This window comes from Triticum aestivum, chromosome 7A, assembly GCF_018294505.1.
Source record: "Triticum aestivum cultivar Chinese Spring chromosome 7A, IWGSC CS RefSeq v2.1, whole genome shotgun sequence".
NCBI lineage: Eukaryota > Viridiplantae > Streptophyta > Magnoliopsida > Poales > Poaceae > Triticum > Triticum aestivum.
The window spans coordinates 104,972,657-105,044,745 of record NC_057812.1 but is presented as its reverse complement, the minus strand read 5'-3'; the positions used below and the strand labels follow the sequence as shown (position 1 = coordinate 105,044,745).

The 72,089-nt window shown below is 45.8% G+C and overlaps 3 protein-coding genes across 7 annotated transcripts; 1 reads left to right on the top strand and 2 right to left on the bottom strand.

The window, feature by feature from the left end:
* The first annotated feature begins 11,094 nt into the window (after positions 1-11,094).
* On the top strand, positions 11,095-12,691 carry LOC123154819 (uncharacterized). Its single transcript, XM_044573448.1, has 2 exons — positions 11,095-12,000; positions 12,112-12,691. The coding sequence occupies exons 1-2, from the start codon at positions 11,323-11,325 to the stop codon at positions 12,337-12,339; spliced, it is 906 nt and encodes a 301-aa protein (XP_044429383.1). The 5' UTR covers positions 11,095-11,322; the 3' UTR covers positions 12,340-12,691.
* Positions 12,692-15,001: 2,310 nt separating this feature from the next.
* On the bottom strand, positions 15,002-19,263 carry LOC123151427 (formin-like protein 6). Its single transcript, XM_044571144.1, has 4 exons — positions 19,061-19,263; positions 16,833-17,536; positions 15,929-16,150; positions 15,002-15,835 (listed from the first exon to the last, which is right to left on the bottom strand). The coding sequence occupies exons 1-4, from the start codon at positions 19,134-19,136 to the stop codon at positions 15,188-15,190; spliced, it is 1,650 nt and encodes a 549-aa protein (XP_044427079.1). The 5' UTR covers positions 19,137-19,263; the 3' UTR covers positions 15,002-15,187.
* A 45,139-nt stretch (positions 19,264-64,402) lies between these two features.
* LOC123150866 (pentatricopeptide repeat-containing protein At2g26790, mitochondrial) lies at positions 64,403-69,943 on the bottom strand. Of its 5 annotated transcripts, none has more exons than XM_044570686.1 (4): positions 67,090-69,943; positions 66,136-66,270; positions 65,637-65,734; positions 64,403-65,507 (listed from the first exon to the last, which is right to left on the bottom strand). In XM_044570686.1, the coding sequence occupies exon 1, from the start codon at positions 69,658-69,660 to the stop codon at positions 67,138-67,140; it is 2,523 nt and encodes an 840-aa protein (XP_044426621.1). In that variant the 5' UTR covers positions 69,661-69,943; the 3' UTR covers positions 64,403-65,507; positions 65,637-65,734; positions 66,136-66,270; positions 67,090-67,137. The 5 variants fall into 5 exon arrangements, with proteins under 5 accessions (XP_044426621.1, XP_044426622.1, XP_044426618.1 ...); XM_044570687.1 differs by having other exon boundaries at positions 66,165-66,270; XM_044570683.1 differs by having other exon boundaries at positions 66,136-69,943.
* Between the last annotated feature and the right edge of the window lie 2,146 nt (positions 69,944-72,089).

Here is a 72,089-nt window from a genome sequence, read left to right as displayed (position 1 = left end):
TGGAGTGTGAATCGACTTGTGGCGATCTAAGAAGCAAAATCAGCGATTGTAATTTTCTTGAGGCGATTAGAGAGGCAGGACGCAGCGGCGGATTGGTTCAGCGGCGACGGCGGGCAGGCAGGCAATGTGCACAGTGTTCGAAATCTATTCGGTCTCGGCAAGATTGTAAGTGATTGATGAAACGCATAGCAGGGAAGCCGAGCGGGCCCGGTGCAAGCAGATTGGAGGCCCATCCGAAGAGCTGAGCTGAGCGCAAGCCGCACGCGTGGGTGCGTGCAGACGTGAGTTTTGTTTTTTGGACCAAAAGAAGAGGACCGAGTCCTTGTATATGGCGCAGAGGCAGATTGATTCGAGCGAATAAAAAATCTATCAGCGATACATCGTCGGAATTAGCGAAGGCTTTTGCAATGCATGCATCGGGTTGTGCGCGTGGCAGCAGGCAAAATAGCGACACAGCAGTTCATAGGATCTGGCTAAGCACGAAGGAGTACAGGACCTCCCATGAGTGGTTCAATCAAATTTTCAATATAGTATTTTACTACTTGCACACGAGAGGGGTATGGAGGCCTTGGGCTTTGCTAGACGTGCACAGGACGTCGCATCTGGAAGCAGCTTGGTTAATTTTGTTGGAGAACGTAGTAATTTCAAAAAAAATCCTACGCACACGCAAGATCATGGTGATGCATAGCAACGAGAAGAGAGAGTGTGATCTACGTACCCTTTGTAGATCGACAACGGAAGCGTTTGGTTGATGTAGTCGTACGTCTCCACGGCCTGACCGATTAAGCACCGGAACTACGGCACCTCCGAGTTCTAGCACACGTTCAGCTCGATGACGATCCCCGGGCTCCAATCCAGCAAAGCGTCGGGGAGGAGATTCGTCAGCACGATGGCGTGGTGACGATCTTGATGTTCTACCGTCGCAGGGCTTCGCCTAAGCACCGCTACAATATGACCGAGGTGGAATATGGTGGAGGGGGGCACTGCACACGGCTAAGGAACGATCACGAAGATCAACTTGTGTCTAGGGGTGCCCCCCTGCCCCCGTATACAAAGGAGCAAGGAGAGAAGGCCGGCTGACCCCTATAGGCGCACCAGGAGGAGTCCTCCTCCTAGTAGGAGTAGGACTCCTACTAGGAGGGGGAAAGAAGTGGGGAGGGAGAGGGAAAGGGGGGCGCCGCCCCCCCCCCCCTCTCCTAGTCCAATTCGGACCAGGGGGGAGGAGGCATGCGGTCCACCTCTGGCAGCCCCTCTCTCTCTCCACTAAGGCACATATGGTCCATTACCTCTCCCGGGGGGTTCCGGTAACCCTCCAGCTCTCCGGTTTTCTCCGAAATCACCCGGAACACTTCCGGTTTCCGAACATAGCCGTCCAATATATCAATCTTTATGTCTTGACCATTTCGAGACTCCTCGTCATGTCCGTGATCATATCCGGGACTCCGAACTAACTTCGGTACATCAAAACTCATAAACTCATAATATAACTGTCATCGAAACCTTAAGCGTGCGGACCCTACGGGTTCGAGAACAATGTAGACATGACCGAGACACGTCTCCGGTCAATAACCAATAGCGGAACCTGGATGCTCATATTGGCTCTTACATATTCTACGAAGATCTTTATCAGTCAGACCGCATAACAACATACGTTGTTCCCTTTGTCATCGGTATGTTACTTGCCCGAGATTCGATCGTCGGTATCTCAATACCTAGTTCAATCTCGTTACCGGCAAGTCTCTTTACTCGTTCCGTAATACATCATCTCACAACTAACTCATTAGTTGCAATGCTTGCAAGGCTTATGTGATGTGCATTACCGAGAGGGCCCAGAGATACCTCTCCGACAATCGGAGTGACAAATCCTAATCTCGAAATACGCCAACCCAACATGTACCTTTGGAGACACCTGTAGAGCACATTTATAATCACCCATTTACGTTGTGACATTTGGTAGCACACAAAGTGTTCCTCCGGCAAATGGGAGTTGCATAATCTCATAATCATAGGAACATGTATAAGTCATGAAGAAAGCAATAGCAGTAAACTAAAACGATCAAGTGCTAAGCTAACGGAATGGGTCAAGTCAATCACATCATTCTCCTAATGATGTGATCCCGTTTATCAAATGACAACTCTTTGTTCATGGTTAGGAAACATAACCATCTTTGATTAACGAGCTAGTCAAGTAGAGGCATACTAGTGACACTCTGTTTGCCTATGTATTCACACATGTATTATGTTTCCGGTTAATACAATTCTAGCATGAATAATAAACATTTATCATGATATAAGGAAATAAATAATAACTTTATTATTGCCTCTAGGGCATATTTCCTTCAGTCTCCCACTTGCACTAGAGTCAATAATCTAGATTACACAGTAATGATTCTAACACCCATGGAGCTTTGGTGTTGATCATGTTTTGCTCATGGAAGAGGCTTAGTCAACGGGTCTGCAACATTCAGATCCGTATGTATCTTGCAAATCTCTATGTCTCCCACCTGGACTAGATTCTGGATGGAATTGAAGCGTCTCTTGATGTGCTTGGTTCTCTTGTGAAATCTGAATTCCTTTGCCAAGGCAATTGCACCAGCATTGTCACAAAAGATTTTCATTGGACCCGATGCACTAGGTATGACACCTAGATCGGATATGAAATCCTTCATCCAGACTCCTTCATTTGCTGCTTCCGAAGCAGCTATGTACTCCGCTTCACATGTAGATCCCGCTACAACGCTTTGTTTAGAACTGCACCAACTGACAGCTCCACTGTTTAATGTAAACACGTATCCGGTTTGCGATTTAGAATTATCCGGATCAGTGTTAAAGCTTGCATCAACGTAACCTTTTACGATGAGCTCTTTGTCACCTCCATATATGAGAAACATATCCTTAGTCCTTTTCAGGTATTTCAGGATGTTCTTGACCGCTGTCCAGTGATCCACTCCTGGATTACTTTGGTACCTCCCTGCTAGACTTATAGCAGGGCACACATCAGGTCTGGTACACAGCATTGCATACATGATAGAGCCTATGGCTGAAGCATAGGGAACATCTTTCATATTCTCTCTATCTTCTGCAGTGGTCGGGCATTGAGTCTTACTCAACTTCACACCTTGTAGCACAGGCAAGAACCCTTTCTTTCCTTGATCCATTTTGAACTTCTTCAAAACTTTGTCAAGGTATGTGGTCTGTGAAAGTCCAATTAAGCGTCTTGATCTATCTCTATAGATCTTAATGCCTAATATGTAAGCAGCTTCATCGAGGTCTTTCATTGAAAAACTCTTATTCAAGTATCCCTTTATGCTATCCAGAAATTCTATATCATTTCCAATTAGTAATATGTCATCCACATATAATATTAGAAATGCTACAGAGCTCCCACTCACTTTCTTGTAAATACAGGCTTCTCCAAAAGTCTGCATAAAACCAAATGCTTTGATCACATTATCAAAGCGTTTATTCCAACTCCGAGAGGCTTGCACCAGTCCATAAATGGATCGCTGAAGCTTGCACACTTTGTTAGCTCCCTTTGGATCGACAAAACCTTCTGGTTGCATCATATACAACTCTTCTTCCAGAAATCCATTCAGGAATGCAGTTTTGACATCCATCTGCCAAATTTCATAATCATAAAATGCGGCAATTGCTAACATGATTCGGACAGACTTAAGCATCATTACGGGTGAGAAGGTCTCATCGTAGTCAATCCCTTGAACTTGCCGAAAACCTTTTGCGACAAGTCGAGCTTTATAGACAGTAATATTACCGTCAGCGTCAGTCTTCTTCTTGAAGATCCATTTATTCTCAATTGCTTGCCAATCATCGGGCAAGTCAACCAAAGTCCATACTTTGTTCTCATACATGGATACCATCTCAGATTTCATGGCTTCAAGCCATTTTGCGGAATCTGGGCTCACCATCGCTTCTTCATAGTTCGTAGGTTCATCATGATCTAGTAGCATGACTTCCAGAACAGGATTACCATACCACTCTGGCGCGGATCTCACTCTGGTTGATCTACGAGGTTCAGTAGTATCTTGTTCTGAAGTTTCATGATCATCATCATTAGCTTCCTCACTAACTGGTGTAGGTGTCACAGAAACAGTTTTCTGTGATGCACTATTTTCCAATAAGGGAGCAGGTACAGTTACCTCGTCAAGTTCTACTTTCCTCCCACTCACTTCTTTCGAGAGAAACTCCTTCTCTAGAAAGTTTCCGAACTTAGCAACAAAAGTCTTGCCTTCGGATCTGTGATAGAAGGTGTATCCAATAGTTTTCTTTGGATATCCTATGAAGACACATTTCTCCGATTAGGGTTCGAGCTTATCAGGTTGAAGTTTTTTCACATAAGCATCGCAGCCCCAAACTTTCAGAAACGACAACTTTGGTTTCTTGCCAAACCACAGTTCATAAGGCGTCGTCTCAACGGATTTTGATGGTGCCCTATTTAACGTGAATGCGGCCGTCTCTAGAGCGTATCCCCAAAACGATAGCGGTAAATCAGTAAGAGACATCATAGATCGTACCATATCTAGTAAAGTACAATTACGACGTTCAGACACACCATTACGTTGTGGTGTTCCGGGTGGCGTGAGTTGTGAAACTATTCCGCATTGTTTCAAATATACACCAAACTCGTAACTCAAATATTCTCCTCCACGATCAGATCGTAGAAACTTTATTTTCTTGTTACGATGATTTTCAACTTCACTCTGAAATTCTTTGAACTTTTCAAATGTTTCAGACTTATGTTTCATTAAGTAGATATACCCATATCTGCTTAAGTCATCTGTGAAGGTGAGAAAATAACGATATCCGCCATGAGCCTCAATATTCATCGGGCCACATACATCTGTATGTATGATTTCCAACAAATCTGTTGCTCTCTCCATAGTACCGGAGAACGGTGTTTTAGTCATCCTGCCCATAAGGCACGGTTCGCAAGTACCAAGTGATTCATAATCAAGTGGTTCCAAAAGTCCATCAGTATGGAGTTTCTTCATGCGCTTTACACCGATATGACCTAAACGGCAGTGCCACAAATAAGTTGCACTATCATTATCAACTCTGCATCTTTTGGCTTCAACACTATGAATATGTGTGTCACTACTATCGAGATTCAATAAAAATAGACCACTCTTTAAGGGTGCATGACCATAAAAGATATTACTCATATAAATAGAACAACCATTATTCTTAGATTTAAATGAATAACCGTCTCGCATCAAACAAGATCCAAATATAATGTTCATGCTTAACGCTGGCACCAAATAATAATTATTTAGGTCTAATATTAATCCCGAAGGTAGATGTAGAGGTAGCGTGCCGACTGCGATCACATCGACTTTGGAACCGTTTCCCACGCGCATCGTCACCTCGTCCTTAGCCAATCTTCGCTTAATCCGTAGTCCCTGTTTCGAGTTGTAAATATTAGCAACAGAACCAGTATCAAATACCCAGGTGCTACTGTGAGCATTAGTAAGGTACACATCAATAACATGTATATGACATATACCTTTGTTCACCTTGCCATCCTTCTTATCCGCCAAATATTTGGGGCAGTTCCGCTTCCAGTGACCAGTCTGCTTGCAGTAGAAGCACTCAGTTTCAGGCTTAGGTCCAGGTTTGGGTTTTTTCTCTTGAGCAGCAACTTGCTTGCCGTTCCTTTTGAAGTTCCCCTTCTTCTTCCCTTTGCCCTTTTTCTTGAAACTAGTGGTCTTGTTGACCATCAACACTTGATGCTCCTTCTTGATTTCTACCTCCGCGGTTTTCAGCATTGCGAAGAGCTCGGGAATAGTCTTATTCATCCCTTGCATATTATAGTTCATCACGAAGCTCTTGTAGCTTGGTGGCAGTGATTGGAGAATTCTGTCAATGACGCAATCATCTGGAAGATTAACTCCCAATTGTATCAAGTGATTATTATACCCAGTCATTTTGTGTATATGCTCACTGACAGAACTATTCTCCTCCATCTTGCAGCTATAGAACTTATTGGAGACTTCATATCTCTCAATCCGGGCATTTGCTTGAAATATTAACTTCAACTCCTGGAACATCTCATATGCTCCATGACGTTTAAAACATCGTTGAAGTCCCGATTCTAAGCTGTAAAGCATGGCACATTGAACTATCGAGTAGTCATCAGCTTTGCTCTGCCAGACGTTCATAACATCTGGTGTTGCTCCAGCAGCAGGCCTGGCACCCAGCGGTGCTTCCAGGACGTAATTCTTCTGTGCAGCAATGAGGATAATCCTCAAGTTACGGACCCAGTCCGTGTAATTGCTACCATCATCTTTCAACTTTGCTTTCTCAAGGAACGCATTAAAATTCAACAGAACAACAACACGAGCCATCTATCTACAATCAAGCATAAACAAGCAAGATACTATCAGGTACTAAGTTTCATGATAAATTTAGATTCCATTAATTTACTTAAAGAACTCCCACTTAGATAGACATCCCTCTAATCCTCTAAGTGATTACGTGATCCAAATCAACTAAACCATGTCCGATCATCACGTGAGATGGAGTAGTTTCATTGGTGAACATCATTATGTTGATCATATCTACTATATGATTCACGCTCGACCTTTCGATCTCCGTGTTCCGAGGCCATATCTGTATATGCTTGGCTCGTCAAGTATAACCTGAGTATTCCGCGTGTGCAACTGTTTTGCACCCGTTGTCTTTGAACGTAGAGCCTATCACACCCGATCATCACGTGGTGTCTCAGCACGAAGAACTTTCGCAACGGTGCATACTCAGGGAGAACACTTCTTGATAATTAGTGAGAGATCATCTTATAATGCTACCGTCAATCAAAGCAAGATAAGATGCATAAAAGATAAACATCACATGCAATCAATATAAGTGATATGATATGGCCATCATCATCTTGTGCTTGTGATCTCCATCGAAGCACCGTCGTGATCACCATCGTCACCGGCGCGACACCTTGATCTCCATCGTAGCATCGTTGTCGTCACGCCAATCTTATGCTTCCACGACTATCGCTACCGCTTAGTGATAAAGTAAAGCATTACAGCGTGATTGCATTTAATACAATAAAGCGACAACCATATGGCTCTTGCCAGTTGCCGATAACTCGGTTATAAAACATGATCATCTCATACAATAAAATTTAGCATCATGTCTTGACCATATCACATCACAACATGCCCTGCAAAAATAAGTTAGACGTCCTCTACTTTGTTGTTGCAAGTTTTACGTGGCTGCTACGGACTGAAGCAAGAACCAATCTTACCTACGCATCAAAACCACAACGATAGTTTGTCAAGTTGGTGCTGTTTTAACCTTCGCAAGGACCGGGCGTAGCCACACTCGGTTCAACTAAAGTTGGAGAAACTGTCACCCGCAAGCCACCTATGTGCAAAGCACGTCGGGAGAACCAGTCTCGCGTAAGCGTACGCGTAATGTCGGTCCGGGCCGCTTCGTCCAACAATACCGCCGAACCAAAGTATGACATGCTGGTAAGCAGTATGACTTATATCGCCCACAACTCATTTGTGTTCTACTCGTGCATATAACATCAACATATAAAACCTAGGCTCGGATGCCACTGTTGGGGAACGTAGTAATTTCAAAAAAATTCCTACGCACACGCAAGATCATGGTGATGCATAGCAACGAGAGGGGAGAGTGTGATCTACGTACCCTTTGTAGATCGACAACGGAAGCGTTTGGTTGATGTAGTCGTACGTCTCCACGGCCCGACCGATCAAGCACCGAAACTACGGCACCTCCGAGTTCTAGCACACGTTCAGCTCGATGACGATCCCCGGGCTCCGATCCAGCAAAGCGTCGGGGAGGAGTTCCGTCAGCACGACGGCGTGGTGATGATCTTGATGTTCTACCGTCGCAGGGCTTTGCCTAAGCACCGCTACAATATGACCGAGGTGGAATATGGTGGAGGGGGGCACCGCACACGGCTAAGGAACGATCACGAAGATCAACTTGTGTCTAGGGGTGCCCCCTGCCCCCGTATATAAAGGAGCAAGGGGAGCAGGCCGGCCGGCCCCTATAGGCACGCCAGGAGGAGTCCTCCTCCTAGTAGGAGTAGGACTCCTACTAGGAGGGGGAAAGAAGTGGGGAAGGAGAGGGAAAGGGGGGCGCCCCCCCCCCCCTCTCCTAGTCCAATTCGGACCAGGGGGGAGGAGGCGTGCGGCCCACCTCTGGCAGCCCCTCTCTCTCCACTAAGGCCCATATGGTCCATTACTTCTCCCGGGGGGGTTCCGGTAACCCTCCGGCTCTCCGGTTTTCTCCGAAATCACCCGGAACACTTCCGGTTTCCGAACATAGCCGTCCAATATATCAATCTTTATGTCTCAACCATTTCGAGACTCCTCGTCATGTCCGTGATCACATCCGGGACTCCGAACTAACTTCGGTACATCAAAACTCATAAACTCATAATATAACTGTCATCGAAACCTTAAGCGTGCGGACCCTACGGGTTCGAGAACAATGTAGACATGACTGAGACACGTCTCCGGTCAATAACCAATAGCGGAACCTGGATGCTCATATTGGCTCCTACATATTCTACGAAGATCTTTATCGGTCAGACCGCATAACAACATACGTTGTTCCCTTTGTCATCGGTATGTTACTTGCCCGAGATTCGATCGTCGGTATCTCAATACCTAGTTCAATCTCGTTACCGGCAAGTCTCTTTACTCGTTCCGTAATACATCATCTCACAACTAACTCATTAGTTGCAATGCTTGCAAGGCTTATGTGATGTGCATTACCGAGAGGGCCCAGAGATACCTCTCCGACAATCGGAGTGACAAATCCTAATCTCGAAATACGCCAACCCAACATGTACCTTTGGAGACACCTGTAGAGCACCTTTATAATCACCCATTTACGTTGTGACGTTTGGTAGCACACAAAGTGTTCGTCCGGCAAACGGGAGTTGCATAATCTCATAGTCATAAGAACATGTATAAGTCATGAAGAAAGCAATAGCAACATACTAAACGATCGGGTGCTAAGCTAATGGAATGAGTCATGTCAATCAGATCATTCACCTAATGATGTGATCCCGTTAATCAAATAACAACTCTTTGTTCATGGTTAGGAAACATAACCATCTTTGATTAACGAGCTAGTCAAGTAGAGGCATACTAGTGACACTCTGTTTGTCTATGTATTCACACATGTATTATGTTTCCGGTTAATACAATTCTAGCATGAATAATAAACATTTATCATGATATAAGGAAATAAATAATAACATTGTTATTGCCTCTAGGGCATATTTCCTTCAAATTTTTCATAGGGTCAGCCGTACAAAGAATCATGGTGCCAATGGGTACTAGGTTTGAGGTAGAGAAGTTCAACAAAACTGGAAACCTTGAGTTGTGGCAGACAAGGGTGAAACATTTGTTAGCACAACATGGATGCTTGAAGGCGTTGCGGAGAGTCATGTCAGCTGTGATGGAATTATCATGTGGTGGATGGAAATTCGTGGAAGACGATTTGAGAGCCTTGAGCGTGTCATATAGTTGAATATGTTTGGCTAGGCCAGACTAGTTAGTCTGACGGATCGACGCAAATCGGTTGGTACAGAAGACGGTGCGGGATCGACGGCGGCTTCATAGGAGCGTGATGCTGATGGTGACCGACTTCTGGGGCGTGGAAACACGTGGCGCGGGTCAGAGGACTTGTGTGGCTTCGATAAGACTATGGCGCGGAGTTGATTCAAGGTGATGCACACACGGAGCTTGAAGTCATGTTGAAGGTAGAGCTGGATTGAGGGGCTACGGTGTAAGGATCCATGGAATCGAAGCCTATTCAGCAACGGGGAAAAAAAGCGAGTGACACGCAATTCGGACTGGAGCCTAGTGGTATGATGGAAGCATGAAACTCGTCACCGGTCTGTGATGATCGATGGTACTCTGCAGTGGGGGTTGAGTATTGTGGATTCGCAACCCTTGAGACTTGACCGAGACAGCGGAGGCTCGACGCGGTAATAGCGGCGAGGCGCATGAGACATGGAGACGGGTCAGAGCTCTGGTGATCATACATGTGGTGACACAACTGCGAATTTGACTCAGGATGACTACAAGCAATGGTGAATTTTCTTCATGTTTCAAACAGGCGGTCAAGAATGGAGCGGTGATGTTGAGTTCAGGTAACTCTTATGTGTGACGCCCAATATGTGAGTAGTTCACTTTCACGCGGGTCGGTGATCAGTGTGTGATGGCGTTGGACGGATACTCTGGAAGTTGGGAGCACAGACTAGAGTAAAGTGGAACTTAATTTTGCTCGAGCGTTGACTGTGGTTAAAAAATGAAGGAACTACAAGTTGCAGGTGGAGTCATATGGAGTCTTTGGAGTAGCAGCGGTACTCATGGGATAAGCTCAAATCCAATGTACATGGAAGTTTGACGCATTGACGAATTCAAGTTGGTGGCGAATATTCGGCAAGGTGGAATTTGTTAGAGTTGTGTCGAATATTATATACAAGGTAGATTACAGTTGGACTACGAGTAGTATTGTGTTTAGATAGGATATGGAGTCGTGTTCTAATATGACACTTGTATCCTAGACCTCTCATATATAGCTGGGGTAGACACACGATGTAACATATGCCAACATAATAGCACCGGAACATAGGGGAAGCCGGCGGCTTGTGCCGGTGTCCAGGGCAACCGGATGCGGTATTATGACGGTGTCACGCGGATTATCGACGGTATGCCTCGGATCAATTCTAACACTCCTGCGGTGTGTGTCGTAGAATACACCATTATTATAGATTTGTGGTAGCAATGCGTGGCGGGGGAGGATTTCTGCTGGTTTTCTAATTGAGTTCGGAGTGGTTCTGCTACTCTGACTCGGCCTCTTCCGGGCTTTTCTATCCAGAATAAGTAGCTAGCGACCTACAAGGCCTAGATTCGTGAGACTGTTTTGTATCCTTGCTCTTTCTCAGGTGTTCAATCATGGAGTCAATAAGCAACTGTGTAAGTTCATTGCTTCCTTCCCCTTTCTTGTTATTTATTACTATTGCTACATCAAGAAAGACCTTATTTTCTTCAGTTTGCTGTTTTGCAGAGCAAAATTAAAGGTATAATTGATCCAACTGAAGGAGAAGATTCTATTGTTGCCAGCAAAGATGAAGATAGAATTAGCGCGCTACCCAATGACATTCTTCTCCAAATCCTAGAACGCCTTGATCTTCGCACGGTGATTCGAGCTGGCACTATCGCAACACGATGGAGGCACCTTCCTCATCAACTCTCTCATCTGCTCATCACTGTCTCGGACGTCCGTAAGGCCGGTTACACAATGAAGGCATACACGGACGCAACGAGGAGACTGCTGTCTCCTCCGACTTGCAAGTGCACTCGAACCATCAAAAGATTGCAGCTCAGCTTCTACATTATGGACCCTTACTTGTCCACAATTGGCAATACGGTTTGGGATGTCGTGAAGAGCGGCGAACCTGAATGGCTTGAGTTCGCAATGTGCCCAGATATTGCTTCTCCAAGTGATGCCCAGTTAGCCTTGTATGGACAGCGGTTTATGTCATTCTTTGGTGCATACCCTGGTGCCTTCAAATTGCTCACTAGACTAATCCTTCAGAACCTTGCGTTTCAAGACTCAGATGTCACCAATCTTCTTAACACTTGCAGTAGACTTAAGATGCTTTCCTTGAGATCCTGTGAAATGCCCCAGGAATCTGTCCTTAAATTACATGCCCCAAGCTCGGAGCTCAGCTCACTTGAACTTAAATGCTTTGGATGCATACACGTTGAGCTAATCTGTCTTCCTAAACTGAGGGAACTGGTATACGATGTTTGGTTTTGTGAAAACCCCCCAGTGTCTTTTGGCTATGTTCCCCAGCTTGATCACGTCTGCTTTGCTTGTCCTGCCCAGCCTTGGCAGAAGCCATTCGTGCTGAGCCAATGTTTATCTAGTGACATAAACCTGTCGAATCTGCTTTTGAATTTTTACACTCAAATGGTAAGTTTCTACTACAATTCTCTCTACTTCTAATTATTATCAATTTATTTAAACATGTGTTTCTTGCTTCATGTTACAATATTCTCCATATTTCTGTTCTTTTAACTGCAGATATGGGTTGAACCTGAAGGTCCACAACAGCTCACCCCTATATTCAGCAAACTGAGAGATGTGCACCTTTGCGGTATATTTACTGAATGTGATTTGGATTGGACTATGTTTATACTTGAAGGTGCACCTTCACTGGAGAATTTTCATGTAAGCCTGTCATTCGGTTCTTTCAATCCACACTTTGACCATATAATGACATGTTTACATTTCCCATATATGCAGCATTAACATATAGGGTACCAGCATGCATGTGTAATATACTAATATTAAACCACTTAAGTACTATATATATTCTATCAAATGTAGTACATACAGGGCTCTCTAGGATATATCAACAGGGAGAACCCGTGAATTGTATATAGGGATGATGGTGTAATCCTGGAATACATGGCAGATAAGTTGTTCTTCAAGGTTGTTTGTGTGCTTCATAAGAAATGTGCGTAAAGGCAATGGATATTTTCTACTCCCTCCGTAAAGAAATATAAGAGCGTTTAGATCACTTCACTAAAGTAGTGATCTAAAATTCTAAATGCTCTTGTATTTCTTTATAGAGGGACTATTATGTCTAACCTCATGTTTAGATTCCCCCAAAATTTCTATCGATTTTTTCTTAGTTTATTTACTGCTATGTAATTGGAATCCTAGAAAGTCATTGCTTTATTCAAAATGCTATATAGGAAATTCCATTTCTTCAGATACCTCCAAGAACTCTAATTCCAGAAAGGTTCTAAACTTTTTTAAGCACACATTTACTTTTATGTCTTAACTCATGCTGCGGCCATTGTGCTGCATTTTGAAATGTTGATGTTGAGGATGCCAATTTCTAATGTAGTTTATTTTTTCGGTTCATGAAGTTATCTCGTCACTCATGTGAATTCAATAAGTCCGAGGATGATGCCGAGAAGACCAACTTGGTGCGGCAAGCATCCAATTTCAAGCACTTGAAATTGAAATTGTTCGTGATGAAAGGGTTCGAGGAGGAATACAAGGTGATGAATTATATACGGCTCGTCATGGAACGAGCCGTGTGCTTAAAAAGAATTGAGTTGCCTGCTATATCCCCATGCAAGAAGTGCACTGCCATATCTCCAAGATTTCCGGTGGATGAAGCTAGCAAGCACCGCATCAGGGAGCAACTCAGATACGGATTATCCTCATCCGCAGACATAATAATCAGATGATGGTACAGTCAATGAGTAATTCGCAAGGAGGATTATCCTCATCCGCAGACATAATAATCAGATGATGGTACAGTCAATGAGTAATCCGCAAGGATGACAACGGGCTTAGCCTGGTCGGTTGTGCCTAATAAAGAGAAGTCCACTCTTACTGCAGCTGGAGTGATGTGTTAGAATTGCTGCTATATAGAGCCTGTTTGGGACTGCTCGCTTCACCAAAATCAGTTTCGCTCCATTAAATTCACTTTGGAGCAGTTTCATCCGGAAGTTGTAGCCCTACCAAAGAGAATGTTTGGCTTCCATCTAGCTCTAGCTTCAAGAATGAGAAATTTGGTGGAAAGGATCTATTTGATTGGTCGAGGGGGGAGAAACGAAGGGGTATCCACTTACTGGTGGCAGTGGTGGGTAATTTTCACCCAACTCCAGCTTCTAGAGTTTTTTAGAGCACCCCCTGAAGAGCTTCATGAAAAACTGGGAGTTGTGCCCCAGATTCTAGTTTCTTTGTGGAGCGGCATATCGTGGAGTTACCCCGTTTGGCTTGTGTTTTCTGGAGCGGAGCTGAATTTTAAGGAGCAGAGCAGTCCCAAACAGGCTCATAATACTGCGCATTAGGCGCAGACAGTTATAATATTTTCTGTTTTTTTATTATTGATAGCCAGGAAATGGTCATGTGGTTCTTGACTTGTGTGTACTTTAAACTATGTTGTTCAATTTAAGTGAACTGTGCACTGCGGACTTGCTACGGTTGCCGGAGGCCAATGGCTTATATCATTCAGATGCAAGGCATTTGCAAAATGTGTCTGTGGTGAAATATTTTGGGGAACTCTATCCATCTCTTTGTAGATGGAGCTCTAGGCATCCCCCACATCCAATGGTGTCATTCTAGCATTTCATCAAAGCCCTAAACCCCGTCCCGACGGGGAATTCGATTTTAACACAGGTTATTTGTAGTTTGATTATTTGCCCTCCCATCTGATCATTTTCCCCATTTAAAATTTGAAAAGGTTTGATCTTTTGCCGTTTTGCAATTAATTATATGACTTCTTTTCCTTTTCCTATGAGGATAAATAATACTCCCTCCGTTCGGAATTACTTGTCTCGAAAATGGATGTATCTAGAACTAAAATACATCTAGATACATCCATTTCTGCGACAAATAATTCCGAACGGAGGGAGTAGACGGTAAAAAGGATTCACCAGTTTTTTGAGTGGTGCGGGTTGGAAGATCAAAAATGGTTTCCAGAGGAATAGAAAGCTCCATGTTCTGAAAATGTTTGAATTCGCCATTTGACAGAAAAATAGCCCGAGCTGAAAGTCCAAATCCTTTAATTGAATATATATACTGTTTGACTCTATATCATGTTTTTTGCTAGTTTGGTTGAATTGAGGAAGTGAAGCAGCCCATCTTGTCTCAGCCTGTGAGTTATGGATCCATCTCCAGGCCACAATGTGAGTTCCTGGCAAAATCCTTCGCCGCCGTATGCATCTTTCCTACCGCGCTTAAACCATTTCTTGGACAACCTCAGGATATACTTTTTAGATGTAGTGTTCGAAAGTGATTGGTTGGTTATAAACTATTCTTGCCAAGCTCATCAAAAGTTGCCAATTTTTGGCACCTTTTGATTTTTGCCAAATGTTGGCATCAAACCAATCAGCCATGAAAATGATAAAAAGAATCGAAGCTCCACCTCTAGCTACCATATGCCTCCAACTCCAAAAACTGGAGAGATGATTTGATAATTTCTCACATGTTTAACCAACGTAAACTGTACAATGCTTTTGGTCTGGACGACCAGCAATTCTCCACTCTACTGTGGAAGTGTATGTGTTTAAACTACATTTAGGGCGGTACCATGGACCAGTGCTGCCCCAGTTTACAGTAGCACCACGTCGCAATCTCAAGATCCTTCCAGTTCTATCGACTGTACTTCAGCATCAGCTGTACCAGCTTCCTCGGTATCTTCGTCGAACTTTGGCGAGCTAGACGATGCGCTGCCTGAAGGTGAACCTGATTCTGAGTTAGCGTCAGAATGTTCAGCAGTGGCTGCGTCAGCTTCTGTACCTGGGGGGTCTGCCAACTGCGCATCAGAATTGGCAGTGCTATTGGTTGTACTCCCTTCTGATTCCTCCCCTGCAGAAGCGTTCTCAGCGAGTTCGTCTTCTTGAGAGGTTGGGCCTACAGATTCAGCTTCTTGCGAGGATGATGTATCAGCAATAGCATCGTTGTCGTCCTCAAACTTTGGTGCATCCACGGAGAGTTCACGATCTTGAATGGTTGGACCTACGGATTCAGCTTCTGGTGCAGAAGAATGGATATTTTCTGGTTCCATCTGAGAAGTCTGGACAGATCTGCTATCTGGAATGTTATGTTCAGGTGTGCCATTGCTGATTTCTGTTTCCTGCATGGATATCACATCAAAGCCATCATGCACGTTGTTCAAACCATTCTGCTCTGATGCAGCATCCGTGATGTGATTGCTTTCACTTTCGCTTGACGGCTCAGAAGTGTGAATCGATGTGGTCGCATCAATCTCCGAAAATATAACCTATCATTATCAGGCAGAAATACCCCATTAATATGTATAGAGGTAAAGTGCACAGCTGAATAAAGCTATAAAATGTGAGGATTATCTGGTTACCTCAACTCTGAAGTCTACGGGAAACCGGTGTTTCGTGTCCCACAGAATGTCAATCTGGTCCCTATCAAGTAACAGAAGATTGTCTTCAACAAAAGCCGTGCTAAACATAACTCTGAATACCATCACTTCATGTTTAAAGTCCTCATCCACGCTGACGCACTCCATGACAATGTCTCCTCGAACAGGACATCGGATATTAATCTTGATTATCTCACTGTCTTCCTGAAATTATAAACAAAAACAGTGTAATGTTTTCAGTTCGGCAATTTAAGCTTAAGGATATCTTGCCAGTAGCAATTTCCAAGTGAAAAATAAACTATCTATATGAACTGATGCAATATTATGCGCTTTCAAGTTTGAACTTACTCAGAACCATTATAGAAAACAAATTGAGCTATATGTGTAAACCAATAATCTCTCACAGATAACCAAGGAAATCTGAAGTATTTCAAGAAGGGAAAACTCTACATATGTGTTAACCAATACTCTCTTCATTCTTCAACCTATCTAACTTCAACCATTCAACTGTCCAACCCAGATAAATTCGATAATATGGTGGTATTCAAATAAGCTAACTTTTGCTGATGTGGCATAATCGCCAACATCACGGCTGGGTAAGAACTAGAAAAGGTGTAAACTACACTTAACCAACAGTTGGTGCAACAAGGATTGTTTTGGCCTTTTTGGTCAGGGGTGTGATTCGAGTGTTTTGCAGTTTATGAGGTCAGCGCAGAAACTAGTTGACTTAAAGAGTTCAAGGGTCTAATATTTATGTTTTCCCATTTTGAGAATAGGTCAGTAATGAACTAATGATGTTCAACTTATAACCCTACATTATAGACAAAAACCACAGCCCTGCTGTGACAGATCACTGAGTAATTCATGATACAAAACAAAATTATACCTGCGTGTAAAGCTGGACAAAATCATCTGTCTTCGGAGTTGAAAAGAGAACTTTGGCACTACTGTCATTTGGAGCCAGGGGATCTGGGCCATAAATTCGAAATATTGGCCTACATCCCCCTTGACCATCAAAATTCGGTACCGTCCTGATGATTGCACAGTTCAAGTTCAGCATCCTGTCAGCAGGAGGCCACAATTCTGGTGATTTGTGCCGTCTTGACACATACTTCAAGTATCTCAAATGAGAAGGTGCTGGGTTCAGTGGTGAGTAGAGCTCAACCAGCCCAGGTGGTGCATATTTGTGGATCGTCTCCAATGCCTTCCTCTCATCTTTGCACCTTCGAAGGTAAACCAGTAGGGCTGCCAATGCAAAAGCAAGGACCGGCCACCCACCGTGTTCTGAATGTATAAGCAGGAAGTTGTCCTGGCTTAACGAGAGCCAGCTTTCACTAGACCTAAGAAAATGGTGAATCATCTCCAAGGTGAGCAAAGGACACCCCTCATAGTTACGTGGATAACCCATCGCACTCATATCATAGCCTGAGAAAATGCGGGCAGTTTGGCTGTTCTTCTTTCCTCCCTCAAAGTTGAATACCATTAATGAATCGATGGAGTAGCGTGCAAGTAGCTGTTTTAAGATGCCTCCAATGTATGGCTTCAATTCGTCTTCTTCAAGCATATCCGTGGAGAAGCACTGGTCAAATACTGGAAAGTAAAGATGTAGTCAAAAGTTAGCATCTAAAAGGTGACAATGAGAGCAATATCAGTTCTGCTATTAATAAGTGAGATCACCGCAAACATACAAAGCCTGTCCAGTGGTAGCAGGTGAGCGTTCCATATACTCCCTCCGTTTTTATTTAGTTCGCGTATTAGCTTTGGTCAAAGTCAAGCTTTACAAACTTTGACCAAGTTTATATACAAAAATATTAAGATATACAATAACAAATCAACAACATTAGATTTATTATTAAATGTACTTTCACATCGTATAGATTTATTATGATAAATGTCTATATTGTTTTCTATAAACTTGGTCAAACTTTACGAAGTTTGACTTCAGTCAACTCTAATATGCAGAGTAAATAAAAACGGAGGGAGTATAAAAGTAATGTGAACAAAGCATGAACCCACTTTGAAACATTTAACTTAAACAATAAAACACCCATGCACACTGAGAAAACAAAATGGTAGTTGGTAACTTGGTATGCATATGCTACGCAGGTGGATGTCTGATAGAAACAGAATGATATACTAGTTTCAGACAGTCAGATTCATCAGAAAGCAAGAAACCTTGTTGAATTGTAAGCCAACTTACTCGACCAACTGCTAGTTTTTCTGTAAAAAATGACCTAATGAAGTAATGAGAAAGAAAAATAATTCCAAGCTGCACATAAGTTCATTTCGCAGTAAAAGGAGAAAACAAATACCTACTGCAAAATATATTTTTATATCAGGCACGGAGCTTCGGGCTTTAAAGCATCTCATTACTTGTTGTGGCTTTGAACTGTGACCTGATTTAAGCCATTGATGACTAATTCATAAATCAGGAGGAGCATCCCATGCCCTGAAGCATAGGAATTCATGTTCGTGCCCGAAGAAGCTAAAGCCCTCGGGCCACCTCGTGCTAAAACTTGTTGAAATGTCACCTAACGGACCGAATTGCACTGAATGAACACGTAATGCCGGAGAAAATAATGACAGCCTGATAAGGGATAACCAACTAATCCTTTGTATTCTAAAGTGTTCCTGTTATGGTCAAAAACGCAAAGTTCAGCCACAGCTAATGAATGGGCCTCCTGCGCAGCCTCTGCCGGGTCAAGACAAGAAAGCAATGTCACCACGATAGCACAAGGTCTTTGACACAGTCATGTCGCCTGATAAAATTTTATATTAAACAATACCCTACATACTGTCCATACGAATTTTCTCACAGGCTAACAACTGCAGAAGGAACATATAACAATATCGAAAGAAGAACAAGAACGGAACAGGTCGCGATACTAATCGCAAAGTCGCGGACTAAAACCTTGGAGGGTTCGAGCTGAGGCACCGCCATGCACGCAACACGAGCAAGGTTTTCCGGCGTGCGACGCGTCCGTCGCACGAACAGGTCCATGCCGAGGGCGAGCAGCCGTGCAGGTTTTACCCGTGCTGACCTCGAGAAAAGCTTAATAATAACCAAACAAGTGCCGAGACGAGAAGGGGGGGATTGGGCGAGGAGGCACGCACCCAGAATGTTGCTGGAGATCTCGACGAGCCCGGCCGGCGACCGCCGGTTGAAGAGCCGCCGGAAATACAGCGACATCTGCGGCGGGGAAGATGGGCCGCCCGGGGCGCGGAATTCAAAAATGCTACGGGCAGCAGGGCCGCCCAATCACCCGGCGGGCGGGGGTCGGGCCGAGCGCGCGGGGAGGAGTAGCTCGGCTCGGGGGGGGGGGGGGGGGGGGGCTCGGCGGCGGCTATATGGGAATGGATTTGGGGGTTGGGGGGGGAGACGAGGCGAGGCGAGGCAACTGGGTCTGGGTCTGGGTCTGGGTCTTTTCCTTGCGGCGATTTGTTTTCGGAGGAGAGAAGGAAAGAAAAATTAAAAGATTTGTTTAACAGGTCGTCGCGGGCGCGGGCGCGTGCTCGTGCTGGCTCATTCGCTCGACTCGTCGTCACTCGTGAGCTGCTTTGCGGGGAAGAGAAGATTTCCGAGCGGAGCGGGCGGGGCCCACCCGCCCTTTTCCTCGTGCTTTCATCATGGAAAGGAAACGAAAGGCGGATTTGGAATTTGAATGTTGGGCGAATCGCTTTTGCTTTTCCTCCGGCGTCGGTGGCTCTTTTTGGATGTGGAGTCTGGTACGCCTCTGTCGCATAATATAAGACGTCTTTACGAGCACGGAAAAACGTCTTATATCATGGGACGGAGGGAGTAGTAGTTCTGTTTTGAAAGAACGGTTGTGTGGAGCAAAAAGGTTTGAATACGATGGAGTGGTATCGTTTTGGAAGAACGGATGTATAGGACAAAAAAGGTTTGAACGCAGGGGGGAGCAAGTTATGATGCTAAATAATTTTGGGAATTTTTACTTACAAGGAAACTAAGAAACTCATGATACTAATTCGGGGAACTTTCGGAACAAACGTCCAATGCATTTCGCGATTTTCCAGAAGTCCAACTTCGAATGGATAAGAGAGGGTACCACAATAAATAATTTCAGAAGTTGTGTCTTTTCTAATAAAACCAAGGATTTCATGGTTACCAATTTTGGGAGGGAATTTCATGATGCTCCATGATTTTTTTTCCAGTAGAAGGTCGGAAGCTTCACAATGTTAGTTTCATGTTGTTGTTTCTTAAAAAAATATGTTCCGTCTAAGAAAACAAAGAATTTCATCATATTTAATTATTTGAATGTTTTTAAGAGAAGATGCTACATCGACATGAATAAATGGGAAATACAAACCTGGATAGACTATGATTGTTTGATTTTTGGTATAGGTAGAAACACTATTAATGCAAAACATCAGCATGAGCACGGATAATAAATTTAAAATCCAAAGTGATTATGCACCATCTTGCAATGACACAAAAGCTTTTAATGTGCATGGCCCACATATCTAGGTTTGTTTACATGTATTATTATGCACTTAATTGCTTTTCCCTACATGCCCTAATCATTGATTGAGATTAATGCCTTTTTCGGAACGAGAGAGCCAAAAAACCACCCCTCTGATGGCCTTTCCTTTTTTTCAGTTGATATTCTTTGGCAACATTTCTTGAAAAATGATCTTGCACTATTTGTTTTCACATTATCTGAAAACACTAGGCCCGGATTTGTGGATGAATGCCCTCGATGGATTTGAGTTGATGCCTACATCAAAGCACTTGGTTTGACCAGTCCGGCTAACCACACCTTCTTCATTCTCTATTACCCTCCCTCGTCTTCCTGCCCTGACACCCCTTTGCTTGGGCACGCCCCCATCTTTTCTAAAAGATATTGATGCCAATGTTCCATTAATGCAGCACTGCCACCATAGTTCTCTGCTCTCCACTGCTACCATTGACGCTCCTTGTTGCCACCCTAGGTCCCCTCCTCTGCTGATGGTATCAACTGGTATTTTGCTCATTGTGTGTATCAGAGGGGAGGTGAATGATGATAGAGGGAAGATGTTACATTGGCAATGAAGGTTGGGTCAAAATTTCAGTTACAAGAAAATTTGACAAATCATCAAAGTGTAACAAATGTGGAGCGAAAGATCCAGTCCCATTTCTCCCAAGGATGTGTGAATTCCTACATTACATTTTCTCACTGCGACAAAATTCGTCTCCTCCATTTGAGAAGTCAAGGTGGGTCTATTTCACAACACATTTTTCGTATGACCTATAGTTCAAGAAGCCATAATGACCATTCAACAAGCCCTAACAAAAAACCACACATTTCAACCGTGCAAGTCTAACTATAGGACTTGTGCTCATCAAGCATGCACATCGAACATAGATACCTCACAAACTTATCGGTGTTGTTCACCACCATCCTTTCCTCCATAACTTTGCACCACCGAGGTTACTCCTATAGATTGCACGTCGTGGCATTTCCTTACTTTGAGTCTTTTTGCCCCTTTTTATCGTCCTTGCAGCGAGTGTCTGGTCATATTTGTCATCTTGGAGAATGTGTAGGTGCTGAAGTTTATAAATATTGTTTGGCTCCCCTTGTGCTGAATCACTAAATTTGGGTTGTGGTACTTTCTTTGACGACTGTTACTATACCTTAAACTTTTGGTTATCAAGATTATTTTCTATTGATAAATCTTAGCAGTTGAGTTGTCAATTCAACCACGCCTAAAAAAATAGTTTTTGTGATAATTTATCAGCAACAAAAGTGATGTAGTGATTGTACTTGGATTGCAGTGATGTAACATGAGTGGGGGAATGGGGTGGATGAGGAATTGGATGAGATCCCTTATGTAATAGGTGTCCATTTTGTTAGATTTGAGTGGAAAGATCATGAAATTGGTGATGGCAATGGCGAAGAGTCCCCCTCTCCAGAGGCCAACTCAGCCTCTACACAACCTCCACAAGAGATCAGCGGTGCCGTCGGCTCTGTCCCACAAAAATACAACAAAAAACCCAAGATTTTTCAGGGCAGATAACTTAGGTAGGTGAAAGGGCGAAGGGAGGCGTGCCACAGGGGCCACGCGCCCCACCTTGCTGCCAAGTCTTGGGCCGTGTGGTGGCCCTGGGCACCCCTCGCTCCATCTTCTGGTCCCATGGCTCTTTTATCTGGAAAACTTTAGGCATATACTTATTTTATTTTATTGGGCATTTTTCATGCATAGAAAATAACACCATTACAAATTCTACTGAAAACGACGTCAGACCGGTTAATTTTTATCCAAATTATGCAAGTTAGATGGCAATAACATAACAAAAGTGTTTAAAAAAGTAGATACGTCTCTGACATATTAGTGGGTAAATCTTGTGGGCGTGCATACTACAAGTACATGATTTCAGAGACTCTGCATTTTACCTTTCACCTCCACATATGAGATTCATAAGGTTAATCTCACACAAGCTTAGAGGCAATATTATAGACATAACCCTCATGCACGAGTGTCCACATTATCACCCTTACATATTTTTATCTCAAGGCTCTTTAATCATAATTCGTCGAGCGAGTTTGTGAAAACAGGCTTAGATTATTATTTTTAAGAAGGGTAGATCCTCTGAAACAAAATAAAATAAAATAAAAATTCTTGGAAAGAATGAAACAGAAAAGTCTTGCCATGTTTCACGCTTACTATTTTAGAAAGACTCCAGTGTTTAAATCGTGAGCACAACTTAAGGCATGCCCCACCATATGTGTTACAACAACCAAAATTACCTATAATGTTTAAGATTTCTGGGAGTCTTAAATTGGAGCCCAATGTTAACTTTTCTTCCTCGTAGCCCCAACAACTTAACCACAAAGTCACTTGATACCTTTTGTGCGAGAAAAGGGAGAAATTGTTTTTCATTTCTTACAGCTTGCTCCTAGCACTATGACCCGGTCTTAGTTTCTCTTTTCTTCCCAAAACTCCTTCTCATAATGCTTGAGAGTGGGTCGCAAGGCTATTTTTCTCTTAAGGCCCATGTTTTTGCAACATTGGTGTTATTCCATAAGTTGGTCTTGAGGAGGTCCTACTATATATATTTAGCCAACTAAAAACTCTACCATGTAAAGTTTGGGTCTTAACATGGAGCCCATATGCATTAGTGCTATAGTGCTTAACTGCTTTATATGCGTTTTCTTTAGGAAACTCTTTACTACATGCGTTTAAAGCCAGCTACAAATCCTGCAATGCACCAATGATATAGTGTTTAAATTGTATTCTCTTTACTTGCAGTTTGTTCTTAGTGCAATGATTCGGTCTTTGGAATTCCTCTCACCACGCTTGTGGTTGAGTCTTTGGGCTATTTTAATTTTCAAGACCAGTTTATTTGTTTAAGACTGGTGTTTCTTCCACACACTGACCCTAAATGTCCTCAACAACAAAACAAGTGAAATAAAAAGAATACATATCTTTCTCGAAAAAAGATATACATAGATGGGGCTGATCATTTTCATGTTTTTCGTCGAAGGAGTGTATCATATACTAAACTGTATGCGTTCATGTGTTATTTCTTTACTTAATATCTACTCATGAATGTATAGATAAATTATTATGCACGCCATGGACATCAAAGGAACGAACATGATGAGTAGCTTCACCGGCAGACACGGATACACCGCCCACGTTGTATGATGTCAAGCAACGTCCTCTACATATGTTCAGCAATTAATATATTCACTAAACCGTATACGTTCATGTGCTATTTTTTTTGTCAGAGCAATTAATTGAACTACCTTCCTTTCTCAACAAAACATGTGGAGAGGACTATCTCATGTGCACCAAACCATGAATGATGCACTGGGAGGTCAAGTCAAATCCAAGCACAGGGATTAGGAGGAATGGGTCGTGTACAAGATATCTTAAGCTTGTAGCAAATGAGTTGTGCACGTGTTCAAAGAAACTACGGCTAAATGTAAATGTATTTTATATTATATTCACTAGAATGTACAATTATGATGGTCGTGGCTTGTGGACTTTAACTATCAATGCTACCACTATGTGTTGTTCGGACCCAACGGGTCGTTTGGTCCCTCGACTAGCACTACAGGTAGTCTCGACACAGGTTGTCCATGCCTATGACTAGCACTATGGGCCTCCGGACCAGAACTATCGGTATGGGTAGCCAGGACCCACTACTAGCATTATGAGTCGTCCGAACCTACAACTACTAATATGGGTAGTCCAGACCAGGGCCTATTAACAATACATGTAGTTCTAACACACAATTAGCACAACTAAGATTGGTACTTGTGAGTCTGAACGACTAAAATTGGTATTTATGAGTCCGAACGAATTAGACACGTATTGATGGATCCGGACGACTAAGAACGGTACTAGTGGGGCCGAATGACTAAGAGCGGTACTTGTGGGTCGAGACGACTAAGAGCGGTACTAGTGGGTCAAATGAGTAAAACCGGTATGTGTGGACCCAAATGACAAATAACAGTACATGTGGACCCGAGCGACAAAGATCGGTACTTGTGGAATGGGACAATAAGGTCGGTAGTTGTGGGTCCGGACGACCAAGACAGAAAATTATCAGACTGAATAAAATCGGTACTTGTAAGCCCAAAGGACCTAGAGCGGTACTTTTGAGCACGGACGACTCTGAACGGTACTTGCAAGCCTGAACGAGTAAGAGTGATATTTTTTACCTGAGACGACTATGATCATTACATGTGCGCTTGAGCGATTCAGAGTGATTCGTGGTGGTACGTGTGACACTTAGCGACCTAGGATGATCCGTAGTGTTCTTTGTTGGCCCGATAGATCGAGAGTAGCTAGTAGTGATTCGGCCCTACCAACAGCGGAGCTATGTAGAGGCCTAAGGGGGTTGTGCCCCCTCCCCTCCCCTCCCCTCCCCCGCCCAATTTCTTTTACTAGGTATTAGTAATCTGAATAATTGGCTAATGGCCCATCAAACCATCGGCACGCATGCACACTTCAGGCTAGGAGTGTAACCCGCTTCCTCCTCCACTGTTCGCCTTTACTCCCTATTCCCCAACCACGCTCGCCTCAACTTGTCGCCGCACTCTAAGGTTTGGCTTGTCTCTTACATCAAGAGTGGGTTGCAATCGGCTTATTATGAACTCTAATAATATTAAGGTCATTGATACCATGAAGAATGGAGGATGATCCACGGGAGCAGCAACAGCGGTTTTTGAGGATTATTATTTTCTAGCTTGTGATTTTCCTTTTATTAGTTTTGAACATTGTAACAGAAAAGCGAATAAGGTTGTCCGTGAACTTACTAGGTTAGCTAAATTCTCCGCAACAAGTGATTGGTTTGACGAGCCCTTGGATGATATTGTGCCTCTTTTTATAAACAGTGTAACGGTTGTTTGCAATTAATGAAGTCTATTATTTTTCAAAAAAAAACTGTTGCCGCACTCGCTCCACGGGTCGACGCTCTCGCCCTGATCCGCGCGCGCCGCCGGCAAACATCCCGGCACCGACGAGGGAGGAACAAGGGCATAGTGGTCGCCTGCTCTTCGCCACTCGCCTCGCGAGTTCGGTGGTCGTCCACGTCAGCCGGCCGGCCGGCCACCCGTCGTCAACGGCCGCTCCTCCCCGTACGAATTTGTAACTGCTTTGTGTGGCTGCGCCCATCTTAAACTGTTGGAAACTTGGAATTTGGATCCCACATCCGTGTGTAGTGTTGCATCTGTACGAGTAGATAGTGAAATTGGGGAAATAGGGGCAACACTAAAATTTGGAATTTTTGTTGCTTCTTGTAGGAGTTTGATCTAATTGGGGTTTTCTTGTGTTTTGCATCACATATTTGTATTTGTTTTGTTGAGTGGTTGCTACCGGTTGTTCTCAAACGGAGATTAGACTGATCAAGTGACCATGGTTAAGGGAAGCAATGGCAACATTCAGTTGTTATTCGAAAGACAAAGGACAGAAGCAATAGCAGAAGATCCTCCACCAACGCAACCTTTACCCCTGCTTCTTGATTTGGAACAACAACATGAAACTCAAGATGAAGAGCCTCAAACAAATAATTCAATTCCTCTTTCTGTTGTATTTCGAGGTATGGAATTCTTGGAGCGAGACCCTGCATTGTGACCACAAATTTGGCAATACCCACCAAATAAAAGAGATAGTGTGCGGAGATCATATTTGTTGCTAGGTCAACATTGACTGGCCGTTGCCAACTCCTTGTTGAGTCAATAAGATGGAAGATGAGAATCTTGCCAATAACTTGGTTGTTCACATAGAGCGTGAAATTGCAGAAAAGTGCAACTTTGAGGATATTTTAACAGAATTCAAGAGCATGGCGGATCGAAAAGCTGATCTACAGTACCACTCTTTTTATAGTTGTTAGTTGGCTCAGATAATGTCTTTGAAGTTTGATGGCAGAGCGATATATCCATGTAGACAAGTACATATATTTTGGTGTGGTTAGTTCTCTTATGAAGTATATATTGCTAGCCATACATGTATTTTGCGACCAATGTGGGTAATACAAGTATTAATTTGCCTAGAGGCTACAAGTTCTGGTTTATTGCAGTTGGTTAAAAAAAATTATGTCTTCCCTCCCTCCCTCCCCCCCCCCCCCAATTAATTTTTTATATAGTATCGACACACAACTAGCATAACGGGTCGTTTGGTCCCTCAACTAGCACTACAGGTACTCCCAATACAACATTACCATTATGGGGTTTTCTAACCCACGACTAGCACTATGGGTTGTTCGTACCCAAAACTACCAGTATGGGTAGTCTAGACCTAGTACTAGCACTATTGGTAGTTCGGATCTGGACCTACTAACACTACAGGTAGTCCTGAGTCCTGACACAGAACTAACACAACTAAGATTTATACTTGTGAATCCGGACGACTAATTGTGGGTCTAGATGACTAAGATCGGTACTTGTGGGCCCAGATGAGTAAGACTGATACTTGTTGGTCGAGATGACTAAGAGCGGTATTAGTGGGACGAAACGAGCAAATCAGTACTTGTGGATTCAGAACGAAAAATAGTGTTACATCTGGACTCAGACGACAAAGATTAGTATTTGTGGGATCGAATGACTAAGATCGGTACTTGTGGGTCCGAATGACCAAGATCAGTACTTATGGGTCTGAACGACTAAGGTCGGTACTTTTGGGTCAACCAAACCCATAACTAGCACCATGGATCGTCCGAGTCCACAAGGACCATGATGGGTTGTCTGGTACCACAATGTAACGCCCCAGATACGACTTTCCATATTCGTACTCCGTCTCTTGCCTTTTCCGGAGATGCGATGTGATTTTCTCTTCGTGGTTGGGTTTTGTCTTTGTTTTGCATTTTGTCCATGTCATGCATATCATATCATGTCATCATGTGCATCCCATTTCCATACGTGTTCGTCTCATGCATCCGAACATTTTCCCCGTTGTCCGTTTCTCAATCCGACACTCCTACGTCCTCCGACGCCCCCTTTTGCCTCTTTTCGTGTGCGGGTGTTAAACTTTCTCGGAATGGACCGAGATTTGCCAAGCGGCCTTGGTACACCACCAGTAGACCACCTGTCAAGTTTCGTGCCATTTGAAGTCCGTTTAATACCCCAACGGTTAACCGGGGAACCGTAAAGGCCTCGTGTGTGTTTCAGCCCAACACCCCTCCAAAGTGACCCAATAACCCGTCCAAACCCCCTCCATCCTCTCGGCCGTTCGATCACGATCGCGTGGCCGAAAACCGCTCTCCATTTGGACTCTCCTAGCTCCCTCTACCTATATATATATATATGTGATCCCCTCCAAATTTTCGCGGATGAACCCTAACCTCCTCCTCCTCCGCGCGTCCGGACGCATTCGCGCCGCGCCAGACACGTCCGCCCCCCTCCCCCCCCGGCAAATCGCAGGCCGCCACCTGTCCACGCCGTCCCCGCCGCCGCGCCTCACCCGCCGGCCCGCCAGGGCCCACGCGGGGCCCATCGGGCCCAGCCGCCTGTCGCTGTCGCCCGACCCGCTCCTCCGCCGCCCGCGTCTCGCCCGCGAGCCTGCGCCGCCGCCACCGCGAGATCCGGTCGCCGTCCGGCTCCACCCCGCCACCCGCGTCGCGCCTCGCCGCCGGCCTCGCCGTCCGCCGCCGTGCGCCGTTCCCCGCCGCCCGTGTAGCGCCGTCCTCTGCCTCCTCGTCGCGCCGCCCGAGGGCGAGGTCCCCATCTCCGACGAGCCGCCCCCGGCCCTTTCCTTCCCGGATTCCGGCGAGAACCACAGCTCCGGCCGTCCTCGTCATCCGCGCGCGCCAAATCCAGATCCAGATCGGGTCAAACCCTAGGTTGACCCCGTTTTCCCCCAAGTCCCTAGCATTTTCAGCCCATGTTCATTGCATCATAACTTCCTGTGTGTTGTTCCGTTTTGTGCATGCTATATATCGAAATGTTCATCATGATGTGCTCTTCATTTTGTTCCATTATACCATGTTTGTTTGAGTCCATCTTAATGCTCAAATCGTTGATGCAAGAGTGCTATAAAATGTTAGTTCCTATTACTTAGCAGATTATGAGCATTTGTCATTTTTGTCACAATTATTGTGTGATGCATATGGGCATGAGCTCTACATGTGTTTTGGGCTATGTCATGCCATCTTTACAGGGGTGTATGCCATGTATTTTTGTGATCTTTGTGGTGACTAGCACAAGCATGCAAAGTAGCTCTCGTGATATTGCTGATTTCAGAGACTTAGAATTTCACCAAGTCATTGCTCTGCTGTTATTTTTATGCCATGTGTTCATGTTGCTACAGAGATATCCATGCTTCTTTTGAGTATGTTCAGTAAGGATGATTTTGACATATGGTTATGCTCTATCCATCCATGTCCCTGTTTGCAATTATGGAGTGCCCTAGCATGACTTAATCTTGCTCTACTTTTGCTATAAAATGTTCCTGGCGGATTGTTTACGTGTTAATCAATTTTGCCAAGTTTGTTGTAGTTGATCCATGCATGCTATGAGTTTGTTCTAGTTTTGGTTTATGAACATGCCTTCTTGTTGGTAGTATGCTTAGCTTGTCATGCAATGCCTTGTGGTGAGTAAATCGAGCTCGCAAAGAGGCCTTCATAACTCTGTTTCTGCCATGTCCAGTTTTCTGCTAAGTCTGAATCTGTTAACGGAACTTGCTATGTTTATATGGGTGCCATCATATCTTTTGATCCTTTTTGGCTTATGGTCAGTAAGGGACTTTTGTTCTATGCTTTGAGTAGATTCATGCCATGCCTTTGTTTGCTATGTTCTGTTCCTGTAGCATGTTGTTATCTTGCTCTAAACATTGCTTCCTGGTGTTAATTTCTGGTATGTTAGTATTTTCACTAAGTCTGTGAAGCTGGTATCTTTTGCCCTTTTGCCATGCTTGTTTGAACATGCTATTGTGTGATTTAGCCGTAGCTCGGTGCTCATCTTTTGTCAAGCATCTTGAGCAGATCACTGCCATGTGCTTTGTTGCTATGTTAGGTGCAGTAGCTTAGTTTCTTGTTGCATTTTAGATGGCTTCGTGTTGTTGATCGCAGAATTGTGTCATTCTTGTTTTGCTTGCCATTTGCAAACCGTGCATCCGCTTCCGGTGATCTTTATATCGATTTCGACCGAAATCAACTCATCTTTCCAGCGGCACACTTGGTTTGCCAAGTTGAGGCCTGGTTCAATCTTTCTCTTCCGAAGCATGCATACGCATTGCATATCTCATCCCGCATATCATGTCATGTGTTGCATCATGTTGCTTGTGCATTGCACCGTGGTTGATTGTGTTTTCTTTTGCTTATGCTCTTGCTTTGGGTAGAGCCGGGAGACGAGTACGTGATCGAGGAACCCGTTGAGTACGCTTACGAGGATCAAGCTTTCGTCAACTCGGAGAACTTTGTAGGCACAATGACCATACCCTCGAAATCACTTCTATCTTTGCTTGCTAGTTGCTCGCTCTATTGCTATGCCACGATACCTACCACTTGCTATATCATGCCTCCCATATTGCCATGTCAAGCTGTTGGGGAACGTAGCAATAATTCAAAATTTTCTACGTATCACCAAGATCAATCTATGGAGTCATCTAGCAACGAGGGAGGAGTGGATCTACATACCCTTGTAGATCGCGCGCAGAAGCATTCAAGAGAACGGGGTTGATGGAGTCGTACTCGTCGTGATCCAAATCACCGATGATCCTAGCGCCGAACGGACGGCACCTCCGCATTCAACACACGTACGGAGCAGCAACGTCTCCTCCTTCTTGATCCAGCAAGGGGGAAGGAGAGGTTGATGGAGATCCAGCAGCACGACGGCATGGTGGTGGAAGTAGCGGGATTCCAACAGGGCTTCGCCAAGCACTGCGGGAGGAGGGAGATGTGTCATGGGAATGAGAGGGAGGCGCCAGGGCTTAGGTTCGGCTGCCCTCCCTTCCCCCCACTATATATAGGGCCAAGGGAGAGGGGGGGCGCAGCCTTGGCCCTTCCTCCAAGGAAGGGTGTGGCCAGGGAGGAGTCCATCCTCCCCAAGGCACCTCGGAGGTGCCTTCCCCCTTTAGGACACTTCCTTTCCCTTATCTCTTGGCGCATGGGCCTCTTGGGGCTGGTGCCCTTGGCCCATATAGGCCAAGGCGCACACCCCTACAGCCCATGTGGCCCCCCGGGGCAGGTGGACCCCCGGACCCCTTTCGGCACTCCCGGTACAATACCGATAATGCGCGAAACTTTTCCGGCGACCAAAACAAGACTTCCCATATATAAATCTTTACCTCTGGACCATTCTGGAACTCCTCGTGATGTCCGGGATCTCATCCGGGACTCCGAACAACTTTTGGGTTACCGCATACTAATATCTCTATAACCCTAGCGTCACCGAACCTTAAGTGTGTAGACCCTACGGGTTCGGGAGACACGTAGACATGACCGAGACGACTCTCCGGCCAATAACCAACAGCGGGATCTAGATACCCATGTTGGCTCCCACATGCTCCTCGATGATCTCATCAGATGAACCACGATGTCGAGGATTCAATCAATCCCGCATACAATTCCCTTTGTCTATCGGTACGATACTTGCCCGAGATTCGATCGTCAGTATCCTGATACCTTGTTCAATCTTGTTACCGGCAAGTCTCTTTACTCGTTCTGTAACACATCATCTCGTGATCAACTCCTTGATCACATTGTGCACATTGTGATGATGTCCTACCGAGTGGGCCCAGAGATACCTCTCCATTTACACGGAGTGACAAATCCCAGTCTCGATTCGTGCCAACCCAACAGACACTTTCGGAGATACCTGTAGTGTACCTTTATAGCCACCCAGTTACGTTGTGACGTTTGGCACACCCAAAGTATTCCTACGGTATCCGGGAGTTGCACAATCTCATGGTCTAAGGAAATGATACTTGACATTAGAAAAGCTTTAGCATACGAACTACATGATCTTGTGCTAGGCTTAGGATTGGGTCTTGTCCATCACATCATTCTCCTAATGATGTGATCCCGTTATCAACGACATCCAATGTCCATGGTCAGGAAACCGTAACCATCTATTGATCAACGAGCTAGTCAACTAGAGGCTTACTAGGGACATGGTGTTGTCTATGTATCCACACATGTATCTGAGTTTCCTATCAATACAATTCTAGCATAGATAATAAACGATTATCATGAACAAGGAAATATAATAATAACTAATTTATTATTGCCTCTAGGGCATATTTCCAACAGTCTCCCACTTGCACTAGAGTCAATAATCCAGTTCACATCGATATGTGATTAACACTCAAGGTCACATCCCCATGTGACTAACACCCAAAGAGTTCTGGGTTTGATCATGTTATGCTTGTGAGAGAGGTTACAGTCAACGAGTCTGAACCTTTCAGATCTGTGTGTGCTTTACAAATCTCTATGTCATCTCCTAGATGCAGCTACCACGTTCTATTTGGAGCTATTCCAAATAACTGTTCTACTATACGAATCCAGTTTACTACTCAGAATAATCTGGATTAGTGTCAAAGTTTGCATCGGCGTAACCCTTTACGACGAACTCTTTTATCACCTCCATAATCGAGAAAATTCCTTAGTCCACTAGTTACTAAGGATAACTTTGACCGCTGTCTTGTGATCCATTCTTGGATCACTCTTGTACCCCTTGACTGACTCATGGCAAGGCACACTTCAGGTGCGGTACATAGCATAGCATACTGTAGAGCCTACATCTTAAGCATAGGGGACGACCTTTGTCCTTTCTCTCTATTCTGCCGTGGTCGAGCTTTAAGTCTTAACTTCATACCTTACAACTTAGGCAAGAACTCCTTCTTTGACTGATCCATCTTGAACACCTTCAAGATCATGTCAAGGTATGTGCTCATTTGAAAGTACCATTAAGCGTTTTGATCTATCCTTATAGATCTTGATGCTCAATGTTCAAGTAGCTTAATCCAGGCTTTCCATTGAAAAACACTTTCCAAATAACCCTATATGCTTTCCAAAAATTCTACGTCATTTCTGATCAACAATATGTCAACAACATATATTCATCAGAAATTCTATAGTGCTCCCACTCACTTCTTTGGAAATACAAGTTTCTCATAAACTTTGTATACACCCCAAATCTTTGATCATCTCATCAAAGCATACATTCCAACTCCGAGATGCTTACTCCAGTCCTTAGAAGGATTGCTGGAGCTTTGCATACTTATTAGCATCTTTCAGGATTGACAAAACTTTCCGGTTGTATCACATACAACCTTTCCTCAAGAAAATCGTCGAGGAAACAATGTTTTGACATCCTATCTGCAAGATTTCATAAATAATGCAATAATTGCTAATATAATTCCAACAGACTCTTAGCATCGCTACGAGTGAGAAAGTCTCATCGTAGTCAACTCCTTGAACTTGTCGGAAAACATCTTAACGACAAGTCAAGCTTTCTTAATGGTGATACTTACCATCATTGTCCGTCTTCCTTTTAAAATCCATATGTACCTAACAGCCTTACGACCATCAAGTAGCTCTTCCAAAGTCTACACTTTGTTTTCATACATGGATCCTCTCTCCGATTATATGGCCTCAAGCCATTTTGGAATCCAGGCCCACCATCGCTTCTCCATAGCTCGTAGGTTCATTGTTGTCTAGCAACATGACTTCCAAGACAGGATTACGTACCACTCTGAAGTAGTACGCATCCTTGTCATCCCACGAGGTTTGGTAGTGACTTGATCTGAAGTTTCATGATCACTATCATAAGCTTCCACTTCAATTGGTGTAGGTGCCACAGGAACAACTCCCTGTGCCCTGCCACACACTAGTTGAAGAGATGGTTCAATAACCTCATCAAGTCTCCACCATCCTCCCACTCAATTCTTTCGAGAGAAACTTTTCCTCGAGAAAGGACCTGATTCAAGAAACAATCCCTTATTGCTTTCGGATCTGAGACAGGAGGTATACCCAACTGTTTTGGGTGTCCTATGAAGATGCATTTATCCGCTTTGGGTTCGAGCTTATCAGCCTGAAACTTTTTCACATAAGCGTCGTAGCCCCAAACTTTTAAGAAATGACAGCTTAGGTTTCTCTAAACCATAGTTCATACGGTGTCATCTCATCGGAATTACGTGGTTCCCTATTTAAAGTGAATGCGGTTGTCTCTAATGCCTAACCCATAAACTATCATGGTAATTCGATAAGAGACATCATGGTATGCATCATATCCAATAGGGTGCAGTTATGATGTTCGGACACACCATCACACTATGGTGTTCCAGGCTGTATTAGTTGTGAAACAATTTCCACAATGTCTTAATTCTGTGCCAAACTCGTAATTCAGATATTCATCTCTATGATCATATCATAGATATTCTTGTCACGACGATCTTTCAACTTCACCCTGAAATACTTGAACCTTTCAATAATTCGGACTCATGATTCGTCAAGTAAATGTACTCAACATCTACTTAAATCATCTGTGAAGTAAGAACATAACGATATCCACTACACACCTCAGCACTCATTGGACTGCACACATCAAAATGTATTACTTCCAACAAGTTGCTTTCTAGTTCCATTTTACTGAAAACGAGGCTTTCAGTCATCTTGCCCATGTGGTATGATTTGCATGTCTCAAGTGATTCAAAATCAAGTGAGTCCAAACGGTCCATTTGCATGGAGTTTCTTCATGCATATACACCAATAGACATGGTTCACATGTCTCAAACTTTTCAAAAACGAGTGAGCCCAAAGATCCATCAACATGGAGCTTCTTCATGCGTTTTATACCGATATGACTTACGTGGCAGTGCCACAAGTAGGTGGTACTATCATTACTATCTTATATCTTTTGGCATGAACATGTGTATCACTACGGTCGAGATTCAACAAACCATTCATTTTAGGTGTAAGACCATTGAAGGTATTATTCAAATAAACAGAGCAACCATTATTCTCCTTAAATGAATAACCGTATTGCGATAGACATAATCCAATCATGTCTATGCTCAACGCAAACACCAATCTCGATGGTAGAGGGAGCGTGTGATGTTTGATCACATCAAGCTTGGAAAAACTTCCAACACATATTGCCAGCTCACCTTTAGCTAGTCTCCATTTACTCCGCAGCCTTTTATTTCGAGTTTACTAACATTTAGCAACCGAACCGGTATCTAATACCATGGTGCTACTAGGAGTACTAGTAAAGTACACATTAACACAATGTATATCCAATATACTCCTATCGACCTTGCCAGCCTTCTCATCTACCAAGTATCTAGGGTAATTCTGCTCCAGTGGATGTTCCCCTTATTACAGAAGCACTTAGTCTCGGGTTTGGGTTCAACCTTGGGTTTCTTCACTAGAGCAGCAGCTGATTTGCCGTTTCATGAAGTATCCCTTCTTGCCCTTGCCCTTCTTGAAACTAGTGGTTTCACCAACCATCAATAATTGATGCTCCTTCTTGATTTCTACTTTTGTGGTGTCAAACATCGCGAATATCTCAAGGATCATCATATATGTCCCTGATATATCATAGTTCATCACGAAGCTCTAGCAGCTTGGTGGTAATGACTTCGGAGAACTATCACTATTTCATCTGGAAGATCAACTCCCACTCGATTCAAATGATTGTTGTACTCAGACAATCTGAGCACAAGCTCAACAATTGAGCTTTTCTCCCTTAGTTTGTAGGCTAAGAAAATCGCCGGAGGTCTTATACCTCTTGACGTGGGCACGAGCCTGAAATCCCAATTTCAGCCCTCAAAACATCTCATATGTTTCGCGACATTTCAAAACGTCTTCGGTGCCTCAACTCTAAACCGTTTAACTGAACTATCACGTAGTTATCAAAACGTGTATGTCAGATGTTCGCAACATCCACAGACAACATTCGAGGTTCAGCACACTGAGCGGTGCATTAAGGACATAAGCCTTCTATGAAGCAATGAGGACAATCCTCAGTTTACGGACCTAGTCCACATAATTGCTACTATCAACTTTCAACTAAATTTTCTCTAGGAACATATCTAAACAGTAGAACTGAAGCGCGAGCTACGACATAATTTGCGAAGACCTCTTGACTATGTTCAGGATAATTAAGTTCATCTTATGAACTCCCACTCAGATAGACATCCCTCTAGTCATCTAAGTGATTACATGATCCGAGTCAACTAGGCCGTGTCCGATCATCACGTGAGACGGACTAGTCATCATCGGTGAACATCTTCATGTTGATCGTATCTACCATACGACTCCTGCTCGACCTTTCGGTCTCTTGTGTTCCGAGGCCATGTCTGTACATGCTAGGCTCGTCAAGTCAACCTAAGTGTTTTGCATGTGTTCTGAGGCCATGTCTGTACATGCTAGGCTCGTCAACACCCGTTGTATTCGAACGTAAGAATCTATCACACCCGATCATCACGTGGTGCTTCGAAACGACGAACTTTCGCAACGGTGCACAGTTATGGGGAACACTTTCTTGAAATTATTATGAGGGATCATCTTATTTACTACCGTCGTTCTAAGCAAATAAGATGTATAAACATGATAAACATCACATGCAATCAAATAGTGACATGATATGGCCATCATCACTTTGCTCCTTTTGATCTCCATCTTTGGGGCTCCATGATCATCATCGTCACCGGCATGACACCATGATCTCCATCATCATGATCTCCATCATCGTGTCTTCATGAAGTTGTCTCGCCAACTATTACTTCTACTACTATGGCTAACGGTTAGCAATAAAGTAAAGTAATTACATGACGTTTATGTTGACACGCAGGTCATAAATAAATTAAGACAACTCCTATGGCTCCTGCCGGTTGTCATACTCATCGACATGCAAGTCGTGATTCCTATTACAAGAACATGATCATCTCATACATCACATATATCATTCATCACATCCTTTGGCCATATCACATCACATAGCATACCCTGCAAAAACAAGTTAGACGTCCTCTAATTGTTGTTTGCATGTTTTACGTGGCTGCTATGGGTTTCTAGCAAGAACGTTTCTTACCTACGCAAAAACCACAACGTGATATGCCAATTGCTATTTACCCTTTATAAGGACCCTTTTCATCGAATCCGATCCGACTAAAGTGGGAGAGACAGACACCCGCCAGCCACCTTATGCAACTAGTGCATATCAGTCGGTGGAACCGGTTTCACGTAAGCGTACGTGTAAGGTTGGTCCGGGCCGCTTCATCCCACAATGCCGCCGAATCAAGATTGGACTAGTAACGGTAAGCATATTGAACAAAATCAACGCCCACAACTACTTTGTGTTCTACTCGTGCATAGAAACTACGCATAAACCTGGCTCATGATGCCACTGTTGGGGAACGTAGAAATAATTCAAAATTTTCTACGTATCACCAAGATCAATCTATGGAGTCATCTAGCAACGAGGGAGGAGTGGATCTACATACCCTTGTAGATCGCACGCGGAAGCGTTCAAGAGAACGGGGTTGATGGAGTCGTACTCGTCGTGATCCAAATCACCGATGATCCTAGCGCCGAACGGACGGCACCTCCGCGTTCAACACACGTACGGAGCAGCGACGTCTCCTCCTTCTTGATCTAGCAAGGGGGAAGGATAGGTTGATGGAGATCCAGCAGCACGACGGCGTGGTGGTGGAAGTAGCGGGATTCCAACAGGGCTTCGCCAAGCGCTGCGGGAGGAGGGAGATGTGTCATGGGAATGAGAGGGAGGCGCCGGGGCTTAGGTTCAGCTGCCCTCCCTTCCCCCCACTATATATAGGGCCAAGGGAGAGGGGGGGGCGCAGCCTTGGCCCTTCCTCCAAGGAAGGGTGCGGCCAGGGAGGAGTCCATCCTCCCCAAGGCACCTCGGAGGTGCCTTCCCCCATTAGGACTCTTCCTTTCCCTTATCTCTTGGCGCATGGGCCTCTTGGGGCTGGTGCCCTTGGCCCATATAGGCCAAGGCGCACACCTCTACAGCCCATGTGGCCCCCCGGGGCAGGTGGACCCCTTTGGTGGACCCCCGGACCCCTTTCGGCACTCCCGGTACAATACCGATAATGCGCGAAACTTTTCCGGCGACCAAAACAAGACTTCCCACATATAAATCTTTACCTCCGAACCATTCCGGAACTCCTCGTGATGTCCGTGATCTCATCCGGGACTCCGAACAACTTTCGGGTTACCGCATACTAATATCTCTATAACCCTAGCGTCACCGAACCTTAAGTGTGTAGACCCTATGGGTTCGGGAGACACGTAGACATGACCGAGACGACTCTCCAGCCAATAACCAACAGCGGGATCTGGATACCCATGTTGGCTCCCACATGCTCCTCGATGATCTCATCGGATGAACCACGATGTCGAGGATTCAATCAATCCCGCATACAATTCCCTTTGTCTATCGGTACGATACTTTCCCGAGATTCGATCGTCGGTATCCCGATACCTTGTTCAATCTCGTTACCGGCAAGTCTCTTTACTTGTTCCGTAACACATCATCCCGTGATCAACTCCTTGATCACATTGTGCACATTGTGATGATGTCCTACCGAGTGGGCCCAGAGATACCTCTCCATTTACACAGAGTGACAAATCCCAGTCTCGATTCGTGCCAACCCAACAGACACTTTCGGAGATACCTGTAGTGTACCTTTAGCATACGAACTACATGATCTTGTGCTAGGCTTAGGATTGGGTCTTGTCCATCACATCATTCTCCTAATGATGTGATCCCGTTATCAACGACATCCAATGTCCATGGTCAGGAAACCGTAACCATCTATTGATCAACGAGCTAGTCAACTAGAGGCTTACTAGGGACATGGTGTTGTCTATGTATCCACACATGTATCTGAGTTTCCTATCAATACAATTCTAGCATGGATAATAAACGATTATCATGAACAAGGAAATATAATAATAACTAATTTATTATTGCCTCTAGGGCATATTTCCAACACAAGCCTCTAACCCACCTTTCCTAGAAAATCGTTGTTTGGCTATGTTACCGCTTTGCTCAGCCCCTCTTATAGCGTTGCTAGTTGCAGGTGAAGTTGGAGTTTGTTCCTTGTTGGAACATTGAAAGGATCGATATGGTTGACTACCGGGGGGGGGTGAATAGGCAACTAACAATTTTTAGATTTTCTTTAGCAATTTAAACTTTGCATCAAAGTAGGTTGTCTAGATATGCAACTAGGTGAGCAACCTATATGATGCAATACGGATAGGAACACAAGCAAGCAAGATATATGAAACAAATAAGCTTCCACAAGTAAAGGCACGAGAGAACCAAGAGTGGAGATGGTGGAGACGAGGATGTGTTGCCAAAGTTCCTTCCCTTTGAGAGGAAGTACGTCTCCGTTGGAGCGGTGTGGAGGCACAATGCTCCCCAAGAAGCCACTAGGGCCACCGTAATCTCCTCACGCCCTCACACAATGCGAGATGCCGTGATTCCACTATTGGTGCCCTTGGAGGCGGCGACCGAACCTTTACAAACGAGGTTGGGGCAATCTCCACAACTCAATTGGAGGCTCCCAACGACACCAATGAAAGCTTCACCACAATGGACTATGGCTTCGCAGTGACCTCAACCGTCTAGGATGCTCAAACACCCAAGAGTAACAAGATCCGCAAGGGATTAGTAGGGGGAATCAAATATCTCTTGGTGGAAGTGTAGATCGGGGCCTTCTCAACCACTCCCGAGCAAATCAAACAAGTTTTGGTTGGCTAGGGAGTGAGATCGGGCGAAAATGGAGCTTGGAGCAATAATGGAGCTTTAATGGTGAAGAGGTGAGTCAACGGGGAAGAATGGGGACCCCTTATATAGGTGGGTGGAAAAGATCCAACCGTTACCCACCCACCAAGCCCGCGGCCAGCGGTACTTTGCCGCGCCTGCCCAGCGGTACTACCAGGCCAAGGCCACGCGGTACTACTGCCTTGCAACCAACAGTCTACCGCACGGTAGTGCGGTACTACCGTGACCCCAGCACAGATCAGAAGCTGGGGCGGAACTTCCGCCACAGCCGGTACTACCTGCACCCCCCAGGCGGTACTGACCGCGAGGGCAAACGTCCCACCAGGGGGAAGGGACACTACCGTGCCCTACTTCCGCAAAGAAAACGGAAGTAGCAAAAACCCGACACAGTAGTACTGCTGAGGGGCGGTACTACTGCCTGACCGCATAGCGCGGTACTACCGCATGGCGAAAGCGGTACTACCGCGGTAGGTGCGGATGTAAAAAATTACATCCGCTCCTACTACCGCAAAGGGGCGGCACTAGCCTGGTGGGCAGCGGTAGTGCGGCTCCAGGGGAGCGGTACTACCGTGGGCACCTGCGGTACTACCGCGCCACCGCATGATACTACCGCGGATGCCTACGGTACTACCGTTGACCCAGGAGCAGTACTACCGCAACCAACAACGGCAGCCAGACAAGGAGGCAAGAAAACGGAGGAAGCTCCAAGGAAGAAGGAGGGGATAAGAAGGAGACGTGTACGTGATGATTCCACCCAAACCTTTCCAACGTGGACCCCCTCTTAATAGTACGGCTTTCCTACGACTCAAATCCACCAAAAAGAAACATAGAAAAGACACCGTCTTCGTCAGTCTTCGAGGGGCACCCAATCTCTTGTGCCTAGCAAAGAAGTGTCTGGAATACCATGGCACACGATTAGTCCGCAAATGCGTTGCATCAATCACCAAAACACTTAGGGATAAATATGTCCTTACAATCTCCCCCTTTTGGTGGATTGATGACAAAACGGGATTTGCACAAAGAAAATACTATTAAGTAAATGCAAACCCCTCCTCTCTATATATAGACGGGCTCCCCCTAAATGTGTGCCACCTTAGATGAGCAACGAATACTAGGAACAGAGCTCCCCCTATATTATAGAGACAAGGCATATCTATCACTAGACAAAATAGTACAAACATAAGATAACTAAGATAGATAGAGTGCATATGTCTTACACCATATGTAGGATAGGTCTCGAAGGCACAAACCAAACAAAAGCAAACGAGGTCCAAACGACAAAGCAAACAAACACACCAAGCACGACACAACGCAAATCCCTACACTCTCTCCCCCTTTGGCATCGAGACGCCAAAAAGGCAGAGAGGACACCTACACACACGGGGTGGCTCAGGCAGAGAAGTCGTCCCACTGCTCCTCGTGCTCCTCGTCAGACTCAGCGGCGGGGATAGTCTCCTCGAGGTCATCCTCTGAACTGGTCCACTTGTATCCCTGCTTTGACATCCAGGCAGCCTCAGGTGTGATGACGTCCTCAGACCCGCCAGACACATCCTCTCCAAAGAGCCTCATAACCTTCTTGTCACGGCGGCGACTCTCCTTGTCAGCCACGTGAGCCCTGTACTGTCCCTTCGCCTGCATGCAGAAGAGAGTCTTCATCTTGTCCTTTAGCTTCTTGGCCCATGACGGCTCAGAGGAAGAAGTGGTGGACCTAGCAGCACGGTCCTCAGCAACATTCTCAGCAACAGCAACCTCCCCCTCACCAGCAGCCCTCCTAGCAGAAGAGGCCTCGACACGGGTAGTGGTGTTGGCCCAGTTGGGCTTGACGCGGAGGCTGATGGACTCATGGCGAATCCAGTCTGGAGCAAGGAACTCATCACCCGGGTACATCTTCTCCCAAGTGGTGGAGAGCAGCAGAAACAGGTACGGTCCATAGATAGGTACCTTGCGAGTGAACACCGCAAACCGAAGCTCACAGCACATGATGTGTGAGACATCAAGTGGCTGAGACTGAGAAGAACGTGCCTCTGCACACAAGAGCAACATGTCCACTAGATATGCATGTACCTTGTCCTTGTCGCCAATGCGTGGGAACAGAGTGTTGCGGAAGATGTGATGCATGATATCCAGAAAAGAGTTTAACACCCAAGATGACTTGCCATTGGGGAGTACCTTCTCAACAAGGAAGGGCTGAAGAAGGTTCTTGTTGGCAGACTCAGAGTTGGCATGGGGGCGAACGCCAACGGGGGTGTGAAGCCCGTCATCAGGAATGTGCAGCAGATCCATGAACTCTTTCCATGTAGCAGACAGCTGACGGCCATTGGTCATCCAGGTCATCCTCCGCTCCTCCCGGGATGAAAGTACACTGAGGCAAAGAACTGACAGATGAGCTCAGGGTCATAGTCAAGGTGAAAAGAGATCACCGGCTCAATAGCAAACTGCTCCACCAAGTCCAGAGCCTCTCCAAAATAGTCACGAAACTTGTCCTTCCGCAGGTGATGCATGTCTATCCACTTGACATCCACGAAGGTATTCTGCTTGTTCTTGATCACATCCAGATAGATGAGAGCCTGTTGCTTGGTCCAAAACAACTCGGTGCCTCTGAGGATAGCCCGAGGATTCACATAGGGATTGATCTTTCGGCGCTCGACATACTCAGTGATTGAAATCTCGTCCATGCCCTTAGCAGGTTCCTTTTGCTTGCTGGCAGTGGTCTTGACATTGCGCTTGGGGGCATTGGAGCCCTCTGGGGCTTCATCTTGGGGGTTGCGCAGACGCTTGGAAGCCAGTGTCACGACTGGGATTGGAACGGCGAGAGCCACCACCTGAGACACAGAACGCAAAAACACCCACAACAGCCAAGAGAGATTAATGCAAAGACCACAACAAAGCAAGTGAAACAAGCAGAAAGCACACATGATAAATGCCTAGAGAGAGATTTGATCCCTACGGTAGTACTGCCAAATGCTGCGGAGCTAAGATAGTAGTACGGATCTTAGACGCGGTAGTACCGTGCAAGATCATGGTAGTACCGGGTGTAGGAGCGGTAGTACGACCTTAGCGCCGCGGCCGGCGCGGTAGTACCGCGTCTGCAGAGCGGTAGTACCACACGGTACGGTAGTACTGCACCTGACGGGCGGTAGTACCGCAAGAGCGGTAGTACCGCACATCAGGCACGGTAGTACCGCGCCGCGTCAGATCTGAACAGGTTCAAATCTAAAAAAGCCCACGAAACCACGGCGGTACTACGGTTGGACAAAGCTACCACAAGACAGCATATCAAGTATGTTTCCTACGCATCACGACTCTCCTACATCCTACTCTTGCATAGATTTGGCCTAAAATCTCAAGAACGACAAGTTTCTCCCCAAAAACCTAGAAGCAAGAGAATAGCCAAGAAAAAGAGGGATTTGGGGAAAAACCTTGGTCCATGGCAAGAGGAAGTGGTGGGGAATGATCCCATCGGTCGGAATCCGAGGAGAGTGGCCGGAGATGGAGATCCGGCGAGGGCCTCCGGCGCTGTTCTTGAGAGGGAGAGGCATGGAGAGAGAGACAATGAATGGGTATGGGGAGTTGGAACTCCCCTGCCCGAGTCATAACCCCCACGCGCCCTTGACGGTGCGGTAGTACCGTGCTGTGGCGCGGTAGTACCGTGCCTCCCAAAGCGGTAGTACCACGCCCAGACGCGGTAGTACCGTGGGCTCAAGAAGATGCATGTTTCGAGCACATGAAAAACTGGATCTTTGCACAAAACACTCTGAGCCAACACGACACCACAAGACCACGCAACACACAAAACCAGAAAGGCACACGACAAACGAACCAACCATGAGATACCACCTCTCCAAAAGAGAGGGCGGTGGCCATAGCCACCTGTGTTTGAGTCAATTGGCATGGCACCGCGAAGAATTATCCTTGGGTCCATGACCAAAACTCGTCTTTGAAGCACAAGTACCATCAAACATGGCTAATGTGAAAGACTTGATTGATTTATGCATAATGGGGGGAGGGAGAGTTCATTGAGAGAACATCACTCCCCCTATGTCCATGCCTACATCTAAATAGGACAACATGTTGAGTATGGTGGGGTGTGCAAGGGTTCAAGCAACATTGCTCGAATCGATGATATTTAGCTCATGCCTTAACTCGCGAAATCTTGCTTCATCCAAGGGCTTCGTGAAGATATCTGCAAGGTTATCATGAGTGTTGACGTAGTTGAGCTCGATCTCTCCTCGCCTAATGTGATCCCGGATGAAGTGATACCGGATCTCAATATGCTTCGTCTTGAAGTGTTGCACCGGGTTGAGAGAGATCTTGATGGCACTTTCATTGTCACACCAAAGAGGCACTTTGTCACAAGTGACACCGTAATCCTTTAAAGTTTGCCTCATCCATAAGAGTTGTGCACAACAACTACCGGCCGCCACATACTCCGCTTCGGTGGACGAGAGAGACACACAACTTTGCTTTTTGGAAGACCAACTTACCAAAGAGCAACCAAGGAATTGGCACCCTCCGGAAGTGGACTTCCTATCCACTTTGTCTCCCGCCCAATCGGAATCCGAGTACCCTACAAGCTTGAAGTTTGATCCTCTTGGGTACCATAAGCCAAAGTTTGGGGTATGAGCCAAATATCGAAAGATTCGTTTGACCGCCACATAGTGACTTTCCTTAGGTGCGGCTTGAAACCGTGCACAAATTCCCACACTCAACATGATGTCCGGTCTAGATGCACAAAGGTAAAGCAAGGATCCAATCATGGAACGATATACCTTTTGATCCACCACTTTACCATTGGGATCTAAGTCAAGTTGGCACTTGGTGGGCATTGGAGTGGAAGCCGGCTTGACGTCACTTAGCTTGAATCTCTTGAGCATGTCTTGAGTGTATTTGGATTGATTGATGAAGGTTCCTTCTCTTCTTTGCTTCACTTCGAACCCTAGAAAGAACTTCAACTCTCCCATGGAGGACATCTCGAACTTTGAGGTCATGAGAGCGGCAAATTCCTCATTGAAAGCTTTGTTAGGAGAACCAAAGATAATATCATCAACATATAATTGGCACACAAACAACTCCCCTTTGACCTTCTTAGTAAAAAGAGTGGGGTCGATTAGCCCAACTTCAAAACCACGGTCTTGTAACAACTCGGTAAGGTGGTCATACCACGCACGTGGGGCTTGTTTAAGGCCATAGAGTGCCTTATCGAGTTGATACACATGATCGGGAAAGTAGGGATCCTCGAACCCGGGGGGTTGCTTGACGTAAACCAATTCATTAATGGGACCATTAAGAAAAGCACTCTTCACATCCATTTGTTGTAACTTAAAGTTATGATGAGAAGCATATGCAATCAACATGCGAATGGATTCAAGACGAGCAACGGGAGCAAAGGTTTCACCGTAGTCGATACCCTCGACTTGGGAGTAGCCTTGTGCTACCAAACGAGCCTTGTTGCGAATGATAATCCCATGGGCATCTTGCTTGTTCTTAAATATCCACTTGGTTCCATGACATTGTGATTCCCGGTTGGTCTTGGCACCAATCTCCACACTTTGTTGCGCTCGAAGTTGTTGAGTTCTTCATGCATGGCATTGAGCCAATCCAGATCTTCTAGCGCCTCATAGACCTTGTGGGGTTCCACACAAGAGACAAACGCATGATGCTCACAATAATTTGCTAATTGTCTACGAGTGCTTACCTCCTTTCTTAAGCTTCCAAGCACATTCGTCATGAGATGATCCTTGGTGGAGAGCTTGGAAGCAACCTTGGCGGCACTACACTCTAATTCCTCCTCGGTGGTGAGTTGAGGAGCGGTTACTTGATCATCTTGAGCGCCGTCATGAACTTGTTCTTGATCTTGAACTTGCTCGGGGGAGAGAACTTGACCTTGGGCATCACTTGGTGTGTCCACACCGTCTTGAGTATGATCTTTCCCTTAGTCTTGTTCATGAGGTTGAGGGCCTTCACTTTGTTCTTTGGAAGCGTGTGGGCCTTGGGTTGGTGATGGATCCACTTGAGTGGAGCATTGTCCTTCTCCTTCGGCCACAAGGGGTTCCTCAATGGGTAGGATAAAACAAACACCCATTCTTCTTATGGCTTGAGGAGGAATTTCATCACCTACATCACAAGTGCCACTTTGCTCCACTTGGGAGCCGTTATTCTCATCAAACTCCACGTTACACGTCTCCTCAATAAGTCCCGTGGATTTATTGAGGACACGGTAAGCATGAGAGTTTGTAGCATAACCAACAAATATGCCCTCATAAGCTCTAGCCTCAAATTTAGACAACCGAACACCTTTCTTGAGAATGAAACACTTACACCTGAATACCCGGAAGTACTTGAGGTTGGGCTTGTTACCGGTGAGTATCTCATATGGAGTCTTGTTCAAGCCCTTGCGGAGGTAGAGCCGATTGGATGCATGACATGCGGTGTTGATGGCTTCGGCCCAAAAGTTGTACGGAGACATGAACTCCGCCATCATGGTCCTTGCCGCATCCATCAACGTCCGGTTCTTCCTCTTCGCAACACCGTTTTGTTGAGGGGTGTAGGGTGCGGAATATTGATGTTTGATTCCCTCATCACTAAGAAACTCATCCAAGGTGTAGTTCTTGAACTCGGTGCCGTTGTCACTTCTTATTTTCAAGATCTTTGCATTGTGTTGACGTTGTGCTTCATTTGCAAAGTCAATGACGGTTTGTTGGGTCTCGCTCTTCCTCTTGAAGAAATACACCCACGTGTACCTTGAGTAGTCATCCACAATCACCAAGCAATACTTCCTACCTCCAAGACTATCGAAGGATAGAGGCCCAAATAGATCCATGTGAAGGAGCTCCAAAGGCCTCTTTGAATAAATGATAGTCGTGGGAGGGTGAGCCTTCTCATGTAGCTTTCCTTCGATACAGGCACTACAAGAACGATCTTTAGCAAAACTAACATTCGTTAGTCCACAGACATGGTCCCCCTTGAGGAGACTTTGCAAAGATCTCATATTGACATGGGCTAAACGGCGATGCCAAAGCCATCCCACATCAACTTTAGCCATTAGGCATGTCGCGGTCTTAGTGGGTCGCTCCAAAAAGTTAATCACATAGAGACCGTTCTCGACATGCCCAACAAAAGCTACTTTAAGAGTCTTGCTCCACAAGAGGGCCACGGTATCGATATCAAAGAAAGTGGCAAAGCCCATGATAGCAAGTTGACGAACGGAAAGTAAATTGTATGCAAGGGACTCAACAAGCATGACCTTCTCGATCGTGAGATCATGAGAGATGGCCACTTTGCCAAGTCTCAATACCTTAGTAGATGAGGCGTCACCCCACTCGACATTGGTGGGCATAGATGGAACTTTGTGCACGTCCACCACCAAGTCCTTGCTTCCGGTCATATGATTTGTAGCTCCTCTATCGAGCAACCATGATCCACCACCGGAAGCAAACACCTACAAGAGATCAATGCTTGATTTTAGGTACCCATTTTGTAATGGGTCCTTTGATGTTAGTAACAAGGGTCTTAGGAACCCAAATAGACCATTCAATGTACTCATGAAGAGAACCAACAAATTTGGCATAAACATGCCCATCACTAGCATGACATAACACATAAGAAGGGTTAAAATCGCCGGCTTTGTTGAGAGGGGTGACATTGCCCTTCTTGACATTGTTCTTCTTCTTCTCCTTGGGGGCACTCTCTCCCTCCCTCACAAAAGTTTGCATGAGGGGAGGAGGTCGTTTGGTCTTGTCATTCTTCTTCTTGTTCTTGGAGTCGGGCACGTACCCAAGCCCTTCCTTGGCCACACCTCCCTTTTGGTTGATCAAGAGATCGTTGAGGTTCTTCTTGCCTTGTATGCAAGTCGCAAGACCCCTCTCAAGTTGCTCCTTCAACTTAGCATTTTCCTCAACAAGATGTATATGCTCACAACACGGGTTAGTAGCATTTGCATTATCAATTAGAACCATATGAGGAAAAGTTGCTTTCTCCTTAGTTAGCTTCACTTGGAGTTGATCATGAGACTCCTTGAGACTAGCGTGAATACCCTTCAAGGCCTTGTGGGCCTTGTCAAGTATATCAAACTCCTCTTTGAGTCTAGCAAGATCAACCCCGAGTTTGGCCTTCTCGAAATTTAGCACACGAGAAACAATGAGGACATGATCATAATCTTTCTTTAACTTAGCATGATCAACGTTGTGTGACTCCTCAAGAGCCAAACGAAGACCACGCTCTTCCTCAAGAGCATTGGAAAGATCCGAAATCTCATCGGCATAGTCACGACTATGCCCTTCCATCTTAGAGATGGTGTCTTCATGAGCCTCGATCATGTCATTGGTTTCACCAAGTTGTTCCAAGAGAGCAACAAAGTGCTTCTTGGATTTTCCCTTGAGTTTGCCCATAAAGGCCTCAAACTCGTTAGCCTCCACATTAGCTCCCTCAAATTCATTAATGCTATCTATTTGGGAAGGATGATTAATGATGGTAGTTTTGATGTTGGAGGTTACCTTGTTGGTGGCTTTAGCCATTAGGCACTTGGCGGTGATGCTCTCGTTGGGTGAGTCGAAGAGAGACACCCGTGATGTTGTTGCAATGGCAACGGAGGCCATGGCAACCGACTCACCATCTTCATCATCGTCATCATCCTCATTGTACTCTTCTTGCACAACCAAAGCCTTGGGAGGAGTCTTCTTGGTGAAGTTGTTCTTGTTGGGGAACGACTTGGCCTTGTCCTTTCGGATGAGCTTGCCACCATTGTTTTCCCTCTTCTCATACGGGCATTCCGCAATGAAATGACTCACGTTGCCGCAATTATAGCAAGTCCTTACACGTTGCTTGCCCCTTGTGCCACTCGAGTTGCTTTTGCTAAAGTTTGGCCTCGAGTTTTTCTTGCTCCAAAATTGCCTTGAAGCAAATGCCATGTGTTCATGATATGCATACTTCGTATCTTCGGGGTTGCTCTCCTCTTCTTCCTCTTCTTCTTCTTCCACGGTGAGCTTGGCCTTCAATGCAAGGTTAGGCTTCTTTGCCCGTTGAGAACGGAGCACTGCATTGTCGGCGGTCTTGTCCAAAATGTTCATGGCCACAAACTCATCCAACACTTCGCTTGAGGTCAAAGTGTGGAAGTCCGGTCTTTGACGAATGACGGAGGACATGGCCTTGTGATAGGGCATCATTGCCTTGAGGAATTTGCGCTTGATCCAATTGTTATCCGTGTCCTTGCTCCCGTGATCTCGTAGTGAGACCACGAGTTTGGTCACTCTCCGATAAAGCTCACGAGGTTCTTCATCTTCTTTCATTGCAAACTCATCGGCCTCATCTTGTACCACTTCATAATTGGAGCGTTGAATGCTTGCGCTTCCCCGGTAGAGAGAGACAACACAATGCCATGCATCTTTGGCCAAGGCGAAGGGACGAAGATGAGGTAGGTCTTCGGGTGGAATTGCATCTTGAATAATGAAGAGAGCATTCTCATTGAATTGATTATCCGCGGCTTCTCGGGGAGTGAAGTTGCTTGGATCATGCGGATAAAAACCTTCTTCAATGATTCTCCAAAGGTTAGTGTTCACATGATTTAAATGACGTTTAAAGCGGTAAACCCAAGAATCAAAGTCCTCATTTTTCACAATCTTAGGAGGACCGGCATGATTCAAATGAGTGGAAGGAATCGGTCCACCATAAACAAGTGGTGGTTCCACATGGGCAAAGATGCCGGTGCCATTCTTACCACTAGAAGAAGGAGCCTTTTCACTACTAGCTTCCCCCTTGTCGGGGATAGCATCCGTCACCTTGTTGGCGGGATCACCCACTTTCAACGGTGCGGTGGATAGTTTAAGCCCCTCAAGAAATTTAGTAAACATGCTCTCAACTTCGGTCGTCATGGAGGTTTTCAATGTCTCCAAGGCCACATTGAACTCCTCATGAGAGACCGAGGTTCCCCCATCGCCCGTAGACGAGATAGGATTCACACCGAAGTGTTCCTCCACACCGTCTACGGTATCAACCATACTCTTTGGATGGTAAAGTCCTTAATAAAGAGACGAGGCTCTGATACCAATTGAAAGGATCAATATGGTTGACTAGAGGGGGTGAATAGGCAACTAACAATTTTTAGCTTTTCTTTAGCAATTTAAACTTTGCATGAAAGTAGGTTGTCTAGATATGCAACTAGGTGAGCAACCTATATGATGCAATACAGATAGGAACACGAGCAAGCAAGATATATGAAACAAATACGCTTCCACAAGTAAAGGCACGAGATAACCAAGAGTGGAGACGGTGGAGACGAGGATGTGTTGCCGAAGTTCCTTCCCTTTGAGAGGAAGTACGTCTCCGTTGGAGGGGTGTGGAGGCACAATGCTCCCCAAGAAGCCACTAGGGTCACCGTAATCTCCTCATGCCCTCACACAATGCGAGATGCCGTGATTCCACTATTGGTGCCCTTGGAGGCGGCGACCGAACCTTTACAAACGAGGTTGGGGCAATCTCCACAACTCAATTGGAGGCTCCCAACGACACCATGAAGCTTCACCACAATGGACTATGGCTTCGCGGTGACCTCAACCGTCTAGGATGCTCAAACACCCAAGAGTAACAAGATCCGCAAGGGATTAGTGGGGGGGAATCAAATATCTCTTGGTGGAAGTGTAGATCGGGGCCTTCTCAACCACTCCCAAGCAAATCAACAAGTTTGGTTGGCTAGGGAGTGAGATCGGGCGAAAATGGAGCTTGGAGCAAGTAATGGAGCTTAGTAATAGAAGAGGTGAGTCAACGGGGAAGAAGGGGACCCCTTATATAGTGTGTGGAAAAGATCCAACCGTTACCCACCAACCAGCCCGCGGCCAGCGGTACTACCGCGCCTGGCCAGCGGTACTACCGCAAGGCCGCGAGGTACTACTGCTTGCAACCAAGCGGTACTACCGCACGGCTGTGCGGTACTACCGCGCCCCCCATGTGGTACTACCGCGAGGCAAAAGTCCCAGCCAGGGGAGAAGGGAAACTTACATGCCTACTTCCGCAAAGAAACGGAAGTAGTAAAAACCCGACACAGTAGTACTGCTGAGGGGCGGTATTACTGCCTGACCGCATAGCGCAGTACTACTGCACGGCTAAAGCGGTACTACCGCGGTAGGTGCGGATGTAAAAAATTACATTCGCTCATACTACCGCAAGAGGGCGGCACTAGCCTATGGGCAGCGGTAGTGCGGCTCCAGGGGAGCGGTACTACCATGGGCACCTGCGGTACTACCGCGCCACCGCGCGGTACTACCGCGCCACCGCGCGGTACTACCACGGATGCCTACGGTACTACCGTTGACCCAGGAGCAGTACTACCGCAACCAACAACGGCAGCCAGACAAGGGAGGCAAGAAAACGGAGAAAGCTCCAAGGAAGAAGGAGGGGATAAGAAGGAGACGTGTACGTGATGATTCCACCCAAACCTTTCCAACGCGGACCCCCTCTTAATAGTACGGCTTTCCTACGACTCAAATCCACCAAAAAGAAACGTAGAAAAGACGCCGTCTTCGTCAGTCTTCGAGGGGCACCCAATCGTCTTGTGCCTAGCAAAGAAGTGTCTGGAATACACATGGCACACGATTAGTCTGCAAATGCGTTGTCATCAATCACCAAAACACTTAGGGATAAATATGTCCTTACAAACATGTTTGTTGTTGGGATATCATTATTATATATTGTTTACTTTAATGCATCTATATACTTGGTAAAGGGTGGAAGGCTCGGCCTTGTGCCTGGTGTCGGTGTCAAAACCGGCGGATCTTGGGTAGGGGGTCCCGAACTGTGCGTCTAGGCGGATGGTAACAGGAGGCAGGGGACACGAAGTTTTACCCAGGTTCGGGCCCTCTTGATGGAGGTAAAACCCTACGTCCTGCTTGATTAATATTGATGATATGGGTAGTACATGAGTAGATCTACCACGAGATCAGAGAGGCTAAACCCTAGAAGCTAGCCTATGGTATGATTGTATGTTGTCCTACGGACTAAAACCCTCCGGTTTATATAGACACCGGAAAGGGCTAGGGTTACATAAGGCCTGTTACAAAGGAGGAGATATCCATATCCGTACTACCTAGCTTGCCTTTCACGTCAAGTAGAGTCCCATCCGGACACGAGACGAAGTCTTCAATCTTGTATCTTCATAGTCCAAAAGTCCGGCTGTCCGGAGCCCCCCTTATCCAGGACTCCCTCAATAGCCCCTGAACCAGGCTTCAATGACGACGAGTCCGACGCGCAGTGTTGTCTTCGGCATTGCAAGGTGGGTTCCTCCTCCGAATACACCACGGAACAATTTGAATACGAGGATAGTGTCCGACCCTGCAACATAAGTTCCACATGCCACCGTAGAGAGAATAATATTTCCATAAATCTTAATCTGCTTGACACGTTTTGGCAACATGGCATCATGCCATGGCTCGGTGATTATTCGAACCATTTTTCTTCAACCAGCTCCACACATAATGCGAGGCGGTTTCTTGACACGTGTTTTCAAAGCAGAGATCGTGTTCCCCTAATTACGGGATTCTCATCAATACGGTCATGGGTAACCCAACCGTGTCTAGGACTCCTAGATTATAGGCAAGTCCCAAACGGCTACGGATAGGACGCTTGATATTCACCCTCTTTATAAAGGGACAAGGCTTTTACTTTTTTCCCTCCCGTGCTCCATCGAATCCTTCCCCCGCCTCGAGTTCTAACACCCAAAGCCCAGGTTAGGTGCTCCGGACCTTCAATCATGTCCAGATCTAGACTTCAAGGCCGGTGGATGCCCTCCTCCGTTACGGAAGAAGATATCAAGAAGTTGAGGGAGGCCAGATACCTGACCGCCGAGGTTTCGCATCGGCTGCCTGCCCAAGGGCAGGTCGTCCCTACTCCTGAACCCAACGAAGACGTCGTGTTCATCTCCCACTTCCTCCGGGTTCTAGGCCTCACTCTGGATCCCTTCGTTGGGGGTTTGCTGTTCTATTACGGGCTAGACTTCCATGATCTAGCCCCGGACTCCTTTCTCCACATCTCGGCATTTATTGTCGTGTGTGAGGCCTTCCTCCGCATTGCCCCTCACTTCGGCCTGTGGCTCAAGACCTTTGACGTGAAGCCGAAGACGGTCGAAGGGCAATATGTAGCATGTGGAGGCGCATTAATAAGCAAGATAGGAGGAGCCCCGTGGCCAAAAGGTTCCTTTCCAGAGGTGTCCGGATTATGGCAACGGGAGTGATTTTACATTACAGCTCCCAGAAGTGCCAAGTGGGCGGCTGCCCCTGCTTTCTGCTCAGGCCCTCCGCCACAACTGATGTCATGGATTAGCAGAGGGCTGAGCTAGGGTCCAGCCAAGGACGTGCCTGTACTGCAGAGCCGCATTCAAGATCTCTTCGAAGGAGATTTTAGTTTGATTATGGTAATGCAAGTCATGCTGGTTCGACAAATCCAGCCATGCAAACGTCGGCCCCTCCGCATGTGGGAGTTCAACCTAGAAGGACCACGCACTATTCAGAATTTCCTCAGCCTGACACACGAGGAGATGTATAAATCATTCTTCGGACCCCAAATAGAGTGTCCGGACACTACCGAGGACGTGGGCCTGAGCAGCAACCATACCGCCGACCAAGTAAGTAATCCTCTAGCCGAACACACCGTCTTTCATTTATCATGACGTCATTCTGAAGAATTGCTCTTTGACCAGGACTGGCTAACAAAGGCGAAGATGATTCGATGTTCGGCCCCCCTTCCTGAGGGTTTGGAGAATCCAGTACTGGAAAAGATGCTCGAGCTAGCACCTTCCACGGAGCCCTCAAAGGAAGATAAAGGGGGGAATAATGAGGTCGGAAGTGGGCCCCCATCGCTACCAATTCCAACCAAGGGAATGAGCGCCTCCGTGAAGGAGGATAACCAAGGGGAAGAATCTGACCTTCTCTCGCTTCAGGGAAGGAAGAGGACTGCCTCTGAAGATCCGGAAACCAAGGCTTCCAAACAGGAGAAGAAGCCTCCACCAGAGAGTCCTACCTTGGAGGGTGCTCTTGCCGCACAAAGTCCATGCGAGGATCAGCCCTCCAACGAGCTGTAAGTAATCAAAAAGCACTTTAATAGTGGAGATATACTACCTTACCTCTGAGGAAAATAACCGAAGCGTTTATCTTGCAGTTCGGATCTTAGCCCTTCTCAGCAGAGCTCGTCTTTGGGGGATCTTCTTCCGGAGATGATGGAGAGCGAAACGCCTCCCTCGGACTCCCCCGCTCAAGAAGCGGGCGACCTTGAAGTGTCGTCACGGAGGGCCTCTTCGGATCCGGTGAGGCCAGAAGATAATCCTATAGTCACCCGAAGTCCCCAGCGTCCAGCTCTTGAAGAGAGCAAACAAAAGAGTCCGGCACCGTTTGGTATGCGGTTGGACGTACTGAGGGAGCTGTTGGAGCGAGCAGCCATCTCAGAAGAACACCGTACATTAATGGGTATGGTGATGGAAAGAATTTCATCCGCCGAAAGCGAATTGCATGAAGCCTTTATGAGTCTACTGACGGGCTTTGAGGTACGTGAAATGATACTTTTTTATAGTACCACATATTTTTAGGTGTGCCCTGTGTAGATAGTAGCCCCTGAGACTCTGGTTGTCGTCGAGAATGGTGGCGAACAGAGGATCATAGTCCCAGGTAATAACCAAACCGCCTTTATGTGCAGGTGGTAGAAACTCCGGTGGCTAGCCGGACTAATGCGTTTGCCGAGCTAAAGCGGCAACTGGATGCGGCAGATGCCGACATCGAGCTTGTTATCAAGCGGCTTGATGAGGCATAGGGTAAGTAATGTTTTCTGGTGAATGTCACATAGTAAGAGCAGTGTGGCGCCAATATCTTTAATATGTTTGTGACTGCAAATGGAGTTGCCACCGTGGAGACCCTTCGGGCGGAACTTTCCCGAGCCAAGGAACAAGCAAATGCGGCGGCTTTAAAGGCGGCCGAAGAGTTAAGAGACGAAAAGGCTGCACATTGCGAGAGCAAAGATAAAATGGCCAAGATGGCTGTAAAGTTAAAAGACACTGCCGACCGCTGCCAGCTCCTTGAAGAAGAAAACCGAGCGAAGGCGATGGACCTTGAAAAGGCCACGGTGGCGACCAAAGACACCCGCTCTGCTATGAGGGCAAAGAAGGAAGAGCTGCGTGAAGTCGAGGATATTGCGGCTGGGAAGCCCTTTTGCTGCGGAGGAAGTTCGGAGATCCGCAGTATGCCCTACTGGATCGGCTGTGGAGTTCGGCCGACGCATATATGGACTTGGCGGCGAGCGCTGTCGATGCGGCCGAATACTTCCGAGATCAAACAGAGCGTGAAGTGGACAAGCTGTTCTGGTCGCAGTTTAACATTCCAGAGCGTCCGCTTCCATTGACTGATCGGCTAGCCGAATGGGCCGAACTCAACAGGTTGTCCGGACTCGCCATGAGGTCCGTCGTAGATCATCTGTGGCCGGAAAAACCGAAGCCGAACAGCTATTTCGGCTTAGAGCAGCAATTCCTTGGAGCGGTGCCGCGCATCAATGCGATGAAGAGGTCGGCGTGTATAGAGGGCTCGCGGATGGCCCTTGCCCGTGTCAAAGCATACTGGGCGGAGATGGATGCTACCACTGTTGCGGCGCATGGTTCGGCCATAGGCCGAGTGGCTGCCGAGCACTATTTCAAAGAAGTTCTCGAGGGCGCTCGTTTGATAGAGGCCCAGTGCTCGAAGAATATTATGTTTGAGTGACATGTATTCCCATTGTAAACACAATGTTTTTATGAAATTTATTAAGGCTGTATTTATACTTTTTCCCGAAAGTAATATGTTGCATCTTGTGCGGCCGTTTATGTATACATGTGTATAACCTGAAAGATTGCAGTCGTCGACTTCAGCCCCCACGCATATAATGCGGGGGTGTTCGCAGAAAACGCATATTCACACTTAATCCAACGTCTTGGTCCTAATAAGGAGGTGATGGCGCAGCGAACTAGGCAACCGGACTATAATGCTTTAAGACTTTCACTTAGCCATAGGAGTTTGACAGTGGGGCTACTATATAGCCCCTGGTGGCTCCGCACTCTCCCGAATTCGGGGTGCGTGCATGTCTGGCCGGGAAACGGCCCTTCGTTAAGGCGGAGGAATTCTAACATTCCGATAGGTCATCGAGTGGTTGACCAGTCTCGCGCTATATCATGATAGTCAGTTTTCGGCTTTCTCTACTGAGGTGCTCGTCCGGATGAACCAGGGCACACTCGCAGTAGTTCTCCTGGTGCTGCCTTAGCCGATAGAGCAGAACGTAAGGCACCAAAACACAGGAGCCGGGCAAACCCAACATTTGACCAAAAACATGATTCAGAGCTGATGCATATAAGGCCAAACTCGCGACGCCGAACACTCCCTAAGGTATTCGGTCTTTATGGTATAAACCGGGCCTAAATAGTGCCCTTTGTAAGAAACCCCTTGTGTCCAGGTACGTGCATTATTCTGACATGGCCACATGCCAAGACGTCAGCATCCTTCTCAATTGTACTGAGAATCCGAGGGATGTGTATCAACAAGAGACAGTAAAAAAGGTTTACGCAGGGTCTTAATCTAAAAAGAATCCTTGAAACGGGTCCCTGTTGCACGTCTGTGCATGTGTCTCCGGTGTGCCATATCCTGTACGGGTGTAGCACGATGGTCATCTGTAAAAGAGAGAAACTTAGGTGAAAAAGTTGTCGTGCAAAAATGTAGGTTTAAAGAAACCATGTACAATTCAAGATGAGTAAAAATTGCCACTTGTCTGCGCGCGTTGAGCCCCTTGTATTTGTAATAGGGGTGTGGCCATCAAACCTGTATGAATTACATATAGCTGCGCCGGACTCGTCTAACCGCGTCCGTGGTCTTGACGACCTATTAAATGCTTTAGTTGGTGAGGCCGTTTTTAGTGTGCGACTGCCAAGGCAGTCACACTCTCTTCGGCGCGCAAGGATCGCTCAATATTTCCATTCGCTGTAATGATGCCACATGGACCGGGCATCTTAAGCATGAGGGAAGCGTAATGCGGTATTGCATTAAAGCGAGCGAAATCTTCGCGTCCAAGTAGTGCTTGATAGCCACTTTGGAACGGAGCAATGTGGAAGGTTAAATTTTTGCTATGGAAGTTATCGGAGAAGCCGAATATAACCTCTAGTAGCAGGGAGCCCACGCAATGAGCCCCTGGGTCTGGCGTTACTCCTTTAAAGGTAGTATTGCTGTGGCAAATTATCCCCATTTTGCAGATTGTGTCCTGATATATCAGGTTTAGACTGCTGCCACCGTCCATCAGGACTCATGTGAAATGGTATCCGACAATTATTGGGTCTAATACCAAGGCAGCCCATCCTGCACGCGGGATACTTGCTGAGTAATCCCGATGGTCGAAAGTGATCGGTTGAGACGACCAATGGCAGGATTCCGTGGTGATAGGCCCTTGGGTATATTTCTCTGGGAGTGCCACTTTGTTTCTCCCCTTGATCACGTGTAACATGTTTACTGTTTTGACTTCTGGTGGAAATTTCTTTTGTTCCCCGGTGTCTTGATTGAGAGGTTCATCCTCGTCTTCGCTTAGTGTATCCTCCCCCTTGTGTACGGCGTTGAGCTTGCCGGACTGCTTGAAGACCCAACATTCTCTGTGGGTATGATTAGCGGGTTTACCAAGGGTGCTATGGATCTGACATATTTGGTCCAGAATTTTGTTTAAGCTGGACAGTTCGTCTTTGCTGCCTTTAGAGGGCGGCTTTTGCTGACCTGGCTAAGAGCTCTGAATCCGGCGTTTACTGCCGTGCTCCTCGGGCTGTCTTCTTTATTCTGGCGCGTATTATTTTTGCTGCGTCGTGATTTCCCATTTCCATCTCTAACTTCGGATGTACTTGGGTCGCTGGTGCTGCATCTGGCTAGCCAGCTGTCCTCACCCGCGCAAAAGCGGATCATGAGGCTTGTTAATGTTGCCATTGTTCTCGGCTTTTCTTGGCCGAGGTGTCTGGCAAGCCATTCGTCACGGACGCTATGCTTAAAAGCTGCCAAGGCTTCGGCGTCCGGGCAGTCGACTATTTGGTTTTTTTAGTAAGAAACATGTTCCAAAGCTTTTGGGCTGACTCTCCGGGCTGTTGAGTAATATGACTCAAATCGTCCGCGTCCGGGGTCGGACATAAGTCCCTTGAAAATTTGCCCGAAAAGCGTCTTCGAGCTCTTCCTAGCTTCCAATGGAGCTTTCTGGGAGGCCTTTAAGCCAGTGCCGAGCTGGCCCTTTGAGTTTGAGGGGTAAATACTTAATGGCGTGGAGATCATCTCCTCGAGCCATGTGGATATGGAGGATATAATCCTCAATCCAGACCCCAGGGTCTGTTGTTTCGTCGTATGCCTCTATGTTTACGGGTTTCAATCCCTCTGGAAATTCATGGTCCAGCACCTCATCGGTGAAACATAGGGGGTGTGCGGCACCCCTGTATCTGGGTGTACCGCGTTGTTCGGATGTTTGTTGTGTTGCATCGTATGCTGGAGCGTGCTTGCGTGGTCCATAGATGGATCTAGTTGCGCCATCCTTTTGATGCGAGCCCTCGCGTGGATCGCGTATTGGCTCATGTGCGGCGTTGTTTGCCGCTCTATGTTAGCCGTGAGGTCGTCTATCCGGCCAGATGGCCGTTTTAATTTTTGGTTGCGGGGGGTCTAAGGCCTCCTCATCAAATTCAGGTAGCAACTTCCGCTTCGGGTAGCTCTTGGTGTGGCGATTACCGCCGTACTTCGCTGCTGTGTTGAGTACTTTACTCCATCTGATTTGGAGTGTGTCTTGCGCAGCCTTGAGCCTTTGCTTCTGCTTTTTTAGACTTCTCGCGGTGGCAACGAGCCTTTGATGGGCATTCTGTTGCTCCGGGTGTCTGTCCAGTGTGACGTCGTCCGGACTATTATCTTTGACAGAGTCAGGTTGTTCGGTTTGATTCTCCGTGTTGCCGTGGTCCGGCGATGGTTCACCCTGCTCTAACGCTGGGTCTATGTGATCGTTGTTTCTGCCGAGGCGGGATTTGGGGCGGCGCTTACGCCGCCGCTTTGACTGCTTCTCAAGGGGACAACCCTTCGTTGCGTCCTTCCGTTCCTCGTCGTCGTCGTCTTTTGGTGTGTCCACCATGTATACGTCATGTGATGAAGTGGGCGTCTAGTGCCCTGTGGGCAGTGGTTCCTGTTCGTCTCCTGCATCGTCATCCATGCCGTCGATGTCTTCGGAGTCGAGGTCGAGCATGTCGGTTAAGTCATCGACAGTGGCTACTAAGTGGGTGGTGGGTGGGCGGCGAATTTCTTCGTCATCCGCATCCCAATCCTGCCGGACATAGTTCGGCCAGGATCCTCCTGACAAGGAGAGAGACCTTAATGAGTTCAGTACGTCGCCGAAGGGCGAGTGCCGAAGAGTATCCGCGGAGGTAAACTCCATGATCGGCGCCCAATTGGATTCAATAGGAACGGGCGCAGGCGGATCAGAGTCCGTGGCCGGAGAAGAATTCGGCAGTTTGGCAACACGGCTCTCGTGAAGGGTAAGGTCGATATTCGGCTCGATCGCCGCTGAGGGTAAGGCCTACGTGGCGGGGTCCATCCACCCGTCCATGGACGGCGCAAGTGGCTCCGAATTGAGGGTTGGAGCGGCTACGGGTGCGATCTCCTGAACACTGTCTGATGGTAGAGCTAAATCGTACTCATCGTGACCGCGTGACACACAAGGCAGAGGCTCGAATCCGTCGAAGATCAAGTCTCCGCGGATGTCGTCCGTGTAGTTTAAACTTCCAAACCTAACCTGATGGCCAGGGGCGTAGCCTTCAATCTGCTCCAGATGGCCAAGCGAATTGGCCCGCAGTGCAAAGCCGCCGAATACAAAAATCTATCCGGGGAGAAAAGTCTCACCCTGGACTGCTTCGCTAACGATGATCGAAGGAGTCATCAAGCCTAACGGCGACGACACAGAGGAACTCTCAATGAAAGCACCAATGTCGGTGTCAAAACCGGCGGATCTCGGGTAGGGGGTCCCGAACTGTGTGTCTAGGCGGATGGTAACAGGAGGCAGGGGACACGAAGTTTTACCCAGGTTCGGGCCCTCTTGATGGAGGTAAAACCCTACGTCCTGCTTGATTAATATTGATGATATGGGTAGTACAAGAGTAGATCTACCACGAGATCAGAGAGGCTAAACCCTAGAAGCTAGCCTATGGTATGATTGTATGTTGTCCTACGGACTAAAACCCTCCGGTTTATATAGACAGCGGAAAGGGCTAGGGTTACATAAGGTCGGTTACAAAGGAGGAGATATCCATATCCGTACTGCCTAGCTTGCCTTCCACGCCAAGTAGAGTCCCATCCAAACACGAGACGAAGTCTTCAATCTTGTATCTTCATAGTCCAACAGTCTGGCCAAAGGATATAGTCCGGCTGTCCGAAGACCCCCTAATTCAGGACTCCCTCACCTGGTGTTTTGTTCCACTCTTGCCGCCCTAGTTTCCGTCATACCGGTGTTATGTTCCTTGATTTTGTGTTCCTTACGCGGTTGGGTTATAATGGGAACCCCTTGATAGTTTGCTTTGAATAAAACTCCTCCAGCAAGGCCCAGCCTTGGTTTTACCATTTGCCACCTAAGACTTTTTCCCTTGGGTTCTGCAGACTCAAGGGTCATCTTTATTTTAAAACCCCCGGGCCAGTGCTCCTCTGAGTGATTGGTCCAAAACAGAGCCACTTGCAGCGCCACCTGGGGGAAACTTGAGGGTAGGTTTTAGTTGTATGTAGTGTTCATCCGGTGTGCCCTGAGAACGAGATATGTGCAGCTCCTATCGGGATTTGTCGGCACATCGGGCGGCTTTGCTGGTCTTGTTTTATCATTATCGAAATGTCTCGTAACCGAGATTCCGAGTCTGATCGGGTCTTCCTGGGAGAAGGAATATCCTTCGTTGACCGTGAGAGCTTGTGATGGGCTAAGTTGGGACACCCTTGCAGGGTTTTGAACTTTCGAAAGCCGTGCCCACGGTTATGGGCAGATGGGAATTTGTTAATATCCGATTGTAGAAAACTTGACACTTAACTTAATTAAAATGAATCAACCGCGTGTGTAGCCGTGATGGTCTCTTTTCGGTGGAGTCCAGGAAGTGAACACGGTTCTTGTGTTATGCTTAAACGTAAGTAGTTTTAGGATCACTTCTTGATCATTATAGCTTCTCGACCGTGCTTTGCATCTCTTCTCGCTCTCATTTGCGTAAGTAAGCCACCATATATGCTAGTGCTTGCTGCAGCTCCACCTCACTACCCTTTCCTACCTTTAAGCTTAAATAGTCTTGATCGCGAGGGTGTGAGATTGCTGAGTCCCCGTGACTCACAGATTACTTTCAAAACAGTTGCAGGTGCCGATGATACCAGTGCAGATGACGCAACCCAGCTCAAGTGGGAGCTCGATGAAGATCGTGTTCGTTGTGTTGTTTCGTTTCCTGTTGATCAGTAGTGGAGCCCAGTCGGGGCGATCGGGGATCTAGCATTGGGGTTGTCTTTATTTTGGTTCCGTAGCCGGACCTTGATTATATTCTGGATGATGTAGTGCTATATTCATGTATTGTGTGAAGTGGTGATTGTAAGCCAACTCTTTATCCCTTTCTTATTCAGTACATGAGATGTGTAAAGATTACCCTTCTTGCGACATGCCTACTATGCGGTTATGCCTCTAAGTCGTGCTCCGACACGTGGGAGATATAGCCGCATCGTGGGTGTTACACACAACTAGCACTACAGTTTGTCACATCCCACAACTAGCACCATGGCTTCCAATCCCACAATTAGCACTATGGGTCCTGTGATGCCACTACTCACACTATGATTCATCCGAACCCAGAACTATCAATATGAATGGTCCCTCTACTAACACTACAGATAGTCCTGACACACAACTACCGCTACAGGTTGTCTGGACCATGACTAGCACTGTGGGTCATCTGGATCCACAACTAGTACCATGAATCGTCCGGTCCTACTACCAGTCCTATCGGTAGCCCGGTCCTACTATGGGTCGTCCAAACCCACAACTGGCACCATGAGTCATGTGAACCCACAATTAGCACTATGGATCGTCCGATCCCATAACTAGCACAGTGGGTCATCCGATCTCACAACTAGCACTATCGGTCGTCCGGGTCCACAAGCACCACGATGTGTTGTCCGCGCCGACAACTAGCACTATGATTCGTTTTATCCTAGAACTAGCTTGGTTGTTCGAACCCAGAACTACTAGTGTGGGTCGTTCGAGCCCGGAACTACCAGTATGGGTTTTCTGAACCCACAATATAAAAATGTTGTTCTACATTGACTATTAGTTCGCTAGATGTGTACTCGTTGAGATAGACATCATCCAACACTTGAGCAATCCATTGTTTTCTTGGAACAACAATTTAAATTTTCATTCATGATGCGGAAGAGGGCATATTTTGACAATCTAGATCTCATTACTAGTACTTTTATGTGAGTTCTTGTAGGGACCAGGGATTTGAAGGTACGACACAATCGTGAGGAGGATGACAAGTATGTGCATCATGCGCCAAGAAATGGACAAGCAGTGGCGGAGCCAAGGGGGGGCGAGCAGGGGCGTGGCCCCCCCTAATGATCGAACAATGCTGTGTAATTAGCGATAGGAACGCATGTATTGCTCGCGCTTATACGTACTTGGCCCCCCTATACGGCGTTAATTTAAGAAAAAGGGAGAAGGCCCATGTCAAGCCCACACTAGCGCCGTATGTTCTCGCGTGATCAGCCTGTACGTACGTTTAGCTCCAAAAAAGCTCAAAAAAAAAAGGATTGGCATGTACGTGGAATAGGCTCATAAAAAAACATGTACATGGATTAGTCCCTGCTGTTCGGTGCCCTCGCCCGCCCGGCCGGCGGCCGCCTCTTCTCCTTGACCTACTGCTCCCGATCCTATTCATACAGCGTAACTGCGACGGCGCGACGCAGGCTTGTAGCCTGATTTCCAACCAACAGAAACTAGCCAATGATCCAAAGGTTTAGCACATCGCACCATGCATCTACTAATCTCAATTCTCATCTTGTATCATTGTTGGACATATATACATCAGATTTTACTAGTTTACATGTTCTGGTTGTCTGACTTGTAATGCTACGATTCTATGAAGAATTCCTATCATGTACATGTCCTAAAAATTATAGTGACCGTGATGCAAATTATCTTGTATGAGTAATTATTTGCGATGCAAATTTTCCCTATGTCAAACTTATCCAATATAGCTAATTGTCACACTGCAATTCAGCAGCTATGAAGAAAAAAGCGTTGTCAAACACTGTCCACGTTAATTCATTATTTAAGCAGGTTGCTTCCAGTTCTCCACTGAAATTGTTAATAAGGCTGATGTGCAAGTCATAAATCTGGTCCAATTGACACCCATGATCAGGATATGCCGGACATGGTAAGTGTTGCAGAACAAGCAAAAACATGTTAAATTGGGAGCTGCCACTAGACAAGCAAGTTGAAGCTCTAATAGAAGTGCCTCCAAAATATTGATTTTATTTTAAGCGCCAAACGAGAGACTTACTTGGGTTAAAAGTTGAAAAAAATTAATAGGTAAGTTCTCTTCCTGTGAAATTATTAATTTTTTGTCATGTTATTTGCAATTGTAAAGACAAATTTGAACTTATACAACTGTATCAATGTTTTGTATCGTGTGGCATATATTACAGTATGATGATTGTTATTTTTTGGTCTAGAAAAAGTTTAGGAACTGACTTGGCACCCCCTATACCAAAATCCTGGCTCCGCCTCTGTGGACAAGAAGGTGGAGCGAGATGGACCCGAAGGTGAAACAAGAGCATGCAGCCGTGGATAAGGAAGAGCGTGTACCTGTGGACCGGATGGTGAAGGACGTGTGTGCAGCCGTGGATATTTTTGTGGGAACTTTTTTGTTTGGACAAATTTTGACCAAAAATGGTTTTGAATTTGAATTTTCCCATTATGAGGTTTTCTCTATAAACTTCTTTTTTGGCCAAATTTTGACCAAAAATGGTTCTAAATTTGAATTTTGCATGTAGCTATTTTTTCTTGGGCAAAACTTCTTGAATATTTCCTAGATTGAATATAAGGGCAGTGTGCATTTTTGCGAATTTATTTGATTTTGTCTAGAAACTTTCAATTTTTTTGTCCAAATTTGACCAAGAATGCTCCTGAATTTGGATTTTGCTTCTAGTTTTTTTTCGTTCGTCAAAACTTCTTCAAATTTCTCAGATTGAATATAAGGGTATTGTTCATTTTTGAGAATTTATTCAAGAATTTCTGGGCACTTTCATTTTTTGGTCAATTGTTTTTCAAGCATTTAGCTAGCCTTAGGCCATCATGGGCACTTAATTTGTTTACCTCATTTGTGACCGAAGCTTTCTTCCACAATACACGAGCTCCATCATGGCCCTTTGTCAGGTTGCACACCCCCTCACACGAGTATTTAAGTAGAACATCAGTGACCACGGGAATGTATCATGTTCACCCACATTTGCGGTGCTACCGGTGCACCGCGGTGCCATAGGACATTTTGAAAAATCTGGAGAAAAAAAATAGCACATTGAAACAACATCAATGTATGTTGTCGCAAAATTCCGTATCAAAATTTGAAACATTTCTTGAGATACAAAAATGGCAAATTTGACATCAATGTGATAAATGAGCCAAATCCAAAGCCCGACTTATGCTATGTACTATTCAGTGTTGAATTTGTCATTTTTGTTTTCCGGGCTACATTTCAAATTTTGATTTGAACTTTTGTGACAACCTAAATTGATGTTGTGTGAATGTGCTAATTTTTTTTCCAGATTTTTTTGAACACTTAAAATGTGCAACATGAGTTCAGTGCACCAATAGCACCACAAGCACCGGTGCACCAGATACTCCAGTGACCACAATGGCAGATTGGCAGCCTCATCATGTTTGAAATTATACAGCTAGCTATGCATCATGGGTCGGCACCCTGGGTCAGAGACACATAACATGGACCTCACAAGGATATCATTTGTACAATACTGAATAAATGTGCAAACTCCCAGCAAATAATTTCTACATAAAAGATAGTCTTGCAGCAGCAGCAGCAACAACATTGAAAAGTCATAACCTATTCCAAGGCAAACACTAGAATATTGGTAGCAGAAATCCAAAGCTGAATTATGCAAAGTATATTGAAAAGACGCACAAAAAAATGTAAGCCGAAGATCTCAAGTGCATACGGATAAGATGCAGTGGAGCACCAAGTCGCTGAGACATAAATCAAAATTATTAATCCACAAGGTACTGATACACTGACAGGTCCAAGCATAGTAACAGAAACAATTCCACAAGACACTGGACTACAGGTCGACTTCACAAGACACCGCACAAAATGATCATGTATGTCCTCATTTCCGGCTTCATCATCTCCAGCAGTAACGCCAACAAGCAAAGTAAGACCAATAAATCAATGGAAAAGCTTAAGATGTTATGTAATCTAAGGGGCAAAAAGATATCTTTTGTGACAAGGATTGAAATGTCTATTAGAAGACACATATATTGCCAAGTGCTAGGAAGAAGGATAATAGTCATTACCAAGTAATGAAGGAGATTTTATGGCAGTCTGAATATTCAAAGGAAATTTGCTAATCAATAATTACTCATAAATGTCTGGTCAATCCATAAGCAGACTACTGATATTAATAGTGCTATAGGTTCCACTAGTTAGAAAAATACATGCACAGAACCATAGTTAGCATTTGGCAATGGACATGCAACAAAGCAATAATCATATTATTACCGTTCTAGCTTTTAATTAATTAGCCTAATGATGATAAGAACAGGAGGAGCTCACTTGAAAATTTCAGTCACATGCAAATTTTACTATATAACAGGCTAACATACTGATGTTGGATAAGGCAACCTTGACAGCTGCTAGCTAAAAATTGTACATACTGTGCCATCCAATGGACAATTCTATGAAGCATTTATACGGTAGTAGATGGAGCAGTATTTAAAATCTGTGCATTGCTTTTCATGGCAACCGAATTTGGTTGGTCCAATCATAACACAGCAGTTAACACGATATAACAGCTCATAAGTGTGGATGGTTGGTCATGTTCTGAAAGAACTATTTGGCTGCAGCATACCTTCAGAAGTGAATTAATAATATGGTGTACAATGAAGCTAATTATTCTAGTCAAGTGGTCACACAGTCTTTTTACCATCAGAATCAACGATAAGAGACATGCAATGAGGTTGGAACATGTTCACGATAAGTTACCTTTATAACAAGCTCAAAGTATCCAAAAACAGAATCCAGTGTAGTCGGAGTATAAGGCTTGATTACTTCCTCACCAGTAGCATCCTTCCCTCTGCAGTCAGTTAACAAGATACATAAAACAGAATCAGAATATTTAACTCACTCCACGAACCAAAAAGAATGAACATTCAACTCAATATCATACTGTAGACCAGGATATAAGCAGTATAAGTGTTCAGACCTGCGGCTTACATAGGGGCCAATTGCAAGGCCCAACACAGAAGTAGGTGTGGAGAGAGCGAATTTGAACTTGGCCACATTATGACTGACCTGCCTCTTCTGCACAAGATCATAGCACATCCATTAATATTTATATTATACACAAACTTCAAAAGCAGTAATCTTGAATATAGCAAATAATTTTGTCCAGTGGGTAGTAAGTGTGAAAATGAATCACACAAACAGTTTAAAAATCCCCTAGAATCTGCAGGTGCAGAACCATGCGAACTAAATAGTCGAATCATGCTGCAACTTTGGATGAAGTGTGAACATGAAGTCACTGTGGATTCAAATATATCAATATTATCTGTAGCAATTCTTGACCTTGCATTGCAGGTAACTTTTACTTGTACCAGATATTACAATTTGTTGTGAAAATAATTTATGTTTATGACCTATATTAGTTTTTTTCGAACTTCAGGGGTACAATCAGCATTCAAAGCCATTTAAATCTCCCTTACGTAGTTTTGCAGCCAAACTGTAGTTCTACCTTGCACCAGGACTTCCGGAGCCTCCAACTTCTGGAGCCTCCACAAGGAATGCTTCTGGTCAGCCGCATCCATAACTTCCGGAGCGTCCACAAGCTCTACGGCTTGCTTTACCAGCAACCGAAACACTCAGTCCTTGACATGCAAATGGAACCAAACAGGGAAGAACTTTCCATCTTTTCAGCAGAAATAATTCGATTTGGTGACCTTTGTAAACATCCCCAACTAGAAACACTAGGTTAACAGTGAATGAACTGGGACTACGGCGAGGATTTAAAGTACAAGTCAAATTAGCTTAGAGGCAAGGATTTACATACAAGCATGAAGTTCAATACAACAAACTCCAGTTTGACGCAACAGAGCACATGGTAAGGAAGGCCTTAAACATCTGGATTTATAAGCAGTAATACTTTGATCACTGCAATTAGCTTACTGTAGATAACAATGGCTATCTATTGAACAATTCGGTTTCCATTTCAATATTACCAAGGGGAAAACGTTAGAGGTGCACACGGATGCCAAATTTCCCTGATACATTTATGTGTTTATATACACAAGCCGCTTCATACACTTATGAAGTCATGCATTATGCTCTCCCATGTGGTGAAGTTTGTCATTCACTTTCTAACAAATACTAGATTCCATACTTCACCAGCATCTTCCGTATGGCATATCTTGGGACGCTATTTAAACAAGTATGCTTCTGAAAATTAGGCATTTCACTTCGACATGTATACTGTAAGGCACCTAAATTCTCATGAGCTTGCATAAACATAATGCATGTTAAGAGCATTACACATCAAAACATTAAGCACTAAGCACATGAATGGATATCATAATCATATTCTCATCACATATTCAAGTGGAAGCAATATAAAAAATCTTAGATCCAGGCTTCGAGTAAATTTGTAACTTATAAAATATTACCTTGCTGACGTGATTTCAATGGATATAACTGCAGCGAAATCATACATGTCATTGATACTGCCTTTCCCTCAAGGTTTTCTGATTTAATACAGAAAAGGTCAGTACATCTGGTTTTATTCCCCTGTCTACCATTTCTTCAAAAAGATCTTGTGCCTTCTCTATTTCTCCCTGGCTGCAATATCCACTTATAAGAGCTGTGTACACATATTGATCAGGAGTAAGCCCTTTCTGCAACAATTCATCAAATTGTCCCCGGGCTTCCTCCAAAAAATCAGCTTTGCACTGTCCATCTATCAATACGGTGTAAAAGGGTACATCAGGTTCAATTTCCATTTTTTTCATAGAGCTGAGCAACATGTTCTGCTTTACTCTAAGGAGATAGATCCTTCTCTCCTTACTAACGCCCTGCCAGCACCGCTGCAGGTACTCTTTTAGGTGACCATCCAGTAGCACGGTATATGCAATTACATCAGGCTTAATACCTAAGTTTATCATCTGATCAAACAATTTGCAAGCTTCTTCCATCTGGCCAACCTTGCAGTAACCATTCATTAGTACAGTGTATACAATAACATCAACAGAAAGTCCTCGCTGAACCATATCATGAAACCATAAGCAAGCATTGTGCATATCTCCTGTCTGACAATAGGCTGATATGAGTTTGCTATATGAAATTACATCAGGAATAACATTATTTTCTAACATCATGCTGCAAACTGTTGACGCTCCCTGGGCATTTCCATCCCTACAAAGGTCACTCATCAACTTTGAACATGAGAAATGATCCACAAATTTTCCTTGCTTAGCAACCCTAAGAAAAAGCATGTAAGCATGATCAGTCCAGCCTGAATGCAAATAGCCACAAACCATTGAACTGTACAATACTTCAATGTGATCGATTCCTTTCTCTTCTACTATATTAAATAACACCTCAGCTTCACTAAGGTTGTCACTTCTGCAAAACCCATCAATTATTATACCATAAGTGAGTGAATTAGGCTCTAACCCTTGATCCGCCATATGGTCTAGAAGGTGAAACACCTCCTTAACAAGACCATTCTTGCAGAATCCACTGGCCAATATGTTATATGTAACTACATCTGGCTTTACATTTGCCTTCAGCATCACTTCAAATGCTTGACGTGCATTTGGTACATCTCCCTTCAAACAATAACCCTTGATCACGCATGTATAGTGAATTCTGTCAGGTGTCAGACCCTCAGCCTTCATTTCTCTCAGTAGCTTAACCGCCTCATCCATGTTACCAAGCTTGCAGTAAGCATAAATGGCAATGTTATACAGAACCCCATCTACGTTGAGTCCCGAATCTCGCAGTTTCTGGAAATGCTCTGTAACCTCAGATGTCATGCCTAACTTCGTAAAGCATTGTAGAAGATAACTTGCAATGTGGCAATTTGTTTCGAAACCATGGGATACCATGGCTTGATAATGATCCAACACCTTGAGTAAGTTGCCCGCTTTGCCGTAACTCCGAATGAGATAGCTATAACCATATATATCTGGGGTGAAGCCTTGTCTCGTCTTGTTCTCCAAGAGCATTTCAACCTCCTGCAGTCTCATTTCCTTGCAGAGCCCATCCATTACCATGTTATAAGCCATGGGCTCAACTTGAACCCCCTCCCTGCTGATCTCTTGCAGAATAGCATAAGCCAAATCAATCTTTCCGCAATCACACAGACCGGCTATAAATGATGAGTATGCATTTATATCTGGTTTCACCCCCATTTCAATCATCTCAGCCCACACTTGGAATGCTTTGTCTGCCTTCTTTTCTCGAAAGAGAGACCTGGTGATAAGGCCTAACGAGTTAGCATCCAAAGTCAATCCAAAGAGCTTAATTTGATCATAAGCCGATACAACAATCTCCGAGTCACCGCTCTCAGCTGCAAATTTGAGAAGTATGTTGCAAGTCAAAACTGACGGGACAATTCCAAGCCTAAAGAGGTCACCAAACAGCCCTATTGTGTCCGGTGCACTGCAATAAGCGGTGCATGCCGTGATCAAGGAATTAGTCGCAAACAAGAGAGCATACGAAGTAGTGCACGTCCTTCTGAGCTGATCCATGAGCGGCACGATCTCAGGGCCACCGCCACCGCCATCGGCCGGCGAGAGGATCTCACGGAACAAGGAGAACAGCATCCTCCCCTGGCCCTTGTGTGACAGGACGCGGATGATCTCCGTGTAGGTAGCGAGGTCATGCCGAAAGCCGATGCTCTCGGTGTCCTTGAAGTAGGTGAACGCGATGGCAGGCTTCCTCTCCAGGCGCTGAAGAGTCCTGACGACGCCGGCGGAGCTCAGGCTCGGAGCAAAGCTCCTTCTCCTGGTAATCTCACCGGGTGCGCAGCCCCTTCTCCGGAAAACCTCGCCGAGGGGGGAGCAGCTGGGCCTCTCCTCGCCGCTCGAGGTGGCTTCGTCGTCCGGGTGGTGCGCCCAGGAGGCGAGCACGGAGAGGCGGCGGCGGCGGCGATGGGATGGGGATGGCTGCCCCGCGGGAGGGGCCCGGGCGTGCCTGCGGCACTCGGCGACGCATTTGCGACGCCACAGGAGCATGGGGACCTAGACTGCGCGCATCCGAGAGAGCAGGAGGATCGCCGGACGGAGACGACCTAGCTCGTACCTCGAGGCTCGGCGGCCAGAGACCGCGGACGGGGTGGGGACCGCAGGAGCGCGCCGCGCGATGCCCCGAGGAGGGAGTGCGGGACGAAGGTGGCGGCGGCGGCGGTGGCGGCGCGGCGGGACGGGACGGCGGGGGAGTTTTGGGGTGGGGTCGTCGGCGGTGACGACAAGGAACGGCACGGCGGTTGGTCTTGGGGACTAGGGCTTTGGGGGGATTTTAGCCGGTCTTTTTTCACCACCAATTCATCCATTCGTTGTGTTTATAACCAAGAAAAATGAAATGTCTGGTGAAATTCAGTAATGATCCAAGAAATTGCCCCACGTGCTCACTTTAGTTCACAACTCATAAAATAAAAAATTATCATGCTTTTTTTGTCTTGCGTGTTTATTTTGATCCAAATCGTTTGGCAACAAGACAGGACGATTGAATTTTGCCGCCACCCCCAACGATACCCCATGTAGATCCGTTAGAGGGAAAGCGCCTAGGACCGCGAAATGATACCATGACAAAGAGGAGAAGTTAATTTATCCCTACAATAAGGATCTCAAAATGATGAACTACATTGATCAAATTTCGATGTCCTCTTCAACTCAGGCCGTGGACTTCATAGGACAAATTAATCTCACCCGTTGATCCTCCTCCAAATTCTTCACACATGTAGACTCCTCTCACTACCGCATAACTCCTAGACATCCTTGACCCTAGATGTCGTTTGGGGTGAGAGGTTTTCGCGTCGGCGTGCGACTAACAAGTGGCGACAGGGGCAGGTTCGTGGAGGTTAGCTGAGCAATGACCTAGTGAGGAGTAGGTGTCGGAGAGCTAGATCCACCCGGATTTGGCTGTGGTGGTTCATTGGTGGGCTTGTGAGTGTGTGGTGTTTGTGGCTTGGGAGGTGGATCCAGGCGAAAGTCTTGTCTCCGGTCATTACTAGAGACGACAATGACGATGCTTTTGAGTGTCGTTTCCTTCTTGTTGGCATCATAGAGGCGATACTTCTAGCCACAACCTTTGCAGCTTTAGGGGAAACCCTATATCCGTGTGATCGGACATTGGAGGAACTATGGCGTCGTTTCTCCCTTGGGGCGTCTTTGGAGTCGGGCATCCGTTGGTGGGGTTGGTGAAGGACAACGGTGTTGGCATAAATGACTTTATGGCGACGATGACTTGAGTGGGTGATGTCAGGATCGAGGCAATGGTTGCGGTCATTGGGTCTTCTCTGACGTGTCTGATACGTCTCCAACGTATCTATAATTTATGAAGTATTCATGCTAATATATTATTATTCTTGGATGTTTTACAATCATTTTATAGCAACTTTATATCATTTTTTGGGACTAAACTATTGACCCAGTGCCCAGTGTCAGTTGTTGTTTTTGCTTGTTTTTTACATCGCAGGAAATCAATATCAAACGAAGTCCAAACACCATGAAACTTTTGGTGGATTTTTGATGGACCAGAAGACCACCAGTGGGCCAGAGCAGCAGCTGGTGTCGGATCTATATCCGGCATATCTCGTAGTATGGGTCCTAAGCTAGGTGTCTTGGAGCGATGGTAACATGGACACATGATTTTACCCAGGTTCGGGCCCTCTTGGTGGAGGTAAAACCCTATGTCCTGCTTTTGATTGTATTCATATGGGGATAGTACATAGTACATGTATCTACCATGAGATTGTAATAATGAATATGAGATGTTCTATTGACTAGTCTGGCCTCGATTCATATAGCACACCACATGCCTAGGGTTTAGAGGAGTCCTTGTCTTGGGTGCCAAGTCTTGTGGAATCCTCCTTGTATGCGGCATGGGCTGCCCGGAGTGGCCCATAAGTGAACCGCCATGAGCCTCGGCCCGATCCAGCTGGTCGGGAGATGACGTGGTGAGTACCCCCTAGTCCAGGATACCGTCAGTAGCCCCCTGAACTGGTCTTCAAGTTAGGGACGCTCCTCGATTCTTCCGAACTGTTCTTCATCTTCAGTCGTCGGTCTTGAAAACTGGTTCAACAAATCTTCTCATCTTCGATCTTGAGGATCGCCGAAGTGAATCCGAATATTCTACACGTCGGGTATCCGAGGAGCCCCTTTAAGTTTTCGGCCTTTAGCAATGCGTTGTTATTTTTTACGCCACATCTCGGGTTTGAAGTTGTTCCCGTGCGGTGGTGTCCTCTTGCGTTCGAGCTCCAACACCAGACTGCATCCGAGATATCTTTTGCAGCCGAACACCAACGTCGGACCGCCTCCGAGCTCCAACGTCGGAATCTATCCGAGCTCCAACGCCGGACTGTATCCAAAGTGTCATAGATTACCTCGGTCTTGAAAAAGTTAAAAGGATAGAACCAAGCTTAATGTTGGAGATGCCCTCTATG

Coding starts and splice junctions, on each gene's coding strand:
- LOC123154819 (XM_044573448.1), top strand. CDS start 11,323: ATGAAGGCATACACGGACGCAACGAGGAGACTGCTGTCTCCTCCGACT. Junction 12,001..12,111: donor TGAATTTTTACACTCAAATG/GTAAGTTTCTAC, acceptor TTTTAACTGCAG/ATATGGGTTGAACCTGAAGG.
- LOC123151427 (XM_044571144.1), bottom strand. CDS start 19,136: ATGTCGCTGTATTTCCGGCGGCTCTTCAACCGGCGGTCGCCGGCCGGG. Junction 16,151..16,832: donor TTGTCCAGCTTTACACGCAG/GTATAATTTTGT, acceptor TTATAATTTCAG/GAAGACAGTGAGATAATCAA. Junction 15,836..15,928: donor CCGTAGACTTCAGAGTTGAG/GTAACCAGATAA, acceptor TGATAATGATAG/GTTATATTTTCGGAGATTGA.
- LOC123150866 (XM_044570683.1), bottom strand. CDS start 69,660: ATGCTCCTGTGGCGTCGCAAATGCGTCGCCGAGTGCCGCAGGCACGCC.